Below are 59107 nucleotides of genomic sequence, written 5' to 3' on the forward strand. Positions count from 1 at the left end.
TAGAACTGAACTAGAACTGAACTAGAACTGAACTAGAACTGAACTAGAACTGAACTAGAACTGAACTAGAACTGAACTAGAACTGAACCAGAACTAGAACTGAACTAGGACTGAACTAGAACTGAACTGGAACTGAACTAGAACTGAACTAGAACTGAACTGAACTGAACTTGAACTAAAGTTAGTTAGTTAGTTAGTTAGTTAGTTAGTTAGTTAGTTAGTTAGTTAGTTAGTTAGTTAGTTAGTTAGTTAGTTAGTTAGTTAGTTAGTTAGTTAGTTAGTTAGTTAGTTAGTTAGTTAGTTAGTTAGTTAGTAGGACGTTAGAAATTCTTTATTGCCGGGCTTTTCTTGCTGTCCAGTTCCTTCGTTTAACTTTCTGTCATCTTTTAGTTGACAGTACTTGCGGATGACTTAAATTACAATTTAGTTAAACTATCAAATGAAGCGTGGTTGTGTTTTTTGTTGATACAGCTCAGTTTTTGTTTGAGTCACTTAGTTAACATAACATAAGTTAAATAAACATATTAACTGATGTAATAGTTTCATAATAAACAAATTTATATTTACGTAAAAGTTTGCGTTTCAAAAGAGTCATTTAAAAAATAAAGCTATTATTATTATTAAACACAAATATTTTAAACAAAATCTGCAGCAAATAATTCTCTGGGGATTATTTAACAAAAAGTAAGGTTTAACCAAGGTTTTAGTTAATAACAGCATTAGTTTCAATTTCTAAAGCTTAGTTTTCGCATCCTTTTTTCTTATTTTTCCTTAAAACTAAGAATCAGTTTTCCTTTTACAAAATAATACCTTGTAAAAACGCCTTTTAAGCAACAAGAAAAAAATTATTTATTTGGCCCAAATATTTTTTACAAACAAAAATAACGTCCCACAAATCCTTTTTGTACACTAAAGGATAATACATACACACACGTTCCAAAAAACTTTTCTTTAATTCCTTTAAACCCACGTTTTTTTTTCAATTAGAATAGACAAAAAATAGAAACGACAAACACTTCTAAAATTTATGATACATATAAATTTTTATTAAATGTTTTTTTTTACAGCAAAACTTTAACGCATGAAAAAATTGCACAAAAAAAGAATCGAACGAAAAAATATATAAATCCAAAAAAGAATGGAAAACTTTCGGTTATTTTTCTTTAAGTCACTTTTGTTTTGAGTCATAAAACAAAAGAAAATCTCACATATGAATAGAAGAAAATTAAAAAACGGAAAACAAAACTAAAAAAAAACTTCTTATATATTTCGACGTTGGTTTCAAAGAGAAGGAGTTAAGATCCAGGATGAAGGTGTTAAGTTTAGAAGAGAAAGTAATATAAACAAACTTCTATGTGATAGCAGCTATCTTCTAAGCTACAGCCTAGTCTACGATTTATTCTATAGACTACTCTCCAGACCAGACTATAGTCTAGTTTATATTGTATAGACAAGTTTATTCTATGAATCAATCCATAGCCTGTATACTAGTCTAAAATGTATAGTCTAGTCTATAGTCTAGTCTATAGTCTAGACTATAGTCTAGTCTATAGTCTAGTCTATAGTCTAGTCTATAGTCTAGTCTATAGTCTAGTCTATAGTCTAGTCTATAGTCTAGTCTATAGTCTAGTCTATAGTCTAGTCTATAGTCTAGTCTATAGTCTAGTCTATAGTCTAGTCTATAGTCTAGTATGTAGTCTAGTCTATAGTCTAGTCTGTAGTCTAGTCTATAGTCTATTCTCTAGTCTAGTGTATAGTCTAGTCTATAGTCTAGTCTATAGTCTAGACTGTAGACAATATTCTAGTTTAAATTCTAGCCTATAGTCTATTCTAGAGTCTAGTCTATAGTCTAGACTGTAGACAATATTCTAGTTTAAATTCTAGTCTATAGTCTATTCTAGAGTCTAGTCTATAGTCTAGTCTATTGCCTGGTCTATAGTCTAGTCTATAGTGCAGTTCATGGTCTAGTCTATAGTCTAGTCTATTGTCGAATATATAGTCCAGTCTTTAGTATAGTCTATAGTCTAGTATTTAGAATTGTCTATTGACTTGACTATAGTCTAGTCTGTAGTCTAATCTATAGTCTAGTCTAGTTTATAGTCTACTCTATGGTCTAGTCTATAGACTAGTGAATAGTCTAGTCTATAGTGAGGTATATAGTATAGTTTTTTAACTATATTAAAGATTCGTTAAATCCTATTAAAGCTGTCTTTCATTTTCCTTTTAACTCGTTTTTAAACTTGTCAATTCCCCTTCTACTCAATTAGCTTTATTTCCAGCAATTACTAATTTCATGTGTATATGATAAACCTTCAAATGTCGTACAAATCGAAAGAGGGAATACTGAAAACAAAAAAAACTCTTGATAAAAAACTTTTAATTTAGTAATTCTTTTTATTTCTAAATAAAAATTTCAGAGTTTATTCTTCTCTAGCTACAGACTACACATGGAGTGATGCAAACATTTTCTTTTAACTAAATCCCAACGGATTTTTATACAGGAAACATATACAGGGAAACAGTTCGGGTATAAGCTACACTGACTGACTCAACATGTCAATATCAATTTAAGAAAAACATTTAGTTGTGTTGCCAGCCAATGTGTTGCTTTCTTTTTTTCAATATAGAGTTCTTTTTTCTTTCTTCCTCACTTTATTTTTATTTCAAAATTGTTCATTTCAATTGAATGCATTCTAATGAATTGATAAAAAATATACAAAAAATAATACTATGGCTACAAGATAAAGAACACACTCAATAGAAGGAAAAAATTACATAATATTGTTTGAGAGAAGAAACTTTTTCTGCAATTTCCCTTTTTTTCATTATAAGTCGAATAAAATGAATTTTCATTAAATACTTTAGCATTACATGTTGTAGTTTGGAAAAAATATATGTATTTGCTTACATATAACTTATACGTATACATATGTCTGATCTTCCGTTTCATTTAAAAGACCACATCCGTTAAAAAAACAAATAAAATGACAGACTGTGTCTACTACAACTACTATTGCTCTCACTTATATCCTGTTCCAACAATCGCACTTACAAACGTCATTCAAAATAACAACAAAACTTACATACATATATAGTGTTTCCCCTAGTGATGTGACATTATTACGACAAAAAAAAAACAAAAACAAGAAAAAATAACCTCGACTTTAAAAGAAACTAGAAAAAAGCAACATTATTAAAAACATTTCATTATATTATCGTTAAAAGCTTTTAATTGTTTAAATCTCTAAGGATAAAGGGAACAAATTATCACAGCTTATTTCAAAGATTCTAATAAACAATTACACAAACACACTTGCAAATTCATACATATGTACATACATATAGTAAAACAATTAATAAGAGGAGGGATTAAAGAGAGTTAAGAGCATAATACTCCCATTATCATAGACTACAGACTAGACCATAGACTAAACTATAAACTGGACTATAGACTGGACTATAGACTAGACTATATAGTAGACCATAGTCTTGATTAAAGACTACATTATCGACTAGACTTCAGACCAGACTATATACTAGTTTATGGACCAGAGCGGCCTATAGATTAGAATATAAAATAGAATATAGACGATACTATAGACATGATATTGAAGAGACTATAGGATATATTAGAGAATAAACTATATGCTAGACTATAGCAAAGAATATGGACAATACTAGACTATAATCTGGATTAAAGACTAGACTATCGAGCAGACTTAAGACCGGACTTTAGTTTAGACTATAAAATGGACTAGACTATAGACTAGATTATAGATTAGAATATAGACCAGACTAGGCTATATACTAAACTATAGACTAGTCTATGGACTAGACTATAGAATAGCCAATAGACTAGACCATAGAATAGTCTATAGTCTAGTCTATAGTCTAGTCTATAGTCTAGTCTATAGTCTAGTCTATAGTCTAGTCTATAGTCTAGTCTATAGTCTAGTCTATAGTCTAGTCTATAGTCTAGTCTAGTCTATAGTCTAGTCTATAGTCTAGTCTATAGTCTACTCTATAGTCTACTCTATGGTCTAGTCTATAGTCTAGTCTATAGTCTAGTCTATAGTCTAGTCTATAGTCTAGTCTATAGTTTAGTCTATAGTTTAGTCTATAGTCTAGTCTATATTCTAGTCGATAGTCTAGTCTATAGTGTAGACTATATTCCATTATATAGTCTAGTCTATAGTGTCTATAGTCTAGTCTAAAGTCTAGTCAATAGTCTAATATATAGTATAGTCTATAGTCTAGTCTATATATTTCATTCTATAGTCTAGTATATAGTCAAGTCTATAGTCTATTCTATTGTCTGGTTTTGCCCTGTTGTTTTGTTCACCACTGTTCTGTTTTTTAACTTGATGTTATAACTCTTGCCATTTCACATTAATAAATCTTGAGCACAAAGTTAAGCCTATTTTTAGGTGTTATTATGTTTGGCGTTAATGTAACAGCTAACAAATCTGCCAAGTATACATAAATACATTTGAAAAGCATATATGAAGGTGTTTTAAAATATATAAAAATAATTTTTATAACATACTTTGAGGAGTAACTTATTATGCATTATAAGTAACATACTTTTTTGGCGGAATCATATGAAGTTTTAAGAAAATTTAAAAGCATTTTTATTATTGCTTTTTTCACAAAAAAATATTACTTAATATTTATAGCTTTACATTTATTCCCTTTTGAAAATTTCCTTTTACAAATATTAATATATTTTTTTACAATTATTCTGCTCACAGTCAAAAGTGACTTAAACATATTCCTCCTGCTTTATGTTTATTATAACTGGCCAATGATTTTTTTTCGTTGCCTTAATATGTTTTTACGCTTTATTACACTTTATACAGGCATTTCTTTTATCCATGTCTTCATTACGTGTTTGTTTTTTTTTTTTCTTTACATTTCTACAAAATTTATTTTATGATTCTGGGGAATAATTTGCCTGCAATTGCAGTAGATCTTCATTTAATGGTCATTTGTTCGGTACCATTTCAAAAACACAACCATTAAATTTTTGTAATAATAAATGATTATGGGATTTCATGTGAAAACAAATGTATAAAAATATATAAGTTTTGCATATGTTTAAAAAAATATATATATTCATCGTTTGAGAAATAATATAAGAACAATTTATTTTCTACTATTAATAGCTTTTTAATTTAATGTCATTTTAAAAATATTATAAATGTCTTTTATATGTTATTTTAACATTTAACTTATTGCTTGCGTTAAAAATTATTAATTAAAATTTATTTCCGTGCTTTGCAGAAATAAAAAATTTAATAATAATTTTCTTATGATTTTCATTTATTTTTACGCAGATTTCAAATATTAATATAAACTGCTACCCACACTCTACCTCTGTACATAATGTTTTAAGTAGTCAAAGGACTTGTCTATAAACTAGCCTAAAGTCTAGAATGTAGTCAAGTATACAGTGTAGTCTATTGTCTTGTCTATAATCCAGTCCATATTATAATCTAAAGTCTAGTCAATAGTCTAGTCTATAGTCTAGTCTATAGTCTAGTCTATAGTCTAGTTTATAGTCTAGTTTATAGTCTAGTCTATAGTCTAGTCTATAGTCTAGTCTATAGTCTAGTCTATAGTCTAGTCTATAGTCTAGTCTATAGTCTAGTCTATAGTCTAGTCTATAGTCCAGTCTATAGTCTAGTCTATAGTCTAGTCTATAGTCTAGTCTATAGTCTAGTCTATAGTCTAGTCTATAGTCTAGTCTATAGTCTAGTCTATAGTCTAGTCTATAGTCTAGTCTATAGTCTAGTCTATAGTCTAGTCTATAGTCTAGTCTATAGTCTAGTCTATAGTCTAGTCTATAGTCTAGTCTATAGTCTAGTCTATAGTCTTGTCTATAGTCTAGCGTGTAGTCTAGTCTATAGTGTAGTCTATAGTCTAGTCTATTGTCTAGTCTATAGTATAGTCTATAGTCTGGTCTATAGTCAAGTCTAAAGTCTAGTCTATAATCTAGTCTATAGTCTAGTCGATAGTCTAGTCTATAGTCTAGTCTATAGTCTAGTCTATAGTCTAGTCTATAGTCTAGTCTATAGTCTAGTCTATAGTCTAGTCTATAGTCTAGTCTATAGTCTAGTCTATAGTCTAGTCTATAGTCTAGTCTATAGTCTAGTCTATAGTCTAATCTATAGTCTAGTCTATAGTCTAGTCTATAGTCTAGTCTAAAGTCTAGTCTATAGTCTAGTCTATAGTCTAGTCTATAGTCTAGGCTATAGGCTAGTCTAGGCTATAGGCTAGTCTAGGCTATAGGCTAGTCTATAGCTTAGTCTTTAGTCTAGTCTATAGTCTAGTCTATAGTCTAGTCTATATTCTATCATAATGTTGTTGCATTAATATATGAAATTAAAAATGTTTAATTGAAATTTACCTTTATTCGCCTTTATTTGATCATATCCTCTTAATTTCAGTAATTTGCACCTTATAACTTTAACTTGAAAAGCATTTTCTTTCTATTCGAAAAACAGACCATAAAAAGAGATTTCTAAAATTTAATTATTTTATTTATTTTTTGCTTATTTTTAACTCTTTCATTTCTTTTTTATTATTAAAAAAAAACATATTTATTTATTTTTAACTTCAGCCAACAATAAAACAACAAAACACTTTCACACACTCACACTTTAAATCATTTTTTTTCATCATTTTTATTATCAAAAAAAGACAGGCCATAGTTGGAGCTTTTACATTATATATACATATAACATTTATTTTCTCTTTTTTAATTCATGCTCTCTTTTCAATTACTATTATTTCTTTGCACTTACATCACAATTCCCCTTGCGTAATACATTTACTCAAACATTCTTATTGACCGAACAATAGAGAATTTGCAAAACAACTAAAACAATGGATACATACACAAATTTTTCCTTTATGACTGCGCTGCCGACAGCATATTTCATTTTTGTAACAACTCTTTTTTTTAACAAATTTTTCAACTAAATACCGCGATTTATTAATAACATTTGACATTTTCTTATAGAACTTTTTATGCTCTACATTTCTAAATAGTTTTTATAATAATTTGAAAACTTTATTATTATTAATTAACACTTTTATTACGACAGTAACAGTTTGAACGTATTGTTAAGACATCTCACTAAGAACTGTTTAACAAAACGTGACACGGAAAAGAAGAGTTTAATGCAAAAAAACAGAAAGAGACAGATTGTTTGCGCAAATAACTATTACAACATTTACTTATAATGAGAGTAAGCAGTTGCGTAGAAAGGAAATGGAAATAAGTTGAAAAGTTAAAATTAAATAATTGCAATAAACACTGCAATGCGCATGTCCACAATTTTGGGTGAGATAACTTGAGAGAGGAAAAAGTAAGGAATGCAGTAGTTTTAGTGAAAAGAGACATGTGTGTATTACTTAACTATGCTGATACAAGAACAACAATAAGGAATGCTCGAAACATTTATACAAGTGTATGGAAGCTGCTGGATCATAATTTTGTTCATGTTTTTTTGCATATACTTGTGTTGAGGGTGCCGTAGTAATGTCAAATTTCACATAAAGAAGTTTGACAGTAACAAGGTTTTTGTCAGATGCAAGTATCTTTATAGAACACCTTAACTATAGGTTGGTTTTGTGTGTGTGTGTGTGTATGTTGCTGCAATGAAAGAGATGAAGTTGCAGTAATTACATATATATGCAGGGTTGGGTAACTAAGTAACTATTTAGCTTTGTAAATTTATTATAACTAACTAACTAACTTACTAACTTACTAACTAACTAACAAACTAGCAAACTAACAAACTAACAAACTAACAAACTAACAAACTAGCTAACTAACTAACTAACTATCTATCTATCTATCTATATATCTATCTATCTATCTATCTATCTATCTATCTATCTAACTAACTAACTAACTAACTAACTAACTAACTAACTAACTAACTAACTAACTAACTAACTAACTAACTAACTAACTAACTAACTAACAAACTAACAAACAAACTAACTAACTAACTAACTAACTAACTAACTAACTAACTAACTAACTACCTAACAAACTAACAAACTAACAAACTAACAAACTAACAAACTAACTAACTAACTAACTAACTAACTAACTAACTAACTAACTAAGTAACTAACTAACTAACTAAGTAACTAACTAATTAACTAACTAACTAACTAAGTAACTAACTAAATAACTAAATAACTAACTAATTAACTAACTAACTAACTAACTAACTAACTAACTAACTAACTGACTAACTAAGTACCCAACCCTGCATGCATACCTTCAAAAAGGACAATTTTAGAGCAATCATATACATATTAGGGTTCTGCAGTTGAAATAAAAAGTCGACTTTTGGACTTTTGTTTTCTTTAAAAGTCGACTTTTATTGAATTTTTCCGATTTATGAAAAGTCAACTTCACGACTCTTTTTCATATATGACTTTGTTATATGTATGCATGCATTTATGTATGTATGTATGTATGTATGTATGTATGTATGTATGTATGTATGTATGTATGTATGTATGTATGTATGTATGTATGTATGTATGTATGTATGTATGTATGTATGTATGTATGTCTGTATGTACATATGTATGTTCAGATCATTCCTTATTGTTGTTCTTCTATCATCATAGTTAAGTTATACAAACAGGTCACTTTTCACTAGACATATTGCATTTCCTACTCTTTCCTCTCTTTCTCAAAAAAACACAACATATTTGTGGGACATGCGCACTGTGCACTGTTTATTGTAATTATTCAAATAACTACTAGAAAATGCATAACTGGGAGCGAGAGATACCACGAATGTTAGCAAAATTTTAACTTTTTAACTATTTCCCATTTCCTCTCTGTCCAACTGCTTACTCCCATTATAAGTAAATGTTGTTATAGCTATTTGCGCATACTATCTGTCTCTTGCTGCTTTTTTCCATTGAACTCTTCCCTTCCGTGTATCGTTTTATTAAACAGTTTTAGTGTGATATCTTAACAATACATTCGTCCTCCGTTAGTGTCATAATTAAAAATTTAATTATTGATAGAAAAGTTTTTAAATTATTAAAAAAAACTAATTAGAAATGAAAAGTATAAAATTTTCTTTAAGAAAATGTTAAACTTTATTAAAAAAAAATCTCAATATTTAATAGAAAATTTGTTATAAAAAGAGTTGTTAACAATAAAAATGTGCTGCCGGCAGCGCAGTTGTAAAGAAAAAAATGTGTATCTATTGTTTTTAGTTGTTTATTAGCGAATTCTCTTCTGTTGTTCGGATTACAGAATAGTCGGTAAGAAAGTATGTGTAAATGGATTATCCAAAGGGGAAGGTAGGAATAGGGAAATAAAAGTATATAATTAAAAAGAGAGCATAAATGAAAATAAAGAATTAATAAATGTTAGAAAAAGTAAAAGCTCCAAATATGGCCTGTTTTTTTAGTAATAAAAATAAAGCAAAAGTGTTTAAATGTGTGTGAAAGTGTTTTATTGCTTTTTGAGCTAAAGTGTAACAAGTTTTTCGCTTAAGGTCTAAATTATCAACGAAAATGATCACAAAGAGGCGACCAAATCAATTGCTTTTGCAAAAAGGTAAATTTAAAATTATTAATTTAACATATGATGACTAAAACAATTTTCCTTGTTTCCTTCTTGTAATTCTTTTTTTAAAGAAATTCTGGCAACACAGAATATTTTGTTATTTTTATGAGTTTATTTATTTCTTTCGATGTTATTGTAAGTTATATATGTTGCAACTGTAAACAGGTGGTATATGAAGAAAATGCCCAGTTAAATGAAAATAATTTTTAAAAATATTTTAAAATTATTATTTAAAGAAGAAAAGCACAGAACAATATTTATATTAAAAACCATCAGTACATACATACTGTTAAGAGGATTGTGTGTTGTTTTTTTTTAAATTTACATGAGACCAAAAATAGTCTCTATGGAAAAGTGTAATAAAAATTTGGAAAATTGTTATTATAATGTAAACATATGAATAATTGAAATAATAATTTAGTAAAATGGGAATGAATTTATTAATACTATAAGGTAAAACTGGACTTAAAGTTAACAAGAACAGAAGTAAAGAAAAGCTAGAACAGAACTAGAATAAAACTAAAACAGAACTAGAACAGAACTAGAACAGAACTAGATCAGAACTAGAACAGAACTAGAACAGAACTAGAACAGAACTAGAACAGAACTAGAACAGAACTAGAACAGAACTAGAACAGAACTAGAACAGAACTAGAACAGAACTAGAACAGAACTAGAACAGAACTAGAACAGAACTAGAACAGAACTAGAACAGAACTAGAACAGAACTAGAACAGAACTAGAACAGAACTAGAACAGAACTAGAACAGAACTAGAACAGAACTAGAACAGAACTAGAACAGAACTAGAACAGAACTAGAACAGAACTAGAACAGAACTAGAATAGAACTAGAACAGAACTAGAAGAGAACTAGAACAGAACTAGAACAGAACTAGAACTAGAACAGAACTAGAACAGAACTAGAACAGAACTAGAACAGAACTAGAACAGAACTAGAACAGAACTAGAACAGAACTAGAACAGAACTAGAACAGAACTAGAACAGAACTAGAACAGAACTAGAACAGAACTAGAACAGAACTAGAACAGAACTAGAACAGAACTAGAACAGAACTAGAACAGAACTAGAACAGAACTAGAACAGAACTAGAACAGAACTAGAACAGAACTAGAACAGAACTAGAACAGAACTAGAACAGAACTAGAACAGAACTAGAACAGAACTAGAACAGAACTAGAACAGAACTAGAACAGAACTAGAACAGAACTAGAACAGAACTAGAACAGAACTAGAACAGAACTAGAACTAGAACAGAACTAGAACAGAACTAGAACAGAACTAGAACAGAAATAGAACAGAACTAGAACAGAACTAGAACAGAACTAGAACAGAACTAGAACAGAACTAGAACAAAACTAGAACAGAACTAGAACAGAACTAGAACAGAACTAGAACAGAACTAGAACAGAACTAGAACAGAGCTAGAACAGAACTAGAACAGAACTAGAACAGAACTAGAACAGAACTAGAACAGAACTAGAACAGCACTAGAACAGAAATAGGACAGAACTAGAACAGAACTAGAACAGAACTGGAACAGAACTAGAACAGAACTAGAACAGAAATAGAACAGAACTAGAACAGAACTAGAACAGAACTAGAACAGAACTAGAACAGAACTAGAACAGAACTAGAACAGAACTAGAACAGAACTAGAACAGAACTAGAACAGAACTAGAACAGAACTAGAACAGAACTAGAACAGAACTAGAACAGAACTAGAACAGAACTAGAACAGAACTAGAACAGAACTAGAACAGAACTAGAACAGAACTAGAACAGAACAGAACTAGAACAGAACTAGAACAGAACTAGAACAGAACTAGAACAGAACTAGAACAGAACTAGAACAGAACTAGAACAGAACTAGAACAGAACTAGAACAGAACTAGAACAGAACTAGAACAGAACTAGAATAAAACTAAAACTGAACTAGAAAAGTGCTAAAACAGAACCGAACTAGAACAGAACTAGAACAGAACTAAAACAGAACTAAAACAGAACATGAACATAACTTGAACATAACTAGAACTGAACTGGAAAAGAACAACGATAAAAGAACCTAATTAAAAAATCGTTGTTCTTTGGTATAGTATTGGCTGCCTTACCATTTCACTTTAATTTCCTTTAATTTTTTCCTTCTAATAAAGTCCATAATTTTCTAGCTTCCTCGAAAAGTTGAAAAATAAAAATTTAACAAAGTAAATTATATAACTCATATTGCCATCATTAACAGCAGCCCAGTTACCATGGAAAAAGCTTGTAGGTCACCAGGGTTGCAAAGAATCTGTTGGGATGAAAGTGGTAACAAACATAAGGCATTAGTAGCTAAATTTACAGCTTCATTTTCACCATTATTACCAACAGCAGCAACCTGAAGCTCACTTACATGTGTTTAAAATGTCTGCAGGGAAAAGTGAAAAAAACGAAAACAACAAAATACAAAGTGCTTAAAAAAACACTTTTTTTTTGTTAAATTAAAAACAACATATAATGTAAAAGGTTAAATTTATATATATAGACTACAGACTAGACCATAGACTAGACTATAGCCTAGACTATAGACTAGACTACAGACTAGACTATAGACAAGACTATAGACTATACTATAGACTAGACTATAGACTAGACTATAGACTAGACTATAGACTAGACTATAGACTAGACTATAGACTAGACTATAGACTAGACTATAGACTAGACTATAGACTAGACTATAGACTAGACTATAGACTAGACTATAGACTAGACTATAGACTAGACTATAGACTAGAATATAGACCAGACTATAGACTAGACTATAGACTAGACTATAGACTAGAATATAGACTAGACTATAGACTAGACTATAGACTAGACTATAGACTAAACTATAGACTAGACTATAGACTAGACTATAGACTAGACTATAGACTAGACTATAGACTAGACTATAGACTAGACTATAGACTAGACTATAGACTAGACTATAGACTAGACTATAGACTAGACTATAGACTAGACTATAGACTAGACTATAGACTAGACTATAGACTAGACTATAGACTAGACTATAGACTAGACTATAGACTAGACTATAGACTAGACTATAGACTAGACTATAGACTAGACTATAGACTAGACTATAGACTAGACTATAGACTAGACTATAGACTAGACTATAGACTAGACTATAGACTAGACTATAGACTAGACTATAGACTAGACTATAGACTAGACTATAGACTAGACTATAGACTAGACTATAGACTAGACTATAGACTAGACTATAGACTAGACTATAGACTAGACTATAGACTAGACTATAGACTAGACTATAGACTAGACTATAGACTAGACTATAGACTAGACTATAGACTAGACTATAGACTAGACTATAGACTAGACTATAGACTAGACTATAGACTAGACTATAGACTAGACTATAGACTAGACTATAGACTAGACTATAGACTAGACTATAGACTAGACTATAGACTAGACTATAGACTAGACTATAGACTAGACTATAGACTAGACTATAGACTAGACTATAGACTAGACTATAGACTAGACTATAGACTAGACTATATACTAGACTATAGACTAGACTATAGACTAGACTATAGACTTGACTATAGACTAGACTATAGACTAGACTATAGACTAGACTATAGACTAGACTATAGACTAGACTATAGACTAGACTATAGACTAGACTATAGACTAGACTATAGACTAGACTATAGCCTAGACTATAGACTAGACTATAGACTAGACTATAGATTAGATAACAGACTATAGACTAGACCATAGACTGGACTATAGACTAGACTATAGACTAGACTATAGACTAGACTATAGACTGGACTATAGACTAGACTATAGACTAGACTATAAACTAGACTATAGACTAGACTATAGACTAGACTTTAGACTAGACTGTAGACTAGACTATTAACTAGACTATAGACTGGACTATAGACAAAACTATAGACTAGACTATAGACAAGACTGTAGACAAAACTATAGACTGGACTATAGACCAGACTATAGAATATACACTACTCTAGACTAGGCTATGGACTGGACTATAGACTAGACTATAGACTAGACTATAGACTAGACTATAGACTAGACTATAGACTAGACTATAGACTAGACTATAGACTAGACTATAGACTAGACTATAGACTAGACTATAGACTAGACTATAGAATAGACTATAGAATAGACTATAGAATAGACTATAGACTAGACTATAGAATAGACTGTAGAATAGACTATAGACTTGACTATAAACTAGACTATAGACTAGATTACAAAATAGACTGTAGACTAACTAACTAGGCAACTAACTAACTGCTTTATTTATTTTATTATTAACAATTTTACATGTGTACGTCTGTAAGTATATCTATTAGTTTCAGTTTTTTATAACTCTGTTTAAACAAAACCTCAAAACACCAGCTGTGTTTTATAGCTTAATAACTTGTCTGCAATTTTTTTTATTTATCTCTTTTTTCCCTTTGCCACAATATTGTTAATATGTGCAACAATGTGGTTGCATGAATCTAACTACTTTTACTTACAGTTTTAATATCGTTTAAGACATTTATACTATTAAGAACTCGTATACAAAAAAAGTATGTAAACGGATGCTAGTAGTTTTAATATGCAAACGATTTTCAGCTTAAAAAGTTAAAAGCAGAGTTTCTTAAACACGAAATAAGAAAAACAATACAATAGTGACTAATATAATCTAGTCATTTAAGTTAAATATAAAGTATATACTTTCGATTTGGGAATCTCTGTATTTGCTTATAAACACCATGGTAGTCACTTTAAATCTGTTAACATTGGAATTATACCGTTTAAAACTTAACTTACAACTAAAAAGTAAACAACAAAAAACATAAAATCAATTTACTTCCTTCTAATAAATATGTTGTTTCTAATGAAAAAATACGAGATAAGTCTGCCCGTTTCATCGTATTTATTTGAAATTTAAACCAAAAAAACATATGGGAATTAAGTAATAACATTTTTCTATTTCCATCACTAACATAGCCAACCGTTATCGGTGTTTCTTCATCACTAAGATACTTAAAATAAGTGATGCCTATTTAGAAGGTTTTTCCTATTATTTTGAGCGTTTTTAATGCTTTCAAGTTGTAGGGTTTTTTGTGACTATACAAATAAAAAAAAGTCGAGGGAGGTACTTTTGAAATTTAAAACAAATCATACGTTTTAGAAAAATACTCATGTACATTACAGTATTTATGTAAAAATAAAACTATTATACATTAACTTTTTTATTGATCAAATGCTATATAAAAGATATATTATAAAAAAAACATTTTATGAATATAAGCTATGTGTTATACACCATGATTTCAAAATGTGTATGTAAAAGGAAGTTCATTCAATAAAATCGTGTTTAAAAAGGAACATTGCATTAAGTTTCCATCCCTGTCACAGATACAGAGCTGCATTTATTGGAAGCAGTTCTGCTTATCTAGCGTGTTTAAATCTTATTATAAATTAGTATTTACTTAAAAGATTATATAAAAAAACTAGACTATCTAGATTGTCTATAGTCTAGCCTATAGTCTAGATTATAGTCTAGACTATAGTCTAATATATATGCTAGTCTATAGTCTAGTCTAGACTATAGTCTAATATATATGCTAGTCTATAGTCTAGTCTATAGTGTAGTCTATAGTCTAGTCTATAGTGTAATCTATATTCTAGTCTATAGTCTAGTCTATAGTCTAGTCTATAGTCTAGTCTATAGTCTAGTCTATAGTCTAGTCTATAGTCTAGTCTATAGTCTAGTCTATAGTCTAGTCTATAGTCTAGTCTATAGTCTAGTCTACACTCTAGTCTATAGTCTAGTCTATAGTCTAGTCTATAGTCTAGTCTATAGTCTAGTCTATAGTCTAGTCTATAGTCTAGTCTATAGTCTAGTCTATAGTCTAGTCTATAGTCTAGTCTATAGTCTAGTCTATAGTCTAGTCTATAGTCTAGTCTATAGTCTAGTCTAGAGTCTAGTCTAGAGTCTAGTCTATGGTCTAGTCTATAGTCTAGTCTATAGTCTAGTCTATAGTCTAGTTTATAGTCTAGTCTATAGTCTAGTCTTTAGTCTAGTTTATAGTCTAGTCTATAGTCTAGTCTATGGTCTAGTCTATGGTCTAGTCTATAATCTAGTCTATAGTCTAGTCTATAGTCTAGTCTATAGTCTAGTCTATAGTCTAGTCTATAGTCTAGTCAATAGTCTAGTCTATAGTCTAGTCTATAGTCCAGTCTATAGTCTAGTCTATAGTCTAGTGTATACTCTAGTCTATAGTAAAATATTAGCAATATATTTAAATGTTAAGAATTTTAAGTGATTTTCTTTTCCTTAGTAGACATCACTGACTGGAATATCATGAAAGCAATAAGAATATTTACCCAAAATAAACTGTCAGTTAATAATTTTGCCCGTATTTTTTTCATTCTAACGAATGGCAAACATAAAAGCAAATGTCAAAATTACTCTACTTGCTTCAAGCAACACACACATATAGCATCAACTGGAATATTTTACCATAAATTTTATTTTGTAAATTTATTTTGGTAAAATTTTCAACAAATTATTTAAAAATTTTATACTTCTAAAGTGAAATCGAATGGTTTATTTCAAGTTTAATCCAAAAGAGTGTTAAAAATTTGGAAAATTTTGACACAATTTGTGAAATTAAAAAACAGGCGGTGCATAAATGCATATAAGACAACCGGGTGGTCGGCAAAAAAATAAAGTCGAAAAAAGTCTGAAAGAAAAAGAAATCATAACCCAAAGAAAGAACAGAACACAAGGGGAACAAAATAATAAATACGGGAAAAAAATAAAATGCACATGCAATAGAACTGTTTTTTAAAAAAGGAATTTATTAGCAAACGTAAACATTTAGCTTAAAAAAAACTAATATAACGCTTTATTATTAAGCAGCATAAAAGGAAAATAATTGGAACCAGCAACAGCAGTTTATCTCTTAATAATTATATAAGGAAATTTCTAGGAGCCGCCGGCTATACAGAGTGGCAAGCAATCCAAAAACTTTAGAAGAAAATAACTAACCAACCAACCGACCTCCCACTTGGTAAGCGTGTGCTTTTCTTTTAGGATTTGACAGATAGACAGCAGCTGCCCAGTCTGCGCCTTTTTTTTCGTTCGCAACCATGGATGTGTATGATGTTAGTGATGATTTGATTAAGAAACTAAATGATTGGAAGTTAATTGGCATAATATCGGGTAAATTTAATGAACTGAAAGAGAATCACTCGAAAGTGAATTTTGTGGAACATGCCTTGATCGATTTCAAATACATCGAGAAAATTCTATTGAATGTTAAACTGCGCGAGGAAAAGTGCAATAAACGTAGCTCCGAATATCGTATGTTGGGCAATGAACAATTTTCATTGAAAAATAAGAAATATTTTCAGGTGAGTTATAGATGTACATGTGTATGGGAAAATATGCGTAATATATATAATAAAAATACAAAACGCATGAAAATTAAGAAAAACATATAATGGGGGGTTATAACCTATTGGAAGTTACTCTACTTATGTAGTTTCTTAATATTATTGCATTTAATGTAAATGTATAGGACAGACTACAGTTCTAGTTCAGTACTAGTTCTAGTTTAAAACTAGTACAGTTCTAGTACAGTTCTACTTCAGTTCTAGTTCTGTTCTCTTCTAGTTCTGTTCTAGTTCTGTTCTAGTTCTGTTCTAGTTCTGTCCTAGTTCTGTTCTAGTTCAGTTCTAGTTCAGTTCTAGTTCAGTTCTAGTTCAGTTCTAGTTCTAGTTCAGTTCTAGTTCAGTTCTAGTTCAATTCTAGTTCAGTTCTAATTCAGTTCAAGTTCAGTTCTAGTTCAGTTCTAGTTCAGTTTTAGTTCAGTTCTACTTCTGTTCTAGTACAGTATTAGTTCAGTATTAGTTAGCTTCTAGTTCTGTTCTAGTTCTGTTCTAGTTCTAGTTCTATTCTAGTTCTGTTCTAGATCTGTTCTAGTTATGTTCTAGTTCTGTTCTAGTTCTGTTCTCGTTCTGTTCTAGTTCTGTTCTAGTTCTGTTCTAGTTCTGTTCTAGTTCTGTTCTAGTTCTGTTCTAGTTCTGTTCTAGTTCAGTTCTAGTTCTGATCTAAATCTGTTCTAGTTCTGTTCTAGTTCTCTTTTAGTTCTGTTCTAGTTCTGTTCTAGTTCTGTTCTAGTTCTGTTCTAGTTCTGTTCTAGTTCTGTTCTAGTTCTGTTCTAGTTCTGTTCTAGTTCTGTTCTAGTTCTGTTCTAGTTCTGTTCTAGTTCTGTTCTAGTTCTGTTCTATTTCTGTTCTATTTCTGTTCTAGTTCTGTTCTAGTTCTGTTCTAGTTCTGTTCTAGTTCTGTTCTAGTTCTGTTCTAGTTCTGTTATAGTTCTGTTATAGTTCTGTTCTAGTTCTGTTCTAGTTCTGTTCTTGTTCTAGTTCTGTTCTAGTTCTGTTCTGTTCTTGTTCCGTTCAAGTTCTGTTTTAGTTTCGTTCTAGTTCTGTTCTAGTTGTGTTCTAGTTTTGTTCTAGTTTTGTTCTAGTTCTGTTCTAGTTCTTGATCCTAGGAGTAGTTCTTGCTCCTACTTAAGTTGTACTTCCCAAGGAATGTCATTATTAGTGATTTTATTTTGTTTTCTAGAAGATTTCTTAAAAAATATTTAAGTCACTTTGTCTCTCTCTCTTTTTCCCGCCACAGGCCCTGGAATTGTATAATAAAAGTATTTGTTTTTCCGAACCCGGTTCCGAGAATCTCTCCATTGGCTATGCCAATCGTTCGGCCGTACTATTCGAATGGAAACGTTATCGCGAGTGCCTGCTCAATATAGAGTTGGCACGCAAGGCCAACTATCCCAGTCGATTGATGCACAAATTGGATAAACGTGAAAAGGATTGTCATAAACTATTGGCCAGTCAACCGCCCGACATTCAACCCTATGAATTTCAAATGGAATTCGAAGCACACCCTCAAGTGCCCCATATAGCCGAGTGTCTGGAGTTGCGTGAAACTGCCGAGGAAGGTCGCTTCATATGCACGAATCGTGATTTGGTTGTGGGCGATTTGGTAGCCACTGATGAGCCATTCTGTTCGACTCTACTGCCACCAATGCGTTACATACGCTGTGCCACCTGTAAAGAAGAGAAATATCTTACACTAATACCCTGCGAAAGTTGTTGTTCCGTTATGTTCTGTTCGGAGGAGTGCCGTGAGACCGCGGTCAATACTTTCCATAAGTATGAATGTCCCGTCATTGATTTACTTCACACCATGTTCAATAAAATACATGGCATTGCCTTGAGGGTGTGTCTCTCGGCTTTGGAACTGTTTCCCACCATTGAAGAGCTTATGGCATTTTGCGATGAACCCGATAATCAAAATCGTTCTGCATTTGATTTGGACTATACTAACTTTACGCCCAGAGAACACTATCGGGCCATACACGGTCTTGTGACTAATCAGCACTTGCGCTCCGTTTCCGATCTATTTCAACGTTCAGTGGTTTGTGCTGTCCTCAAGCATTTCATGATTAACTACACACCTTTGAAAGACTTTTTGGGTGGTGAAGAGGGACAAAACTTCTTTACAGAATTACTATTTCGACACTTGCAGACCTCACCATCCAATATGCATGGCATCGATTTGGTGGAACAAATCAATGAGACTAAAGATGATACAACACACTCGTCGGGAGCATTTGCTTTTCTATCACTGCTTAATCATTCATGTGCTCCCAATACGGTGCGTATTTATAAAGGCTGTAAAGCCTATTTGTTTGTGCTTCGTCCAATACCTGCCGGTGGTATGCTGCATGATAATTATGGGTATGTTTTTGTGGAAATAATATCAAAGTTTTCTTTTTAACTTATTTTATCTTTTCCTTGCAGCCAACATTATGCCATCTCACCTAAGGCAAAACGCATTGATATACTCTCCATGCAATATCGTTTCACCTGCAAGTGTGAGGCCTGCGAGCAGGACTATCCTACAATCGATAAACTCATGCCCAAACTCTTTGTACCCTATGTCAATGACGAGCATCATATAAGTAGTCTGATAGCTTATGATTTTGATTTTGCTTTGAAAAACTATCGCAAATACTGTGAATTCCTAACCAAATATGGTGAGGCCTATCCCTGCGATCAAATCAGCTCCGCCGAAGAAAGTCTCAAAATGGCCCTGCACATATTAGTCGATGCTGTGCCCCTCAAAGCAAAAATGAATCAAAGTCCTCAATTTCTCGATCGAAATAAAGTAGAGGAGACAAAACAGGAAAACGAGAATGAAGATAATCTTAAAACGGAAATGAAACAAAAACAAGAAGTTAAAACTGAAGTTAAAACAAATTAGAGAACAGTTAAAACTACTCACACATACAACAACAAAAAAACAAAAACATGCTTTGGATGCCATATTTAGCTGAAGAAAGTTGGATTAAAAACACAACAAAAATGGTTTGACTATTATACATAAATAAATGATGCCCCCATTGTTTAGTTACATATTTTGATAGAGATACAACAAGGTTTTTGCTGAACCTTACAAAAAAAATGATTTTTTTTTTAATTTAAATGTTTAACTTGTGAATACAGAAAAGGAAAAAGGAGCTGAACAAAAAGAAGACGAAAGTAAGAAGAACAAAATATCAACGCGTTTTTTTAATTTGTAGAAAACAAAACTAAAATTTACAAACAAAATATATCACTCACAATTTTCACAAAAAAATAGAAAAACTATTCTCTTTTTAAATGAAAGAAGGGAAGTACAGGGTATATACAGTTTTTTGTAGTGTAAACGCTTAGACTAGCCGCTAGTCTATAGTCCAGACAATGGCTGATATATTACAGATAAGCGATTATTCTGCATTCGAGGCAATGGACTATTTTATAGCCCATACTAAAAACTATTTTATACTCCAGGCACTAGACTATTCAACAGTCCAAGCTATAGACTATTCAACAGTCCAAGCTATAGACTATTCTATAGTCCAGACTATAGACTATTCTATAGTCCAGACTATAGACTATTCTATAGCCCAGACTATAGACTATTCTATAGTCCAGACTATAGACTATTCTATAGCCCAGAATATAGACTATTCTATAGTCCAGACTATAGACTATTCTATAGTCCAGACTATAGACTATTCTATAGTCCAGACTATAGACTATTCTATAGTCCAGACTATAGACTATTCTATAGTCCAGACTATAGACTATTCTATAGTCCAGACTATAGACTATTCTATAGTCCAGACTATAGACTATTCTATAGTCAAGACTATATACTATTCTATAGTCCAGACTATAGACTATTCTATAGTCCAAACTATAGACTATTCTATAGTACAGACTATAGACTATTCTATAGTCCAGACTGTAGACTATTCTATAGTCCAGACTATAGATTATTCTATAGTCCAGACTATAGATTATTCTATAGTCCAGACTATAGATTATTCTATAGTACAGACTATAGACTATTCTATAGTCCAGACTATAGACTATTCTATAGTCCAGACTATAGACTATTCTATAGACCAGACTATAAACTACTCTATAGTCCAGACTATAGACTACTCTATAGTCCAGACTATAGACTACTCTATAGTCCAGACTATAGACTATTCTATAGTCCAGACTATAGACTATTCTACAGTCCAGACTATAGACCATTCTATAGTCCAGACTATAGACTATTCTATACTCCAGACTATAGACTATTCTATAGTCCAGACTATAGACTATTCTATAGGCCAGACTATAGACTATTCTATAGTCCAGACTATAGATTATTCTATAGTCCAGACTAAAGACTATTCTATGCTACAGACTATAGACTATTCTATAGTCTAAACTATAACCAATTCTATAGCCCAGACTAGTAGTTTATTAACTTTTAAAAACTTATTTTAATTATTTTATTTAATGATAATAATGCACTGAGAAAAAAACAACTGCAAAACAAAGTGAATTGTTTAAAAACAAACAATGAAATAACTTAATTTATTTTACTATATAAATCTAATAGATCTTTATTAAGTCCAGCAGCAGATATGTCGGGTAATTTTGCAGCATTTGTTGCTGCATAAGTAGTTGTTGTAGGTGCTGCGGTAACAGAAGTCGTTGTGGTAACATCCAATTGTTTATTATACACAGGATTTAGATGAACAAAACCTTTCGATTGTTGTTCCGAAGAGCAAGAGGCATTGTTAGTATTAAAGACGCCATTCACATCTAAATCTTCAAATAAAATATTACATTGCTGTAGATTTTGTTCGTAATTCTTTTGAAATTCTCGCACATTTATGGGTTTAAAATCATCTGAATTGCTTACAAAATTCCCTGACGCCGATGATGTTTGTGGGAAATTTAACATTTCCGCCAATTGATTAACACATTTAGCTGTACTAACCACCGATGTTTCATTCAATTGCTGCTTTTTAAGTTCTGCTATTTCGGCACTTTTTACATAAATATTATTCCCTATACAATCCTTAAAATCTTGGTAGTAGCTGGCGTCCACTTCTGCAAAAAAAGTACCATCCAAAGCCTGAAATCCCAACCTTATTAGCAATGAAATTTTTGTATTAAACACCTCCAACCATGCTTTATTAGTTCTATATATAGCATGTTGCTCTTCATCCGTACATGAATTCCAAAAATCTAATAGAGTATTTTTGGTAAAATCTATTAACATGGAACGTTTTTCATCGGGATAAAAGTTGCCAATTCCCTGTAAGTGTCTGAACGTTATATCCATTAAATGATATTGTTGCTTGCTCTGAAATAGCTGCCATTTGTAAATCATTGTCATTAGATTCCAAAGCTTATCCATGGATACATCATCTAAACGCATTAATGAACAGGTAGCTATATCTTTGAGCATAAATTTACAGTGTTCTTCGGTTAGTAACTGAGCATTCGGTTGTGTAGAGCCCACTATCAGGGAATCAATGAATTTCGGTTCCAATAGAACAGCTGTGACATCGTGAATAACTGGGAAGAATGAAAATGAAGTAAATTTAGTAAAAACTATAATCTTGGCAACGGAATGGGCTATCTATTGTGTGCTGTATAGAATAGTCTATAGTCTGAACTACAGTATAGTATACTCTAAAGAATAAATTATAGATTAGTATATCGTCAGCAATACAATAGGGTCCATTGTCTGAACTATAGAATAGTCTATAGTCTGGACTATATAATAGTCTAATAGTCTTTAGTCTGGTCTATAGAATAGTCTATAGAATAGTCTATAGTCTGGTCTATAGAATAGTCCATAGTCTGGACTATAGAATAGTCTATAGTCTAGACTATAGAATAGTCTATAGTCTGGACTATAGAATAGTCTATAGTCTGGACTATAGAATAGTCTATAGTCTGGACTATAGAATAGTCTATAGTCTGGCCTTTAGAATAGTCTATAGTCTGGACTATAGAATAGTCTATAGTCTGGACTATAGAATAGTCTATAGTCTGGACTATAGAATAGTCTATAGTCTGGACTATAGAATAGTCTATAGTCTGGACTATAGAATAGTCAATAGTGTGCACTAGAATAGTCTATCGTCTAGACTATGGAATGGTCTATAGTCTGGACTATAGAATGGTCTACAGTCTGGACTATAGAATAGTCTATAGTGTGTACTATAGAAATAGTCTATAGTTTGAACTATAGAATAGTCTATAGTGTGGACTATAGAATAGTCTATAGACTGGACTATAGAATAGTCTATAGTCTGGACTATAGAATAGACTATAGTCTGGACTATAGAATAGTCTATAGTCTGGACTATGGAATAGTCTATAGTCTGGACTATAGAATAGACTATAGTCTGGACTATAGAATAGTCTATAGTCTGGACTATGGAATAGTCTATAGTCTGGACTATAGAATAGTCTATAGTCTGGACTATAGAATATTCTATAGTCTAGACTATCGAATAGTCTATAGTCTAGACTATAGAATAGTCTATAGTGTGGACTATTCTGGACTATAGAATAGTCTATAGTCTGGACTATAGATTATTCTATAGTCTGAATTATAGATTATTTTTCTTTCTGAACAAAATTGTCAACTTATTTATTAATATTTTTCAAGGAAGTTATTTTGAAAGTTATGTAAAACATTTGTGAATAACTTTTCCGTACTATTCGTTTTCAATGTCAAAAAACAACTACAAACTTTTTTGAGTACTTCACCCAATCCAATATAAAAAAAAACTCAATTGACTCCTTCTACCTAGACAACAACAACTACTATAAATAAACTTCTCTTCTTTTAATACTTTCAATTGGAGCCCTTTTTCGTACCTTGTATCGACTTATCAAGCGCAATTTGTTGCGCTTTCAAACGCTGGTCGATTACAAATAACATTTCACAACCCAAATTAACTAAAATGAAAACATTTGCACGAGGATTCAGCTTGTGACTAAAAGAAGTCATATTATTTTATTGGTATAGCTGACTTTAATATTATTTTGCTGTTGTTTTTTTTTAACCAAGCGTTCCGTTAAGGCGACACGTCCGTTAAACGCGAAATTCTAAAGAAAACTGTTTTTTATTGTCTGGGTGTTTATTATTTTAGTTTTTGTTTCATTTATTATTATTTTAACCAATTACTAAGTTATTGCTGTACTAACTCAAAAACAGTTTGTCTGCAAAGAGGGAGGTTAGTTAGTAGTTAGCATAACTAAGGGTTAGTGTAATTTAATGAAAAGATTTTATGAGAGAGTATTTAGAAAATTTGTTAAAACAATCGGTTACCAAATTAAAAATGTTAAACAAATTAGGGAATTCAATTCAAAAAATCTAACAAAATAGAAATATTTTAATACACAACGAAAAAAGAACCTTCAAACTCCTAAAACCAACCAAAAGTTGAATGTCTATTATCTATATAAAACTTCCATAAACCAACTTATATTTAAATATCTCCACATTTCCCTGAAAACCTTAATCGATTATTTGCGAATCCTACTATAGAGGTAAAAATACAAAACAAAAATTTGTTTGCTCCTTACTTACTCATACTCTGCTTAAAAAAGGAACTATTTTATAGCTGAGTGCTAGAATGTAGTGAAAAATATCATGTTATAACAAAATTGTAATTTGTTGTATGAATCCAAATAAAACAAGATTAATAGGCCTTATGACTGATATAAGAAAGTATAAAAAATACAAGAATTTCGAAGACAAATTTAAAAAATAATACAAATTTACAAATAGCCGAAGTCTAAATAAATAGTATGGGCAATATAATAGTCTATAGTATGGGCTATATAATAGTCTATAGAATAGACTATAGAATAGTCTAAAGTCTAGACTATAGAATAGTCAGTAGTCTAGACTATAGAATAGTCAATAGTCTAGACTATAGAATAGTCTATAGTCTGGACTATAGACTAGTCAATAGTCTGGAGTATAGAATAGTCTATAGTCTGGACTATAGAATAGTCTATAGTCTGGACTATAGAATAGTCTATAGTCTGGACTATAGAATAGTCTATAGTCTGGACTATGGAAAAGTCTATAGTCTGGACTATGGAAAAGCCTATAGTCGGGACTATAGAAAAGACTTTAGTCTGGGCTATAGAAAAGTCTATAATCTGGACTATAAAAAAGTATATAGTCTGGACTATTGAATAAACTTTAGTCTGGACTTTATAATAGTCTGTAGGCATAGTCTATAGTCAGAAATATAAATAAGTCTATAGTCTAGGCTGTAGAATAGTCTATAGTCTGGACTATAGAATACTCTATAGTCTGAACTATAGAATAGTCTATAGTCTGGACTATAGAATAGTCTATAGTCTGGACTATAGAATAGTCTATAGTCTGTACTATAGAATAGTCTATAGTCTGGACTATAGAATAGTTTATAGTCTGGACTATGTTATAGTCTATAGTTTGGAGCGTAGAAAAGTCTATAGCCTAGACTATAGAATAGTCTATAGTCTGGACTATAGAATAGTCACTAGTCTAGACTATAGAATAGTCGATAGTCTAGACTATAGAATAGTCTATAGTCTGGACTATAGAATAGTCTATAGTCTAGACTATAGAATAGTCTATAGTCTGGACTATAGAATAGTCTAGTCTGTACTATAGAATAGTCTATAGTCTGGACTATAGAATAGTATATAGTCTGGACTATAGACTAGTCAATAGTCTGGACTATAGAATAGTCTATAGTCTGGACAATGGAAAAGTCAATAGTCTAGACTATGGAAAAGTCTATAGTCTGGACTATAGAAAAGACTTTAGTCTGGGCTATAGAAAAGTCTATAATCAGGACTATAAAAAAGTATATAGTCTGGATTATTGAATAAACTATAGTCTGGACTTTATAACAGTCTGTAGTCATAGACTATAGAATAGTCAGAAATATAGATAAGTCTATAGTCTGGACTATAGAATAGTCTATAATCTGGACTATAGAATAGTCTATAGTCTGGACTATAGAATAGTCTGTAGTCTGGAATATAGAATAGTCTATAGTCTGGACTATAGAATAGTCTATAGTCTGGACTATAAATAGTCTATAGTCTGGACTATAGAATAGTCTATATTCTGGACTATAGAATAGTCTATAGTCTGGACTATAGAATAGTCTATAGTCTGGACTATAGAATAGTCTATAGTCTGAACTATAGAATAGTCCACAGTCTGGACTATAGAATAGTCTAAAGTCTGGACTATAGAATAGTCCACAGTCTAAACTATAGACAATACCATGGACTAGTATATCAACTAAACCATTGAATAGTTAGTGATTTGATCGGATTATGTTCTATTTGATAGTAATGGAACTACAATCAAAGTATCAGATCAATAACTTAAAAAAATAGTTGTCCAACTAAAAGTCCTACAACTTTTAGCATTTCATAGTTAGTTCCAATTTCACCTGCGTGTTTTAACACTGCAAGTGTAAAATAGCCATAAATTGTTCTCCAACAATACTGACAAAAGGTCTTTAAAAGCTATTTTCTATAATTTACATAAAAATGCAATTACAAGTGCTAAACACTTTAAAGAAATCGTGCAAGTGGACACTTTTGCACAAGTTAGGGAAAAAACTTAAAAAAAAACAACACAGCACCTGAATAATAATGAATAGTATTTTCTATTAGACCTTATATTATACAGCTCCTTACACTTTGTTATTAATACAAATATTTAGTCAATTAAATAGCGTGAGAACTTTTTAGTATATTGATTGATTTGTTTGTATATATACTACAATATGCTTAAAGCTATTACAAATCCCGTACAGAACTTCCCCCGCAATTGTTTTTTAGTGTTTTTTTTTGTGTTTTTTAAAGTAAACGTGTGAACTAGGGATTTCAATAGCAAATGTTAACTGAAGGCCATAACACTACTATAGCTCTTAGTCTTATATCGTGAATTTAAAATAAAGGAAGAGTTTATAGTCTAGTTTATAGTTTAGTCCATAGATTAGGCTATAGTCGTGTTTATAGTCTAGTTTATAGTCTAGTCTATAGTCAAGTCTATAGTCTAATCTATATTCAAGTTTGTAATCTAGTTTACAGTCAAGTCTACATTCTAGTCAATAGACTACTTTAAAGTTTAGTCTACAGTCCTGTAAATAGTCTAGTCTATAGCCTAGTCAATACTAGACTATAGTTTAGTACTTAGTCTATACTATAGTTTAGTACTTAGTCTATACTAGACTATAGTTTAGTACTTAGTCAATACTAGACTATAGTTTAGTACTTAGTCTCTACTAGACTATAGATTAGTATTTAGTCTGTACTAGACTATAGTCTTAACTAAACTCTAGCCTATATTCTGATCTATTCTATAGTTTAGTTTATACTCCAATGTATGCTACAAACTTGACTATAGTTAAGTCTATAATCTAGTCTTTAGTCAAGTTAGTTATTAGTATTAGTATAGTCTACAGTCTAGTCTATAGTCAAGTATATAGTCTAGTCAATGTTGTTGTTGTAACAGGTTGGCCTTAACTGGATATTCTTCCCTGGGGAAAAAAAAACTCCTGGTTGATACAGCTGTTGCTGTGTTGACAATCTTTGAACGATTAAGAATCGTGTAGTTCCGCAGCGGAGATCCAAATGTCTAAAGCCTAGTCTGGTCTATAGTCTGTAGTATAGTCTATAGTCTAGTCTATAGCACATAGTCCATTCTCTAGTCGCGTTCATTATACAGACTAGTATGTAGTCTAGTCTACGGTTTAGTCTAAAGTCAAATCTATAGTCTACACTCAAGTCTATAGCCTATTCTATAGTCCATAATCCATTTTATAGTCGCGTCCAAATTTTATACAAAAATTTACCCAGAATTTGTAATACATACCGTTAACTTTCTTTATATTTTGCTTTTTTTATTTCGATTTTTTTAGAAATCCTCCCCATTGTACTTCTATACACATTTATTTGGGGTAGTTTCAAGTGTCGAAAGTTCTTGTGCAGTGAAGTTTTCGACTGCTTAAAGTTGTGGGACAATAAATTTGTGTTTTTTAAGCTAATTAAAAAGGAAAAATAGTTAATATATACAAAAGATAATGATATAGTTTTGAGGTTAGGATATCATTATGTTACAGATTAAATAAAGGGGTTGAAAATTGTAAGAGAAAAGTAAGACACATACTACAAATATTTATATAAATTTAATATTTGGTAATGTTATATCGAATATTAGCATATATTTTGAAAACATATGCATTTAAATGACAATCCCCTAGTTTGACTTAATCCTGCATTTTAAGTATATACTTCTTGCCCGTAAAACCCTTAAAATTTAAAGCAGCTGCAGCGGCATCTTTAAATTTCTCCATAGGCACCAATTCATGTACGGGGGCAACAAATTTCTGCTGTTCCATTAGATCACATAATTCTCTAAACATTTCGGTACGTTCGGGTGAATGAGGGTTTTCCTTGGTCCATCTAGTCATCCAGAAACCACGAAAAGCTAAATCTTTAAAAATCAAAGCAGCTGTAGCAGCTATAACCGGTTCACGTGACATGCCACCATATGTTACCATTACACCTTTATCGGCCAAATGGCGGGTGACCTCAGTGGCACTTTTGCCACCTACACAATTAAAGGCCAGTTTAGGTTTGGGCAGTTTACCTTCTTTAAATAAGGTGCAAGTGCGTATTTCTTCTTCGGTTAGAATTTCCGTAGCACCCAAGGATTTAAGATAAGATTTTAATGGTTCTATATCTGGTCGAGATCTTACCACACCCACCGATTTTAAGCCCCAAGCTTTGCACAATTGATGTACTGCTTGTCCCACAGCACTATTGGCACCATTTTGTATGACACAGTCACCGGGAGAAAGTTTAACGAAATCTTTAAGCATGCGATAAGCAGTACAGGGATTTACGGTTATAGTGGCTGCTTCAGCCAAACCAATTTTATTTGATACGGGCATTAATTGCTCTTCGGAGAAAACAGCATGTGTAGTCCAGGTACCAATGCCGGTAACATATGGAACTACACGCTGGCCTTTCGATAAACTCTTAACATCAGCTCCCACTTCCAAAATCTCGGCTACACACTCATTACCGGCCACAGCAGGAAATTTAGGTTTTACCGGATATTTACCTATAAAATTAAAACAAGACATTAAAAATTTTACTTTTTATATTTTAAAAGTAAATTTTTTACCTTGTATGGTATTTATATCGGCTGGGTTAATAGGAGCCGCCAATATTTTCACCAGCACTTGTTTATTTTGTGGCTTTTCTAGCTGTTGCTCCACCAATTGCAAAACATCAGCCGGCTCACCATGTTGGTTATACTTAATGGATTTAGCTAAAATAGACATTTGCCGTAAGCCCTTTAATGCATTAAGGCTTGTTGAGGCATTAAGGGTTCCTTTTAACTGTTGTAAATGTTTAAATAACATAATGGTTGCCTATGATTTTTAGTTAATTTTAATTATTACAATAATTGTTATGAAATAATTCGTAAAAAAACTGTTTAATTAAACAGCTGTTTTCTGTTTATATGTTTTTTTAAGTGATGCCAGATAAAGACATGAACTAAAAGATGCCACAGAAAAAAGTGTCGCTTGAAAATTGATATTGCCAGCTGAAAGTCAAATATTGCCACTTAAATTTATTAAAATAAAAATTTAACTTAATTCAGCTATTATATCTAAATAATTCATATTATAAATAATAGCTATTATATCTAAATAATACATATATTACATGTTTAGAAAATTTCATAGAAAATAATTAAAAAATTGTGTAAAATACATTTATAAAATAGGTTCATATAAATTCTGATACTGTTCTGCACAAGAATAAATATTTGTCAAAATGTTGCTAAAGGTTCACTTTAAAAAGGCGTTTAAGAAAAAATATACATTAAATTATACTTAAAAAGTTATTGCCATAACTAAAATGTTTTTCATAATGTTTTATACTGGCAGTACCTTCAGGCACGCTTCGACTGTCTGGCATCTCTTTACTAGTTGACATTTTGAAATTTAACTGCAGCCAACTTCACTTATTTCCTTCTAACATCATTTCTTTTGGAATTTGCATCTCGTGGAAGGTAGGTGTTTTTTTTCGACAAATGGTAGTGGAAAATAAAAAAATTAAAGTGAAAAATATAAGAAAATAAATTACACGTGATGATATATATACTGGCCTTGCACCATTCTGAAGCTTTCACCAAAAGCATCTTTAGTGTTGATACGGCAGAACTGATCAAAAAAGAATAAAAAAAACCAATTTTAGTGAAAAATTTTACGTTGATTTGTGTGAAAAACAATGATAATTAATTAACATTTTAATTTTAGAAGCCATTCCAATACCATACACAAAACAAACAATCACAAAAATGTCTATTCTCCATGAATTATATTCGCGGATAGACCGATGATGTGACAGTTATTTAAAAACAAATAACATTTACTTGAATTTGTTACTAGGTCTATCTTCAACATGGGTGCCTACCGTTATATGCAGGAATTGTACAGGAAGAAGCAAAGTGATGTTATGCGTTACTTGCTTCGCATCCGCGTATGGCAATACCGTCAATTGACCAAGTTGCACCGCTCTCCCAGACCCACCCGTCCCGATAAGGCTCGTCGTTTGGGTTACAAAGCCAAACAAGGTTTCGTCATCTACAGAATCCGTGTACGTCGCGGTGGTCGCAAACGTCCCGTACCCAAGGGTTGCACTTATGGCAAGCCCAAGAGTCATGGTGTCAACGAATTGAAACCATACCGTGGTTTGCAATCCATTGCTGAGGTAAGAATCTTTTATTTAATTTTTTTTTTTATAATAAAACCCTTGGTTAACCTAAACCTTTAGTTTAACCTTGTAACAAAACTAAAAATAGAACCACATGTTATGATGCTAACTTTCTGCTATGTGAGAATAAATAATGTTGACCCACATATCCTTCCTTAGATGTCTGATTGCACGTTTTCTTCAAAGAATCTTGCATGAATAATTCTATGTTTTCTTAAAATACTAATAAAATGTTTATTTTCTTCTTCTAGGAACGTGTTGGCCGCAGATTGGGAGGTTTACGTGTATTGAACTCCTACTGGGTTGCTCAAGATGCTTCCTACAAATACTTCGAAGTCATCTTGGTCGATACCCATCACAATGCCATCCGTCGTGATCCCAAGATCAACTGGATCTGCAAACACGTTCACAAACATCGTGAACTTCGTGGTTTGACCTCCGCCGGCAAGAGCTCCCGTGGTATTGGCAAGGGTTACAGATACTCTCAAACTATTGGTGGTTCTCGTCGTGCTGCCTGGAAGCGCAAGAACCGTTTGCACATGCACAGAAAACGTTAAGATGTTTAGATTTTTTTAGCGTTTTGACAATGATAAGAGTTCTGAATAAAAAACAGTTATTTTATAAATATCTAACAGAAATTTTGCGAGTTTTTCTTCTTTTATGATGGGTGGTATAGTAGTGGGATAATAGTTCAACCTATTGTATATTTAAGACTGTTCTATAGCCCAGAATGTAGTCTATTCTATAATCCAGACCATAGTCTATTATATAGTGAAGACTTGTCTATTCTACAGTGAAGACTATAGTCTATAGCCCAGACTGCAGTCTATTCTATAGACCAGACTATAGTCTCTTCTATAGTCTATTCTATAGTGAAGACTATAGTCTGTAGTCCAGACTATAGTCTATTCTATAATCCAGACTATAGTCTATTTTATAATCCAGACTATAGTCTATTTTATAATCTAGACTATAGTTTATTCTATAGTCCAGACTATAGTCTATTCTATAGTCCAGACTATAGTCTATTCTATAGTCCAGACTATAGTCTATTCTATAGTCCAGACTATAGTCTATTCTATAGTCCCGACTATAGTCTATTCTATAGTCCAGACTATAGTCTATTCTATAGTCTATTCTATAGTCCATACTATAGTCTATTTTATAGTCCAGACTATAGTCTATTCTACAGTCTATACTATAGTCTATACTATAGTGCAGACTATAGTCTATTCTATAGTCCAAACAATACTCTATTCTATAGTCTATTCTAAAATCCAGCCTATTGTCTATTCTATAATCCAGACTATAGTCTATTCTATAGTGAAGACTATAGTCTATTCTATAGTCCAGACTATAGTCTATTCTATAGTCCAGACTATAGTCTATTCTATAGTCCAGACTATAGTCTATTATATAGTCCAGACTATAGTCTATTCTATATTCCAGACTGTAGTCTATTCTATAGTTCAGACTATAGTCTATTCGATAGTTCATACTATAGTCTATTCTATAGTCCATACTATAGTCTATTTTATAGTCCAGGCTATAGTCTATTCTACAGTCCATACTATAGTCTATTTTTTAGTCCAGACTATATTCTATAGTCCAGACTGTAGTCTATTCTATAGTCCAGACTATTCTATAGTCCAGACTATTCTATAGTCCAGACTATAGTCTATTCTATAGTCCAGACTATAATCTATTCTATAGTCCAGACTATAGTCTATTCTATAGTCCAGACTATAGTCTATTCTATAGTCCAGACTATAGTCTATTCTATAGTCCAGACTATAGTCTATTCTATAGTCCAGACTATAGTCCAGATTATAGTCTATTCTATAGTCCAGACTATACTCTATTCTAGAGTCCCGACTGTAGTCTATGCTATAGTCCAAACTATGGTCTATTTTATAGTCCAGAATATGATCTATTCAATAATCCAAACTCTAATCTAAACTATATAGTAAATTTGTCTCGAAAGTTTTAATTTTGAATAGGGTTGCCTGTCTTTCCTAGAATGACATTTTTAAACAAAAATAATTTATTAAAAAATTTTGTTTATCTACAAAATGTTTCTGAAAAATTTACTGAAATCTCGATCAAGTTCTTATAATTTCCCAAAACGTTTTATAAAAACTTTGTCCCTAAAGTTTAGCGGTAATGGTGAGCCATTACAGGTTTTGGAAATGGTGGAAGAAGAATTGCCCGAACCGGAGAATAACCAAGTTTTGATACGGGTATTAATGGCACCCATAAATCCCTCGGATATTAATATAATACAAGGTGTTTGAAATGCTATAGGAAGGATATAGTTAAAATATAAAATAAAGTTTCGCTTATTATAGGTAGATATCCCTTACAACCTGCTCAACTACCAGCCACAGCAGGCAATGAATTTGTGGGTGAAATAGTACAAATGGGCGATAAGGTAGAAAATTTTGCCCTAAAAGAACATGTAGTAGCTTATGAATCAGGTTTGGGTACTTGGAGCGAATATTTACTATTGAAAGCAGAACAAATTTATGCTGTACCTTATGATTTGCCCTTACCGGCAGCAGCCACCTTAACAGTCAATCCCTGTACAGCTTATCGCATGTTGAAAGATTTCATTCAACTAAAAGCGGGAGATTGTGTAATACAAAATGGCGCTAATAGTGCGGTGGGTCAAGCAGTTCATCAATTGTGTAAACATTGGGGTTTAAAATCAGTGGGAGTGATTAGAGAACGTCCTGAGCTGATAAAACTAAAACAAGATTTATTAAGACTAGGAGCTACAGAAGTTTTCACCGAGGAGGAGCTAGTAAGGACACAACTCTTTAAAAGTAATTGTTTGCCTAAGCCACGTTTGGCCTTAAATTGTGTGGGCGGTGAAAGTGCTAGTAATATAGCCAAACTTTTAGATTATCAAGGTATAATGGTAACCTATGGTGGTATGGCAAGAAAACCTATTACACTGCCTATAGGACCTTTAATTTTTAAAAAGCATATCTATCAGGGATTTTGGATTACAGAATGGGTTAAACGTAATAAAAATTCTTGGGAAAGGTCGTATATGTTAAAGGATATAATACAGTTAATGATGCGTAAAGAGTTTATAGCACCCAAACACAACTTAATACCTTTCCGACAATATAAGGCACATGCGCAGCAAGCTTTAACACTGGCCAGTAAAACGAATACGAAATTTATATTTGATATGAGAGAAAATGAATGTAATTAGAATAAAAAACAAATTCAAAATTCTTTTAAAATACAAGAAACGACAAAAAATTATTTAATAATTATAAATTGCCCGAATTAATTGTATTTTATTTAGAAAAAAATAAATCAAAAATTCAGTTATTTATTTTATAAAAAAATGTATAATTAAAGAAAGTTTAGCATAAATCCTTTACAATAAAAGAAAATTAAAACAATATTTCAAAAATGTTTCTTACAAAACCCTTTAGACCAACAAAACTTTCATAGGATCTATGGCATAGATAAATGAGAATAAGGTGTGTATAATAAATTGAAAAAAAAAAAATGTTAGTTCAGTATAAAAAATAAACAAAATTAGCCAAAAAAATAAGTGTAATACATTCTTAACAAATAAGTTGTTGCGATTAATAAACAAATATATAATAATATAATACTATATTCTGTTAATTGTTGTAACTAAACTGTTATAAATTCCTTAAGATATAAATTTAAGTCATGTTAAAGAGATGTTTTTCTATGATCCAGTTGTTAAAGGCAGGATTAATCATAAAATTTACGTTTCTTAAGAGTGGATTTCATAGGAGTAGCTAAAAAGATACAAAGGAAAAGGAAATTATTTATTAAAATTTTAGGTTATTTTATAAAAGTTATATTATACAGTCCAAACTATAGACTTCTTTAGTCTAGACTATTCAATATATATAATCGAGACTATAGTTTATTCTATATTCCAGACTATAGTCTATTCTATAGTCCAGACTATAGTCTATTCTATAATCCAGGCTATAGATTATTCTATAGTCCAGACTATAGATTATTCTATAGTCCAGACTATAGTCTATTCTATAGTCTATAGTCTATTCTATAGTCCAGACTAGAGTCTATTTTATAGTCCAGTCTATAGTATATTTTATAGTCCAGTCTATAGACTATTTTATAGTCCAGACTATAGTCTATTCTATAGTCCAGACTATAGTATATTCTATTATCCAGTCTATACTATATTCTATAATCTATAGTCTAGTCTATAGTCTAGTCTATAGTCTATTCTATAGTCCAGTCTATAGTCTATTTTATAGTCCAGTCTATAGTCTATTCTATAGTCCAGACTATAGTCTATTCTATAGTCCAGACTATAGTCTATTCCATAGTCCAGACTATAGTCTATTCTATAGTCCAGACTATAGTCTATTCTATAGTCCAGACAATAGTCTATTTTATAGTCCAGACTATAGTATATACTATAGTCCAGACTATAGTATATTCTATTCTATAGTCCAGACTATAGTCTATTCTATAGTCCAGACTATAGTCTATTCTATAGTCCAGACTATAGTCTATTCTATAGTCCAGACTATAGTCTATTCTATAATCCAGACTACAGTCTATTCTATAGTCCAGACTTTAGTCTATTCTATAGTCTATACTTTAGTCTATTCTATATTCCAGACTTTAGTCTATTCTATAGTCTAGACTTTAGTCTATTCTATAGTCTAGACTTTAGTCTATTCTATAGTCCACACTATAGTCTATTCTATAGTGCAGACTATAGACTATTCTATTGACCAGACTATAGCCTATTATATAGTGCAGACCATAGTCTATTCTCTAGTCCAGACTATAGTTTATTCTATAGTTCAGAATTCTATAGTCTATTCTATAGTCCAGACTATAGTCTATTCTATAGTCCAGACTATAGTATATTCTATAGTCCAGACTACAGTCTATTCTATAGTCCAGACTTTAGTCTATTCTATAGTCCAGACTTTAGTCTATTCTATAGTCCAGACTTTAGTCTATTCTATATTCCAGACCTTAGTCTATTCTATAGTCCAGACTTTAGTCTATTCTTTAGTCCACACTATAGTCTATTCTATAGTGCAGACTATAGTTTATTCTATTGACCAGACTATAGTTTATTCTATAGTCCAGACTATAGTATATTCTATAGTTCAGACTATAGTATATTCTATAGTCCAGACTATAGTCAATTCTATAATCCGGACTATAGTCTATTCCATAGTGCAGACTGCAGTCTATTCTATAGTGCAGACTACGGTCTATTCTATAATCCACTCTAAGTCTATATTATAGTCTAGGCTATAGTCCACACTATAGTCTATTCTATAATCTACACTATATTCTATAGTCTAGTCTTTAGTATTCTACAATCCAAAGAAAAGTCTATTCTATCGTTCTGACTACAGCCTATTCTATTATAGAAAATTTCAGTATTTATAGTAAAAATCATTAACTAAAAATCAACTCACCATATAATGAAAACACCGTATCCTTATTATGACTTGGTGTTCGTGTTAAAGTAGAGCCACTCTGATAATTTTCCTTGGCCTCACCCAGAGAAACAAATTGTGTCCAATATTCAAAGGGTATCTTCAATAAATTCAACATTACCATATATTGAGTATAGACTTCGGTAAAGATGGCATGTTGATCGGGATCTGGTGAAGAATAACCCACTATAGTTGGACCGAAAACACGAGCAATATTATCTAAAGGCATTAAAACATCACGACACTCAGCAATACGTTGAAAATGTAAAATCAAGAAAGCTAAAGTATCACGATTTGTTTGAGGCATAGCCTCTACAGCCTTATATAGATCCTTTTGTATATCCTTTTCGGAGGGATTTTGGACGGCATTACAGAAATCTTTCCACAGACTTGTGGGTATTAAAGGTTCACGCAAAGAACGCAAGAAATCTTTAATGCAACCACAGAGAACATGGATATCAATATTGGACAATTGCGGGGGTGTTTTGCCGCGTAAGAAACGGTCTTTTAAAGCCTTAATTTCACGTTCAGAACCGGAGACACGATAAATGCCCACCTCATTGAGGCCTCTAGATTCGATTTCGTTGACACAGTGGACAATAAGGGCTGGTATTAAAGGCGCCATTGATGGGGCATAATCGCTTATGTAACCCATAAGACCTTTAAAAACTGGAGTACCGGCTGTGGGCATACACATGATGGTAAGTAAAGGACGACAGTCTGTATGACAGCGTACAGGACAATCACGGCAACGTAAGCCCACTGAACCAAAACGGATTCTAGAAGAGAGCAGAGGCATGCATTTAAACATTGTTTTTATAGAGAAGTTTTCTGAATACTTACTTCTTCTGACATTGTGTACACATTTCCGCTCTAATAAAGGTTTTACTAACAAAATTATGCAAACGTTTAAGAGTACCTGCTGAACGTAAATTGTGATTCATAGGAGAATCTATGTTATTATTAGCTGGAGTCATGGGTGGTGCGGTGGCCTCCTTAAATGGTGATTTACGTGGTGTAGAACAAGGGCCTCCACTCAAACACTCCTCTTCCTCGGGCTCATCTGTTTGATGCACAATTACCGGTACAGTTTCTATGGTTGATTCTGCACGTATGGCTCCATTGCCATCTTGTGGTATGGTCACCTTGGTGGTAGCACATATACGCTCCGCCCCCAATTCGGTATCAATAGTATGCTGTTGCAATGCCACATTACTGCGTCTGGAGGAGCGCCTGCGACCAGAGGGTGCGGCCATTTGTGCATTAGATTTGGAGTTACTCAAACGACTTCTTTTACTTCTAGGCAGAGTTCTGGCTGGACGTATGTCTAGGAAATCATCTTCCGATTGGGTTATCGACAAATCTGACAAAAAACTGCCCGTGGAATTAATATCATTACCATATTTCTCTTCCAAATGTGTATTCAATGATTTGCGCTTCCTGGGCAATGTATTTAAAAAGGCCAACTTATCTTTGGTCTCATTTTTAAGATTGTTTTCATGCTGCAACAAATCGGCCACAGCTACTATTTTCTTTTCCATTTGATCGCGTTCATATTCGGCTTCTTTACGTGCCTTACTTTCCATTTCCAGCAAACGGCGTGCATGAAACAATTTAGTTTCCAAATCTGCCATGGATTGTAGAGAAGCATCTAACTCTTTTTGTATGCGTTGAGCCTCTTGGGCTCTGGCTATGCATTCCAATTGCATTTTTTCTTGTAGCTGTAAAATCTTGAGAAATTCTTCTTCTGCTGTACCATCAATTAAAACATGGACACAGCGTCTTAGATCATCGAAGGTGGCCAATGTGGATAACGTTGTGGTGGTCATTTTGCTTTTAGTTTTTTTAGATATTTAAATAATATTTTTATGTTTAATCCATAAGATCTTTACCAAATGTACTTTATTTTACTGTTTTCTTTTAATTCTTTATGAAAATTGATGTTCTAAGTAAATTTCTTATCTTATTGTATTTTGCGCGTGTTAATCCTGTTTTTTTAAAACGCCGTTTGAAAAAAAAGGAAAAATTTTCCAGCAGCTGCGTTGTTTTTGTTTTCAAATAGAAAAAAGGAACAGAGTTGCATTTTTACGTGACAATCATAATAGAGTTGTAATTTTATAGCATTAAGCTATAAAAGTGACAGGGTTGCATTTTTAATATTAAATTTTGTTTTTCAGATGTTGTTGTTGGCTGGGGGACAGCTGAATATGCAAAAAAAATTTAATGTAAATATTATTGTGAGATAATGGAAGAGTTTTTATAATAAGAGAAATGCAGAAAAACTAATGTAAAAGCATGTACTTATGAGTAAAATATTAATTTAAATAATACAACGCTTTAAATGTCTTTTGAACAAAATATTTACACCCATATATGTATACCTTAGTGACCATTTAACATCTGTAGTAACGCTTTCATTGTGTTTTAATCGTTATCATTGTTGTTTTTGCATATTTTCTCTTTTTATTTAGTTTAATGATCATTTACTCTATTATCTTGAGTTTATTTAGCAAAAATTTTTATTCTAAAAACATTCCTTCTCCAGTGTTCGTGGCGTGAGTGTTAAATTTTTTATTATTATTAAAAGTTGTTGCTGTATAGAAGATTTTTCTTATGTTAAGTAATCAGTACATTTTAATTAACTTGTGTTTATTTCTTTCAATTTATAGTAGAAGTACATCCTAGAAATATGGCTCAAATTGCTAAAATCTTTGCTGGACGTGCCCAACAAGTCTTGCAAACTGCTGCCAAACAACCTCAATTGGCTCCACGTTTCTACTGTGCTGCTGGTAAGTTCTAGTTTAGTTTTCTATTCTACCTATTTATGGAAATTTTTATCTGTACCCCAGACTGCTAGTGAAAGATTGTAATAATTAAAAAAGCTTGCAATTTTAAAAGGAGTGTTTTTTTGCATTGATTAAAAGATAGCAGACATAATAGCAGACCCGACCGGCTTTGTTATGTTGTTGTTGTTTTTTCTATTTTCAATCATTAAGAAGACTTTATACCTCTTATAAGCGGTATACTAATGTTTATTATTACGTAATAATATAAAAAAGCATTGTCATTGTTAGTTTTATCTATTATTAAACAAAGAAACTTGCAAATTACTTTAGTTTTTCCAATATTTTAAAAGAAAATTCAATTTTTCTATAACAAAATTAACAATGTTTAGTTTATAACATTTGATACGATGTTTTTAATTGTTTTTTATGTATTTTTTGTTTGTTAAAAGATTTTATATATAAAAATTTGCATAAATTAAAGAAGCTTAATTTTAAGGGGAAAATAAAGAAAAATTCCTTTACTCAATTTGGCATCACTCTACACAAAACATCCTTAAATTTGGCAGCACTTTTCATAATGTCACAGGATTATGACAGATTACAGTAATTTTTACGCGAATACAATTAGCTCAGCTAACGACAAACGTCTAACGGCATAAAATTTCTTATAAAATGCTGGTAAACTGTATTTGTAAAAAGAATTGTTAACAAAATAATCAAATTTTACTGATTTTTAATTGATAAATCAACATATTTTATATTTTTTTGTAATTTTAGCCAACAACTTCCAATACATCAAAACTGAATTGGCTGGTGAAAAGAAAAATGTTGCTGTCATCACTTTGAACCGCCCCAAGGCCTTGAATGCCTTGTGCAATGGTTTGATTGCCGAAATCAACACCACTTTGGATAAATACGAAAAGGATGACAGCGTTGCCGCCATTGTCATTACTGGCAGCGAGAAAGCTTTCGCCGCTGGTGCTGATATCAAGGAAATGCAACCCAACACTTATGAAAAGTGCATTATGGGTAATTTCTTGAACGATTGGACCCGTGTTGCCAAATGCCAAAAACCCATTATTGCTGCCGTTAACGGTTATGCCTTGGGTGGTGGCTGTGAATTGGCCATGATGTGCGATATCATCTATGCTGGTGATAAGGCCAAATTTGGTCAACCTGAAATTGCTTTGGGTACCATTCCCGGTGCTGGTGGCACCCAACGTTTGACCCGTGTTGTAGGCAAATCTAAGGCCATGGAAATGTGCTTGACCGGTAACATGATCAATGCTGCTGAAGCCGAAAAAATGGGTTTGGTTAGCAAGGTTGTTGCTGCCGATCAATTGGTTTCGGAAGCTGTTAAATTGGGTGAGAAAATCGGCACTCACTCTCAATTGATTGTGCAATTGTGCAAGGAAGCTGTTAACACTGCCTACGAGACCACTTTACAAGAAGGTTTGAAATATGAAAGAAGAACTTTCCATGCTACTTTTGCTACTGTAAGTTTGAGTTATTAAATTTTAATCTTTTCCATTTTCTTACTTGTTTTTTTTTATAATTACAGGGTGACCGCAAGGAAGGTATGACCGCCTTTGTTGAAAAGCGTCCCGCTAAATTCAACAACAACTAAATGTTTTGTTTTTTTTTTAATTAAATGTTAAAAAAGTTCTATATTTTTATAATGTTAGTTATTTTTCCATTACCAGTAATGCATTTATAAATATTATTGCGAAAACCAAGTTTTCAGTTTTTTTAAATACGTATAAGAATAAAATTTAAAGATATTTTTCAAAGAATATGAGAAACAATTGAAGTTTTTGTTTTTAATTTAAAAACTTTTAATTTGACAGAACTGTCGACATTTTGTATATAAAATCTTAATAACCAGGGTTGTATTTAGAATGTACTATTAACTAGGGTTCTATAGTTGAAACGAAAAGTCAACTTTTCGACTTTTTACATTTATGAAAAGTCGACTTTTTGCATTTTATGAAAAGTCGACTTTTCGACTTTTTGCATTTAGTTAAAAGTCGATTTTTCGACTTTTAATATTTTATAAATAGTCGACTTTTCGACTTTTTTCTACTTTTCGACTTTTTCCGACTTTTCGACTATTTTCGACTTTTGACTTTTTTCGACTTTCCGACTTTTTCCGACCAGAGTTAAAAATTTATAAAGTTGTTAGAAGCGTAAATTTATAATGTTGCCATTTATCATTATATTATTATTATTTATTATAAATAAAAAAATTTATTTATATTTTTTCTATTTTTTGCAATTTTTTGGGTTTTTCGACTTCTTTCTATTTTCGACTTTTTCGACTTTTTCGACTTCATTCGACTTTTTCCAACTTTTTTCGACTTTTTTCGACTTTTTCCGACTTTCCGACTTTTTCTGGCTTTTCGACTTTTTTTGACTCTTTCCGACTTTTCGACTTTTTTCGACTTCTATTTACAAAGTCGACTTTTTGACTTTTTTCATAGACGTTAGTCGAGTTATCGACTTTTTTGGAACAAAATAGTCGACTTCGACTTTTTGATTTTTTTCGACAAAAAGTTGATTGTTCGATTATTCGAAAGTCGATTTATAGAACCCTACTATTAACATTTTTTTGATTATTTATTAAAAAGGGGGATCTTGTGAGGGGCTACAATATTAATGTTAAATTCTTATCGTAATTTATTTACTCTACATGATCACTTCAGACAAGACAAAGTTCATTTCAAAACAAATATTTGCATTAAAATAATCCAAAACAATTTAAGATTTCTTCAATTATCGCACACATTATTTGGTCCATTTTTAATTCATAACATAGCTAATGCTTGTTGCAGTTGTTTCCGTTTTGCATTTTACAGTAAAATATGACTGAAATTTCAAAAATATTTGCCGGTTGTGTTCAACAGGTCTTAAGAACTGGTACGAGAATAACTGCTGGCCGATCATATTGCAGTAAGTTTTTAAGTCTACTCATAAACTAGAATAGACTATATATAATTCTATAATCTAGTCTAGGATCTAAAATCTTGTTTTAAGTTTGGATTATAACTTAATTTTCAATAATTCCCAAATATTTCTGAAAAATCTCAGCCTTCTCCGATCTTCACTACCTCAAAACGCAATTGGTGGGCGAAAAGAAAAATGTTGCTCTTATAACACTGAATCGTCCCAAGGCCTTGAATGCTTTGTGCAATGGTTTAATGTGTGAACTGAACTCCGCTTTGGATAATTACGAAAAAGATGAGAACATAGCTACTTTAATAATTACCGGCAGTGAAAAAGCCTTTGCTGCTGGTGCTGATATCAAAGAAATGGAATATAATATTTATGATAAGCTAATCATGAACGTCAGTGCCAGTGATTGGACGCGTATAGCCAAATGCCAAAAACCCCTTATAGCTGCTGTTAATGGTTATGCCTTAGGAGGTGGTTGTGAATTGGCCATGATGTGTGACATTATTTATGCGGGTCATAAGGCTAAATTTGGCCAACCGGAAATAGCTTTAGGTACTATACCCGGTGCTGGAGGTACACAACGTTTGACACGTGTTATCGGCAAATCCAAAGCAATGGAAATGTGTTTAACGGGTAATATGATAAGTGCCGAGGAAGCGGAGAGACGAGGCCTGGTAAGTAAGGTAGTGCCGGCTGATAAACTTTTGGATGAAGCTATTAAAGTGGGTGAAAAAATTGCCAGTTATTCTCAGTTAACCGTACAGTTGTGTAAGGATGCTATTAATATGGCTTATGAATCTAATTTGCACGAGGGTTTAAAATTTGAAAAAAGAATTCATCATGCTACTTTTGCAACGGTAAGTTTAGAGTTTATTTGGGGTTTAAATTTGATTAATTTATTTATGTACATTTATTTTAATTTTAGCAAGATATCCGGGAAGGTATGGCAGCTTTTGTCGAAAAACGTCCAGCTAAATTTAAAAACAAATAAAATATTTTTTTTTAAGTTGTTCATAATAAGATGAATATTTCGGTAAATTAACATAAAAAATCTTGTTTTTTTTTTTAAAGATTATACTCGAGGCAACAAACCGGAGTATAGAAAAGACTATAGTCTGGATTATATATAAGACTACAGACTGGACTGTATATTAGACTGTAGGGTAGACAATAGTATAGACTAGACTTTAGACTATTGTATAGAATTGACTATAGACTAGACTATCGGCTAGACTATAGACTAGATTATAGGCTATATTATAGAATACACTATAGACTAAACTATAGACTACACTATAGACTATACTATAGACTAGACTATAGACTATACTATAGACTAGACTATAGACTAGACTATAGACTATACTATAGACTAGACTATAGACTAGACTATAGACTATACTATAGACTAGACTATAGACTATACTATAGACTAGACTATAGACTACACTATAGACTACACTATAGACTAGACTATAGACTAGACTATAGACTAGACTATAGACTAGACTATAGACTAGACTATAGACTAGACTATAGACTAGACTATAGACTAGACTATAGACTAGACTATAGACTAGACTATAGACTAGACTATAGACTAGACTATAGACTAGACTATAGACTAGACTATAGACTAGACTATAGACTAGACTATAGACTAGACTATAGACTAGACTATAGACTAGACTATAGGACTAGACTATAGACTAGACTATAGACTAGACTATAGACTAGACTATAGACTAGACTATATAGACTAGACTATAGACTAGACTATAGACTAGACTATAGACTAGACTATAGACTAGACTATAGACTAGACTATAGACTAGACTATAGACTAGACTATAGACTAGACTATAGACTAGACTATAGACTAGACTATAGACTAGACTATAGACTAGACTATAGACTAGACTATAGACTAGACTATAGACTAGACTATAGACTAGACTATAGACTAGACTATAGACTAGACTATAGACTAGACTATAGACTAGACTATAGACTAGACTATAGACTAGACTATAGACTAGACTATAGACTAGACTATAGACTAGACTATAGACTAGACTATAGACTAGACTATAGACTAGACTATAGACTAGACTATAGACTAGACTATAGACTAGACTATAGACTAGACTATAGACTAGACTATAGACTAGACTATAGACTAGACTATAGACTAGACTATAGACTAGACTATAGACTAGACTATAGACTAGACTATAGACTAGACTATAGACTAGACTATAGACTAGACTATAGACTAGACTATAGACTAGACTATAGACTAGACTATAGACTAGACTATAGACTAGACTATTGACTAGACTATAGACTAGACTATAGACTAGACTATAGACTAGACTATAGACTAGACTATAGACTGGACTATAGACTAGACTATAGACTATACTATAGACTATACTATAGACTAGACTATAGACTATACAATAGACTAGACTGGTTGGATTTAAAGACTTGTCTATGGTTTTGTTGATTTTTTAGAACTTTCACATTTTTCAACCATTCATATTCAACACTAAGCTTTGAGTAAACTTTCTAAGTTTAAATTATATACGTTGTATATTCGATTATGTTATAGAAAAAGCTTTTCATTAAAGCTTGTTTTTTCTTGTTTAACTTACAACATCTGTTTTCCTTTTAGTATTAATAAATTTTGGACAAAAAACAAATCAGTTCGATTAAAAATTTGTTGTGATAAGACGAGCGCTTAGTTAAGGCGTTTTAAAGAAAATTTAAAATAAAGAGAAATATTAATAAACAAATATTTAATAATAAATTTAAATAAATAAGTAATAAAAATAGTTAAATAAACATAAAATTGAAGTTAAATTAAAAAAATAAATAAAAGAAAAACTGTATTATGCGAAATAAATAAAATAATACGTATACGCCTCCCTTTATATTTATAGAGAAAAAAAAACGAGAGAACAACTTATACACACACATTTTCCTTTAGAGTATACACACACATATATACATACATATATTAACATACAAACAAACATTCCTAAGTAGCAAAATTTTTACTATAAAAAGAAAGAAAAAAATCATATAATAAAAAAAGAAGAAGCATAAGAGCTAGAGTAAAAGCAAATTACAGTTAGAAAGACGAGGAGAGAGTGAGAGCGAATGAAAAACAGGATTGCAATAAAACAAAACTCAAGCATAGAGAAAAATTTGACATTTTAGTTTTTATTAACAAAAAGGAAACTTAAGCAATTTATTTTAAAATTTTAATAAAAAAAAAGAAAAAGAAAATTAGAAAATATTTATAAATAAAATAAACAAAAAAAGTTGATTATAAAACATATTAAATTTTATCTAAAAGTAATTTGTGTTTTTAGTGTTAACAGGAAAAATAAACGTTAAAAATCAATAATTTAGAAAATTAATAAAAAAAAACAGAAATATTTTTAGTTAAGTGTTTTTTAAAAAACCAAACAACTAACCTTTAAAACACAACAACAAAAAAATCATCATGGATATGTTAAATCAAATCTTAAATATGAATGCTGGTGGTGCCTATGGTGGTGGCAAAGCTGGTGGCGCCTTTGATCCCCTTTCATTTGCCATGAAACCACAAGTAGTGATACGAGCCTTGTGTTGGGTAAGTTTTTTTTCATATTTGAGGGTCATGTAGTACACAAAAAAATCAAAAAATAAAACTAAGTGAAAATATGAAATAGCTCTCTTTTTTCATTATATTTTTTTTATTAATTTTTGTAGTTTTCTCACGTTTAACCCTTAATTGTTTTAATTAAAACTATTATACTCATATAATATAATAATAATATTTTTTTTCGTTTATATTCATATTTTTTCTCTGTTTGTTGCTGTAAACTTGACACCTTGTTCCAACTACTCTCCTATATTCCTCTTTATCATACAAAATGTAATATTTACATTGTACATATCTAACTACATACGTATGTATGTATGTTCATATGTATGTGTTAAAATGTTTGTTAGTTTATTTCCTTCACTTCAAATCATAGACATTTCTATTGATTTTATTTACTTTTTTTATTATTATCATCTTTCTTTTGTTCTGCTTTCCTTTTTTGCACTACTGTCATTTTTTTGCATCAGATTTTCTAGGGAATACCCATTAATTGTACATGTGTTTTTTCATATATTTTGTTGTTGTTTTTTACTATTCAAGGCCTACGGTAAAATGTTATGGCTTAGGGTTTTTTGTACTTTGAATTTCTAAAACAAAATTTTTAACAAATTCCCATATTTTCGGAAAAAAGTATAAGTAAGTCTCATCCATAGGCTGGTCGGGCCCTTAGTCTACCTTATAAACTATGTTACAAGACTATATACAAGACAATAGTCCAGACTACCCAATTGTTCATTCTATATAGTTATAGTACAGAATACAAACAAGACGGTAGTCTAGACTATAGAAAAACATATTAATGCGCTTGGTCTAGTCTAAAGTTTAGTCTATTCTATAGCATAGTCTAGTTCATAGCCTAGTCAATAGTCCAGTGTGTAATCTAGCCTATAGTTTAGCCTATAGTCTAGTCTGTATAGTCCACACTATAGTCTTATCTATTTTATAGTCAATAGTCTAACCTATAGTTTACTCTATAGTCTTGTCTATAGTATAATCTAGTCTAGTATATAGTTTGGTCTATATCTAATCTATATTCTATAGTCCAGTCTATAGTCTAGTCTATAGTCCAGTCTATAGTCTAGTCTATAGTCCAGTCTATAGTCTAGTCTATAGTCTAGTCTCTAGTCTAGTCTATAGACTAGTCTATAGTCTAGTCTATAGTCTAGTCTATAGTCTAATCTATAGTCTAGTCTATAGTCTAGTCTATAGTCTAGTCTATAGTCTAGTCTATAGTCTAGTCTATAGTCTAGTCTATAGTCTAGTCTATAGTCTAGTCTATAGTCTAGTCTATAGTCTAGTCTATAGTCTAGTCTATAGTCTAGTCTATAGTCTAGTCTATAGTCTAGTCTATAGTCTAGTCTATAGTCTAGTCTATAGTCTAGTCTATAGTCTAGTCTATAGTCTAGTCTATAGTCTAGTCTATAGTCTAGTCTATAGTCTAGTCTATAGTCTAGTCTATAGTCTAGTCTATAGTTAGTCTATAGTCTAGTCTATAGTCTAGTCTATAGTCTAGTCTATAGTCTAGTCTATAGTCTAGTCTATAGTCTAGTCTATAGTCTAGTCTATAGTCTAGTCTATAGTCTAGTCTATAGTCTAGTCTATAGTCTAGTCTATAGTCTAGTCTATAGTCTAGTCTATAGTCTAGTCTATAGTCTAGTCTATAGTCTAGTCTATAGTCTAGTCTATATTCTATAGTCTATCTATTTTATAGTCAATAGTCTAACCTATAGTTAGTCTATAGTCTTGTCTATAGTGTAATCTAGTCTAGTATATAGTCTAGGTCTATAGTCTAATCTATATTCTATAGTCCAGTCTATAGTCTAGTCTATAGTCCAGTCTATAGTCTAGTCTATAGTCCAGTCTATAGTCTAGTCTATAGTCCAGTCTATAGTCTAGTCTATAGTCTAGTCTCTAGTCTAGTCTATAGACTAGTCTATAGTCTAGTCTATAGTCTAGTCTATAGTCTAATCTATAGTCTAGTCTATAGTCTAGTCTATAGTCTAGTCTATAGTCTAGTCTATAGTCTAGTCTATAGTCTAGTCTATAGTCTAGTCTATAGTCTAGTCTATAGTCTAGTCTATAGTCTAGTCTATAGTCTAGTCTATAGTCTAGTCTATAGTCTAGTCTATAGTCTAGTCTATAGTCTAGTCTATAGTCTAGTCTATAGTCTAGTCTATAGTCTAGTCTATAGTCTAGTCTATAGTCTAGTCTATAGTCTAGTCTATAGTCTAGTCTATAGTCTAGTCTATAGTCTAGTCTATAGTCTAGTCTATAGTCTAGTCTATAGTCTAGTCTATAGTCTAGTCTATAGTCTAGTAGTCTATAGTCTAGTCTATAGTCTAGTCTATAGTCTAGTCTATAGTCTAGTCTATAGTCTAGTCTATAGTGTAGTCTATAGTGAAGTCTATAGTCTAGTCTATAGTCTAGTCTATAGTCTAGTCTATAGTCTAGTCTATAGTCTAGTCTATAGTCTAGTCTATAGTCTAATCTATAGTCTAGTCTATAGTCTAGTCTATAGTCTAGTCTATAGTCTAGTCTATAGTCTAGTCTATAGTCTAGTCTATAGTCTAGTCTATAGTCTAGTCTATAGTCTAGTCTATAGTCTAGTCTATAGTCTAGTCTATAGTCTATAGTCTAGTCTATAGTCTAGTCTATAGTCTAGTCTATAGTCTAGTCTATAGTCTAGTCTATAGTCTAGTCTATAGTCTAGTCTATAGTCTAGTCTGTAGTCTAGTCTATAGTCTAGTCTTTAGTCTAGGTATAGTCTAGGTTTAGTCTAGTCTATAGTCTAGTCTATAGTCTAGTCTATAGTCTAGTCTATAGTCTAGTCTATAGTCTAGTCTATAGTCTAGTCTATAGTCTAGTCTATAGTCTAGTCTATAGTCTAGTCTATAGTCTAGTCTATAGTCTAGTCTATAGTCTAGTCTATAGTCTAGTCTATAGTCTAGTTTATAGTCTAGTCTATAGTCTAGTCTATAGTCTAGTCTATAGTCTAGTCTATAGTCTAGTCTATAGTCTAGTCCATAGTTTAGTCTATAGTATAGTCTATAGTCTAGTCTATAGTCTAGTCTATAGTCTAGTCTATAGTTTAGTCTATAGTATAGTCTATAGTCTAGTCTATAGTCTAGTCTATAGTCTAGTCTATAGTCTAGTCTATAGTCTAGTCTATAGTCTAGTCTATAGTTTAGTCTATAGTCTAGTCTATAGTTTAGTCTATAGTCTAGTCTATAGTCTAGTCTAGTCAGTCCTAAGTATAGTCTAGTCTATAGTCTAGTCTATAGTCTAGTCTATAGTCTAGTCTATAGTCTAGTCTATAGTCTAGTCTATAGTCTAGTCTATAGTCTAGTCTATAGTCTAGTCTATAGTCTAGTCTATAGTCTAGTCTATAGTCTAGTTTATAGTCTAGTCTATAGTCTAGTCTATAGTCTAGTCTATAGTCTAGTCTATAGTCTAGTCTATAGTCTAGTCTATAGTCTAGTCTATAGTCTAGTCTATAGTCTAGTCTATAGTCTAGTCTATAGTCTAGTCTATAGTCTAGTCTATAGTCTAGTCTATAGTCTAGTCTATAGTCTATTCTATAGTCTAGTCTATAAGCTAGTTTGTGATCTAGTCTGTAGTGTAGTCTGCAGTCTAGTCTATAGTCTAGTCCATAGTCTAGTCTATGGTCTAATCTATAGTCTAGTCCATAGCCTAGTCTATAGTCTAGTTTAAAGTCTAGCTTATAGACTAGTTTTTAGTCTGGTCTATAGTTAAATCTATAGTCTAGTCTATAGTCTATTCTATAGTCTATTCTATAGTCTAGTCTATAGTGTAGTCTATAGTGTAGTCTATAGTCTAGTCTATGGTCTAGTCTATAGTTTAGTCTATTTTTAAGTCTAGTCGATATTCTTGTCTAGTCTATACTCTAGTCTGTCGTGTTTAGTCTATGGTCTCAATAGTCTCAAAACTTTAGGAACTAAAAATATTTGGAAATGTAAAACCCTTGCGGTATTATTGCATACTTGGGCTCTACGTTGATGTGAACATTTGCAATTTATTACAATTTCATTCTGTTTTATAGCAAATAAGTTTTTATTATATCATGGCAATTAAAATGTTTACGTATTTTAATAGTTAAATTAAACTCTCCCATGCACTTAGAGAAATGTTATGAAGCAATATAAAGATAATCAAAAACGTTTTCTTTAAAACACTTAAAAAGTATTTTTTTTAAATATATAAATATTTTGAAGATTTTTAAACAGATTGTGATCAAAGAATAACTTAAAATAGATTGTGTTGAAAGTTTTTTTTTTGGAAATTGCTTCACACTAAATTTCGAAGGTTATATTAAATTTTGGCATAGTCAATCAGATTACTCCTACTTAGTTTCTATATAAAAATATACTTTTACAATCACTTGCCAAATGACTAATATCAAATACTTTATCAATATTTTACAGAACTTTCCAACTTTAATTTGTGTGAACATTTTCTATAACAATTTACTTGAACTCTTAGTTTGTTGCTTTTTTTTTGATATATTCTAATAAACTAAACAAAGCACGTATTAGAAGGATAATAAAAGATAATTTGACAATACTAATGCGTATGAGTAATTTTATTTTGTGTAAAAAATATAATATAACAATTATATGATGCCCCGGGGGATATAATTAACTATGTAGAGGACACAACATGTGTTACAAAATCATGCCAAACATTCAAACAATTAAACTCAATTAACTCTAATCCAAAGCTAATTGTAAAGTGGCATGTGAAATTTAAAAATAAAAATACAGTATTTTCTATACACTACAGTTTACTTTTTAATCTTATAAATATTGTATTGTCTATTCATATTCCAATCTATAGTTGCTATAGTCTAAAGTCTAGTCTATAGTACTGTATACAGATTAGTCTATAGTATGGTCTAATTTTTAGAATTGTTCTGTACTCTAGTCTTTAGCTTAGTCTTAAGTTTAGTCCAGAGTCTAGTCTGTAGTTTAGTTTATGGTCTAGTCTACAGTCTTATCTTCAGTCTAATCAATAGTCCAGTCTATAATGTGGTCTAGTCTATAGTCTGGAATAGTCTATAGTCAAGTCCTAAGTCTAGTTTATAGTTCCGTATGTAGTCCTGCCTACAGTCTAATCTATAGTCTATAGGCATGTATATAGTCTAGTCTAAAGTTTGTTCTATAGTTTAGTCCACAGTCTAGCCTATTATATAGTCTATAGTCTAGTCTATAGTTTGGTCTTGTATGGTGTAAAGTCTAGTCTATAGTTTAGTCTATAGCCTAGTCTATTGTTTAGTCTATAGTCTAGTCTATAGCCAAGTCTATAGCCTAGTCGATAGTCTGGTCTATAGTCCATTTTATAGTCTATTCTACAGACTTGTCTATAGTCTAGTCTATAGTCTAGTCTAAAGTCTAGTCTAGTCTATAGTCTAGTTTGTAGTCAAATCTATTGTTTAGTTTATAATCTAGTCTATAGTCTAGTCTATAGTCTAGTCTATAGTCTAGTCTATAGTTTAGTCTATAGTCTAGTCTATAGTCTAGTCTATAGTCTAGTCTATAGTCTAGTCTATAGTCTAGTCTATAGTCTAGTCTATAGTCTAGTCTATAGTCTAGTCTATAGTCTAGTTTGTAGTCAAATCTATTGTTTAGTCTATAGTCTAGTCTATAGTCTAGTCTATAGTCTAGTCTATAGTCTAGTCTATAGTCTAGTCTATAGTCTAGTCTATAGTCTAGTCTATAGTCTAGTCTATAGTCTAGTCTATAGTCTAGTCTATAGTCTAGTCTATAGTCTAGTCTATAGTCTAGTCTATAGTCTAGTCTATAGTCTAGTCTATAGTCTAGTCTATAGTCTAGTCTATAGTCTAGTCTACAGTCTAGTCTATAGTCTAGTCTATAGTCTAGTCTATAGTCTAGTCTATAGTCTAGTCTATAGTCTAGTCTATAGTCTAGTGTATAGCCTAGTCTACAATCTATTCTATTATCTAGAATATGGTCTAGTCTATAAACTAGTTCATAGTCTAGTCTATATTTTAATCTATAGTCTAGTCTTGTCTGTAGTGTAGTCCACTGTCTAGTCCATTGTCTTGTCCATAGTCTAGCCTATAGTATAGTCTGTAGTCTATAGTCTTTACCATAGTTTAGTCTATGGTCCATTAGACAAGCCTGAAATTTTCTATTATCATCTGACAAGACATTAAATAACTCTTTATAAAATTTTAAATAGGGACAATTAAATACTAATGGATATATACAAACTCCTGTACATATAAACATTAAAACGTGATGTAGGACAATACATAAACATTAAATAGTGTTCTTATAGATGGACACAATAGAAAAAAAAAACAAGGGAAATGAGAATGAGAACATCATAAAAACACAGAGAATACTACAACTACGTGTATTTATTGCTGAAATAACAGGAAGGGGAAACATAATGTAAAAGTGAATGTGTGAATATATGTATGTCTAAATGTACATGTCACAGTGTACGTGTGTAGTATTCATAAAATACGTTGTATTTTCTTGTTAGAGAGAGAGAAATGAAATGGTAAAAAGAATAATTGATGGAAATGCTTAAGTGTTTCTTTTTTTTTTCTTTTATATATTTTTGTTAAACTTACTGCTATTGTTCAGTTTCTTTATTTATAAATAGCTTAATATATTGAATTTATATGTTTAGCAAAATATACATAAAAAATATTTCTGTTCCATTTTCTTGACAAAAGTTAGCATTTGAAGGGTGGTATTTGAAAATTATATTTATTTCTCTTTTTCTTTTAGAGTATGACCTATAAATTGACACTTTTGCAGAATTGAAGTGAAATAAATTTTAAGAAAATTAAGTGTCTTTTTGGTAAAATGAGAAAAATTTTATTATTAAATAGGAAAGATATAGATATTTGTTTCTATCGATAATAGTTTACAGTTCAGACCACAGTCTACATATTTTATCTATAATCTAGTCTAAAATCTAGTCTATAGTGTAGTATGTATTCTAGTCTATAGTCTAGTTTATAGTCAAGTCTAGCAGAGTCTATAAACTGTTGTCTAGTCTAGCATAGTCTATATACTTTTGTCTAGTCTGTAGTCTAGTTTATAGATTAATCTATAGTCTAGTAAAAAGCCTAATCTATAGTGTAGTTTATGGTCTAGTGTATAGTCTAGTCTATAGTCTAGTCTAAATTCTAGTCAATAGTCTAGTTTATAATCTAGTATATAGTCTAGTCTATAGTTTAGTATATAGTCTAGTCTATAGCCTAGTCTACAGTCTTGTCTATAGTCTAACCTATAGCTTAGTCTAGTATATAATCTAGTCTAAAGTCTAGACTTTAGTCTAGTCTATAGTCTAGTCTATAGTCTAGTCTATAGTCTAATCTATAGTCTAGTCTATAGTTTAGTCTATAGTCTAGTCTATAGTCTAGTCTATAGTCTAGTCTATAGTCTAGTCTATAGTCTAGTCTATAGTCTAGTCTATAGTCTAGTCTATAGTCTAGTCTATAGTCTAGTCTATAGTCTAGTCTATAGTCTAGTCTATAGTCTAGTCTATAGTCTAGTCTATAGTCTAGTCTATAGTCTAGTCTATAGTCTATAGACTAGACTATAGACTAGACTATAGTCTAGTTTGTAGTCAAATCTATTGTTTAGTCTATAGTCTAGTCTATAGTCTAGTCTATAGTCTAGTCTATAGTCTAGTCTATAGTCTAGTCTATAGTCTAGTCTATAGTCTAGTCTATAGTCTAGTCTATAGTCTATAGTCTAGTCTATAGTCTAGTCTATAGTCTAGTCTATAGTCTAGTCTATAGTCTAGTCTATAGTCTAGTCTATAGAACTAGAACTGAACTAGAACTGAACTAGAACTGAACTAGAACTGAACTAGAACTGAACTAGAACTGAACTAAAACTGAACTAGAACTGAACTAGAACAGAAGTAGAAAAGAACTAAAACTTATTTTAAACTAAATTATCTAAAACTTACCCAAGTGAATATGGAAAATAATGAGAAAACAATGGCAGCTTGCATATTACTGGCACCAATGCCTCCAGGAGGCATTTCAGCCGAACTCCACTGAGACCATATATAAATAAAGGCCACAAAATACATAAAGGCCCAAAAGGCTAAAACGTTAGGAAACAAGATTCAATTAATACATTTTAAGGAACAGTTAAGTTTATTTCCCCCTCCTACCTGAAAAACCCATATCAGCCATCACAAAACGTTTTCGACTTTTCACCGATGACATGCGTTCGAATAGAAATTCACCCACTATAAACGCCATAGACGCTAGAAAACCAAAAACGCCCACTGTATTGCCATACTTACAGGCCATATTGTCATCGTTTAATATGCAAACATCTTTGCCGTCTTCTTCGCGATAACCTTCCGACGATATGCAACCGAAGACAACAATGGAGAAAAGCTAAAATAAGAAAGAGAAAATAGAATAGAATGAAGAACAAATTGTAATTTATGCAAACACATGTAATAGAGACAATTAAAATGTTATTACGCTGTTTTTGTTGGTGCCACTAAATTTGCATTGTTTAGCGTGTCAATTAAGTGGGCCAATGGGGTGGGGAGTTGGAGAGTTACAATAGAGATAGTTTTTTTTTTGTATAAATAATATAAATCAATACAATATAAACAAGCAAACAAGACGTCAATAGTTTTTTAATAAAAATTAATATGGGGAAAGTGGAAATTTTTTTAAGTCGCACTATGGGAAGTGATTTTAGTATTTATCTTTTTTTTTTGAAAATTCCTAAAATATTTTTAAGAAATCCCCATGTGGGGAACTTTAATTTTAACTTTTAACATCAAATTTAACTACCACTTAGCTGTTTTAGAGGACTATTATAGAATTTAGTGTTTTTTAAAGAATTCCTAAAATGTCTTTTGAAAATCCCAAAACGGGGAAGTTTAAATTTCATAAAAATTTATTTAAAAAATCTTAATTTTATTAGTTTTCTTTAAATAACTTAAAAATTTTATGAAAAATTAAGTTTTTTAAAATTCCTAAAATTTTCCGAGAAATATCCAAAAGTGGGGATTTTAATATTTCTTAATATTTTACTGAAAATAACAAAATTTTGTTTGAATAGTAGAAATTAGGCAACAAAATTACAAAATTTTATAAATTTCTACAAATTCCTAAAGAGTTTATCAAAAATCCCTAAAGTGGGGAACTGAAAATCTGACTATAATTTAAAATTTTAATTGCTAAATGACTTTTAACAACAAAAAAATTTTATATTTACAAATTTTTAAAAAATTCCCAAATTTTTTATAGAAAATCCCAAAAAGGGGAAGTTTAAATTTTATAAAAAATCATAAAAAAATCATGTTTTCACAGTTTTCAATAAATAAAACAAAAAATATAAAGAAAATTCGTTTGAAAAAAAAAATTCCCAAAATATTTTTAAAAAATCCCAAAACTGGGCTTTTAAATAATCAATAGATTTTGTTGTTAAAATATTAACATTTTATAAAAAAAATAAGAAATTAGCAAAAAATTATAAAAATTTTAATTTTAAATCAAATTCCTAGAAAGTTTATTAAAAATCCCTAAAGTGGGGAAATTAAAACTTAGCTAAAAATTTAAAAATTTTGAGGCTAAAAAAAGCTAAAAAGCTAAAGTTTAAGATTTTAAATATTTTTAAGAAATTCCTAAAATGTTTAAAGAAAATCCCCAAGTGGGGATTTTAATTTATTATAGAAATTGCTTTTAAATACAGCAATTTTATTAATTATGCATTCATATAAGGAATTTTTTGAAAAATTTTCATTTTAAACAAATTCCTAAAATATTTTCCAATAATCCCAAAACTGGGGATGTATATATTTAAAAAAAATTAACTTAAAATCATACAAAATGATAACAATTAAAGAAATTATTAGGAAACAATGTAAAATTTTGCATTTTTTACAAATTCCCAAAAATTTTTAAAAAAAAATCCCAAAAGTGGGGAAATTTTTTTTTTAAATTTTAAAAATTTTAAAATTTTTATGGAAATTAAACATTAAAAAGATTATTAAATTAAATGTTTTTGGTCATTTCCTTAATTTTTAACAAACCTAGAAGGAAAACTTAAAGAACAAAAAAAGGGAAAACCCCCTTTAAGCGCTGCATTTCCGCAAAGTAATTTAAAACATTGAAAATTAACTGTCACATTAACTGTTTTTAAGATAAAATGTCCAAGTTATATTTAGCCTAAGGGAACCATGTTTAAGTCAAAGAAAACCAACTAAAATAAAACCTTCATAATTTTCCCCCTTTAACAAATCATTAACCTTCATCATACGCCTAGTTGCATAAAAAAAATTAAAAACCAAAAATACAAAAAAAATATATATAAAAACACAAAAAAAAAACAACATATAATTGACATAATAGAAGAAAAATGTCAAAAACAAACTAAAACGAAAACTAGAACAAAAGTTATACTTCTTTTTCCAACAAGATGAGATAATAAAGTTTACTCATACATATACAATAACTAAATACTATATAGTAAACTAGTATAAAAACTACTAAAACAACTAAACTAAAGTTTTCAATAAACTAAATACTACTACAAAAAAAAAAAAAAAAAAAAAACAGCAAACTAAAGCAAAATACTGGTAGAACTATGTTAACAGAAATTTCTATTTATTACTTTGCATAATTAAACAGTCAACATTGTGGAAATTTCTAAAGTTGCATTACTTGTGTAGAAAATTTTTTTTAAAATATTGCAAATATATAAACTTTTAACAAATATGTATTTAAAACCTTGTCATTATTGCTTTTTTATTTCATTCTTTCTTTATTGTGGTGCCCCTTCTAAAGGTCAGGGTAAAATTTATATAATTGTAGTGCTCGGTATATATTTATAATTTTTGAGAATGTTCTTCTAGTTAGAAATCTAAATGACATTCTACACAAATGTATATTTTGCCATGTTTTCTCTGTTTATATTATTAATTCAATAGTATGTGGTTTCATTATTTGCATCAACACATTTAGTTTGTGTTAACGTAAATGAGTGTATAAAGCAAAAATGTAGAGATTAAAGAAAAAAACCATGAAATAGATTTTATAATTTTTAAACATTGTCTATAAACTAGTCTACAGTCTAGTCGATCGCATAGGCTTTAGTCTAGTTTATAGTGTAGTCTCTAGTCCATTATCTGGTCGATAGTCAAGTCTATAGTCTAATCTATAGTATAGTCTATAGTTTAATCTACAGTCTAGTCTATAGTCTAGTCTATAGTCTAGTCTATAGTCTAGTCTATAGTCTAGTCTATAGTCTAGTCTATAGTTTAGTCTATAGTCTAGTCTATAGTCTAGTCTATAGTCTAGTCTATAGTCTAGTCTATAGTCTAGTCTATAGTCTAGTCTATAGTCTAGTCTATAGTCTAGTCTATAGTCTAGTCTATAGTCTAGTCTATAGTCTAGAGTCGAGTCTATTGTCTTGTCTATATTCTAGTCTATAGTCTTGTCTATATTCTAGTCTATAGTCTAGTCTATAGTCTATTCTATAGTCTATTCTATAGTCTAGTCTATAGTCTAGTCTATAGTCTTGTCTATAGTCTAGTCTATATTATAGTACATAGTCTACTCTATAGTCTATTATTTAATGTGGTCTACAGTGTAGTCTATATTCTAGTCTATAGTCTAATTTATAGTATAATCTATAGTCTATGTTATATTTTATTCTATAATCTAGTCTATAGTCTAGTTTATAGTCTAGTCTGTTGCCTATAGTCTTGTCTATAACCTTGTCTATAGTCTGCGCTACAATATACTCTAATTTACAGTATGGTCTATATTCTAGTCCAAAGCCTAGACTATAGTCTATACTATATTGTATTTTAGTCTAGTCTATCTTCTACATACAGTATACGCTGTAGACTAATCTATAGTTACGTAGCTACAGTTACTATTACTTAACATGACTATTTATGTAATTTTTGTTTTTTCTCACATAAGGTGTCCTTAAACATTTTTCGAACATAATGATTTAACAGTTTTATTCTTTGTTCATTTCATAAAATTGATCTCTAATATGTACTTTTACTATATTTTACAATATTTCCACATCACAGCACTAAATAAATAAATCCTTTTAATCCAACTAAGTGCACATCCTTTCGCCCCTACTAAACGTATGAGTACTATTATTTTCATCTTGCAAATTACACATTACGTATACGCTGGAGTGACCTTAAAAACAAAGTATAGAAAAAAATTTACAATAACTATAAAAAATCTGCTAAAAAAGGTCTAGTAAAATAAAATCGTAAAATTTACTATACTTATTTATACCCTTCGAACTATAAGTAGAATAACAAAAAAATATATATAAAACACAAGGCAATTTTTACAACCTTGTACAAGTACATATCCCATATTAAAAACTTTGCTATAAGTATCAGGTAGTGTTTTTTCTTGTACTTTTGTTGTTAACGTAAATGGGTCAAATCATAAATATTTCATTAGTTTCCAAGGCCACCAATGACCTTCAAGTACAAATACAACATTAAATATAAAAAATAATACACAAACAAACACACAAACACACACTTCCATATGCATACATATTTTTCACACCTGTTAGCATTGTTGTTGTAGTTTGTTGCAATAGTTATAGCTGGTGTTATTTTTGTTGTTTGTTTAAAAGTGTTAGTTGGTTGTTTTTTTAAACTCTCGATTTTTGTTATAAACTAACATACAAACACACATACATTTGTATGTATATGACAGAGATGGAAAATGCTTACAAAATTTCAAAGAAAATTTTGCAAGAACCTTTTTCGGAAGAGATAGTCTGAAACTGTATAGAACAGTTAGGAAATTGTATTTAAAAAATTACTTTACTTTTCTATTCCTGAGACTTTCGGTACGATTGAATAAACTTGTTTTTGTTTGAGATGAATGTATAAAGTTTTCAAGCAAAAAAGAAAAATCAAAAGATTATACGATTTGTATAGAACACATAAAGGCGAAAGGTGGACTTACTATTCATATCTTGTTAGCAAAGATTGTTCACGCAAAAGTATTTCCTGTGAATGAAATATAAACAAGACAATAGACTAGAATATATACTATAGAAAATACTATAGAATACACTTTAGACTAGCCTATATACTAGAAGCTGGGCTAGAGAATATACACTACTCTAGACTAGACTATGGACTGGTCTATAGACTAGACTATAGACTAGACTATAGACTAGACTATAGACTAGACTATAGACTAGACTATAGACTAGACTATAGACTAGACTATAGACTAGACTATA

General features: G+C 30.9%; 9 protein-coding genes across 11 annotated transcripts; 5 read left to right on the forward strand and 4 right to left on the reverse strand.

Moving 5' to 3' along the window:
- The first annotated feature begins 16157 nt into the window (after nt 1-16157).
- On the forward strand, nt 16158-20266 carry LOC111680296 (SET and MYND domain-containing protein 4). Its single transcript, XM_023441933.2, has 3 exons — nt 16158-17103; nt 18380-19503; nt 19567-20266. The coding sequence occupies exons 1-3, from the start codon at nt 16840-16842 to the stop codon at nt 20027-20029; spliced, it is 1851 nt and encodes a 616-aa protein (XP_023297701.1). The 5' UTR covers nt 16158-16839; the 3' UTR covers nt 20030-20266.
- Nucleotides 20267-21602: 1336 nt separating this feature from the next.
- On the reverse strand, nt 21603-24995 carry LOC111680312 (protein OSCP1). Its single transcript, XM_023441949.2, has 2 exons — nt 23995-24995; nt 21603-22677 (listed from the first exon to the last, which is right to left on the reverse strand). The coding sequence occupies exons 1-2, from the start codon at nt 24125-24127 to the stop codon at nt 21680-21682; spliced, it is 1131 nt and encodes a 376-aa protein (XP_023297717.2). The 5' UTR covers nt 24128-24995; the 3' UTR covers nt 21603-21679.
- A 3025-nt stretch (nt 24996-28020) lies between these two features.
- LOC111680302 (enoyl-[acyl-carrier-protein] reductase, mitochondrial) lies at nt 28021-29670 on the reverse strand. Its single transcript, XM_023441939.2, has 2 exons — nt 29336-29670; nt 28021-29272 (listed from the first exon to the last, which is right to left on the reverse strand). Exons 1-2 carry the CDS (start codon nt 29574-29576, stop codon nt 28413-28415), a joined length of 1101 nt encoding a protein of 366 aa, XP_023297707.2. The 5' UTR covers nt 29577-29670; the 3' UTR covers nt 28021-28412.
- Nucleotides 29671-30095: 425 nt separating this feature from the next.
- Nucleotides 30096-31574, forward strand: LOC111680326 (60S ribosomal protein L15). Its single transcript, XM_023441960.2, has 3 exons — nt 30096-30232; nt 30612-30933; nt 31188-31574. Exons 2-3 carry the CDS (start codon nt 30625-30627, stop codon nt 31491-31493), a joined length of 615 nt encoding a protein of 204 aa, XP_023297728.1. The 5' UTR covers nt 30096-30232; nt 30612-30624; the 3' UTR covers nt 31494-31574.
- A 1395-nt stretch (nt 31575-32969) lies between these two features.
- On the forward strand, nt 32970-34270 carry LOC111680313 (enoyl-[acyl-carrier-protein] reductase, mitochondrial-like). The gene is made up of 2 exons (XM_023441950.2): nt 32970-33222; nt 33285-34270. The coding sequence occupies exons 1-2, from the start codon at nt 33009-33011 to the stop codon at nt 34157-34159; spliced, it is 1089 nt and encodes a 362-aa protein (XP_023297718.2). The 5' UTR covers nt 32970-33008; the 3' UTR covers nt 34160-34270.
- LOC111680299 (rac GTPase-activating protein 1) lies at nt 34255-40897 on the reverse strand. Of its 3 annotated transcripts, none has more exons than XM_046955439.1 (4): nt 40757-40897; nt 37275-38632; nt 36411-37210; nt 34255-34727 (listed from the first exon to the last, which is right to left on the reverse strand). In XM_046955439.1, exons 2-4 carry the CDS (start codon nt 38258-38260, stop codon nt 34681-34683), a joined length of 1833 nt encoding a protein of 610 aa, XP_046811395.1. In that variant the 5' UTR covers nt 38261-38632; nt 40757-40897; the 3' UTR covers nt 34255-34680. The 3 variants fall into 3 exon arrangements, with proteins under 3 accessions (XP_046811395.1, XP_046811396.1, XP_023297705.2); XM_046955440.1 differs by lacking the exon at nt 40757-40897 and adding an exon at nt 38813-38959; XM_023441937.2 differs by lacking the exon at nt 40757-40897 and having other exon boundaries at nt 37275-38645.
- LOC111680300 (enoyl-CoA hydratase, mitochondrial-like) lies at nt 38956-41010 on the forward strand. The gene is made up of 4 exons (XM_023441938.2): nt 38956-38986; nt 39101-39220; nt 39995-40713; nt 40779-41010. The coding sequence occupies exons 2-4, from the start codon at nt 39121-39123 to the stop codon at nt 40842-40844; spliced, it is 885 nt and encodes a 294-aa protein (XP_023297706.1). The 5' UTR covers nt 38956-38986; nt 39101-39120; the 3' UTR covers nt 40845-41010.
- A 913-nt stretch (nt 41011-41923) lies between these two features.
- On the forward strand, nt 41924-43220 carry LOC111680306 (probable enoyl-CoA hydratase, mitochondrial). The gene is made up of 3 exons (XM_023441943.2): nt 41924-42166; nt 42305-43026; nt 43095-43220. The coding sequence occupies exons 1-3, from the start codon at nt 42079-42081 to the stop codon at nt 43158-43160; spliced, it is 876 nt and encodes a 291-aa protein (XP_023297711.2). The 5' UTR covers nt 41924-42078; the 3' UTR covers nt 43161-43220.
- Nucleotides 43221-53786: 10566 nt separating this feature from the next.
- Nucleotides 53787-54457, reverse strand: LOC111689929 (synaptogyrin). The gene is made up of 3 exons (XM_046955858.1): nt 54334-54457; nt 54012-54243; nt 53787-53941 (listed from the first exon to the last, which is right to left on the reverse strand). The coding sequence occupies exons 2-3, from the start codon at nt 54151-54153 to the stop codon at nt 53787-53789; spliced, it is 297 nt and encodes a 98-aa protein (XP_046811814.1). The 5' UTR covers nt 54154-54243; nt 54334-54457.
- Between the last annotated feature and the right edge of the window lie 4650 nt (nt 54458-59107).

Source organism: Lucilia cuprina, chromosome 6 (genome assembly GCF_022045245.1).
Source record: "Lucilia cuprina isolate Lc7/37 chromosome 6, ASM2204524v1, whole genome shotgun sequence".
Lineage (NCBI taxonomy): Eukaryota > Metazoa > Arthropoda > Insecta > Diptera > Calliphoridae > Lucilia > Lucilia cuprina.

What these genes read in the sequence shown, in the direction of transcription:
- LOC111680296 (XM_023441933.2), top strand. Translation starts at nt 16,840, where the DNA reads ATGGATGTGTATGATGTTAGTGATGATTTGATTAAGAAACTAAATGAT. An exon ending in AAAATAAGAAATATTTTCAG is followed by an intron (nt 17,104 to 18,379) that starts GTGAGTTATAGA and finishes TTCCCGCCACAG; the next exon opens with GCCCTGGAATTGTATAATAA. An exon ending in ATGCTGCATGATAATTATGG is followed by an intron (nt 19,504 to 19,566) that starts GTATGTTTTTGT and finishes TTTTCCTTGCAG; the next exon opens with CCAACATTATGCCATCTCAC.
- LOC111680312 (XM_023441949.2), bottom strand. Translation starts at nt 24,127, where the DNA reads ATGACTTCTTTTAGTCACAAGCTGAATCCTCGTGCAAATGTTTTCATT. An exon ending in GCTTGATAAGTCGATACAAG is followed by an intron (nt 22,678 to 23,994) that starts GTACGAAAAAGG and finishes CATTCTTCCCAG; the next exon opens with TTATTCACGATGTCACAGCT.
- LOC111680302 (XM_023441939.2), bottom strand. Translation starts at nt 29,576, where the DNA reads ATGTTATTTAAACATTTACAACAGTTAAAAGGAACCCTTAATGCCTCA. An exon ending in CGATATAAATACCATACAAG is followed by an intron (nt 29,273 to 29,335) that starts GTAAAAAATTTA and finishes TTAATTTTATAG; the next exon opens with GTAAATATCCGGTAAAACCT.
- LOC111680326 (XM_023441960.2), top strand. Translation starts at nt 30,625, where the DNA reads ATGGGTGCCTACCGTTATATGCAGGAATTGTACAGGAAGAAGCAAAGT. An exon ending in GTTTGCAATCCATTGCTGAG is followed by an intron (nt 30,934 to 31,187) that starts GTAAGAATCTTT and finishes TTCTTCTTCTAG; the next exon opens with GAACGTGTTGGCCGCAGATT.
- LOC111680313 (XM_023441950.2), top strand. Translation starts at nt 33,009, where the DNA reads ATGTTTCTGAAAAATTTACTGAAATCTCGATCAAGTTCTTATAATTTC. An exon ending in GGATATTAATATAATACAAG is followed by an intron (nt 33,223 to 33,284) that starts GTGTTTGAAATG and finishes CGCTTATTATAG; the next exon opens with GTAGATATCCCTTACAACCT.
- LOC111680299 (XM_046955439.1), bottom strand. Translation starts at nt 38,260, where the DNA reads ATGACCACCACAACGTTATCCACATTGGCCACCTTCGATGATCTAAGA. An exon ending in TGTACACAATGTCAGAAGAA is followed by an intron (nt 37,211 to 37,274) that starts GTAAGTATTCAG and finishes GCTCTCTTCTAG; the next exon opens with AATCCGTTTTGGTTCAGTGG. An exon ending in TACGGTGTTTTCATTATATG is followed by an intron (nt 34,728 to 36,410) that starts GTGAGTTGATTT and finishes GTATCTTTTTAG; the next exon opens with CTACTCCTATGAAATCCACT.
- LOC111680300 (XM_023441938.2), top strand. Translation starts at nt 39,121, where the DNA reads ATGGCTCAAATTGCTAAAATCTTTGCTGGACGTGCCCAACAAGTCTTG. An exon ending in ACGTTTCTACTGTGCTGCTG is followed by an intron (nt 39,221 to 39,994) that starts GTAAGTTCTAGT and finishes TTGTAATTTTAG; the next exon opens with CCAACAACTTCCAATACATC. An exon ending in TCCATGCTACTTTTGCTACT is followed by an intron (nt 40,714 to 40,778) that starts GTAAGTTTGAGT and finishes TTATAATTACAG; the next exon opens with GGTGACCGCAAGGAAGGTAT.
- LOC111680306 (XM_023441943.2), top strand. Translation starts at nt 42,079, where the DNA reads ATGACTGAAATTTCAAAAATATTTGCCGGTTGTGTTCAACAGGTCTTA. An exon ending in TGCTGGCCGATCATATTGCA is followed by an intron (nt 42,167 to 42,304) that starts GTAAGTTTTTAA and finishes GAAAAATCTCAG; the next exon opens with CCTTCTCCGATCTTCACTAC. An exon ending in ATCATGCTACTTTTGCAACG is followed by an intron (nt 43,027 to 43,094) that starts GTAAGTTTAGAG and finishes TTTTAATTTTAG; the next exon opens with CAAGATATCCGGGAAGGTAT.
- LOC111689929 (XM_046955858.1), bottom strand. Translation starts at nt 54,153, where the DNA reads ATGGCCTGTAAGTATGGCAATACAGTGGGCGTTTTTGGTTTTCTAGCG. An exon ending in GGCTGATATGGGTTTTTCAG is followed by an intron (nt 53,942 to 54,011) that starts GTAGGAGGGGGA and finishes CTAACGTTTTAG; the next exon opens with CCTTTTGGGCCTTTATGTAT.